At 43.8% G+C, this 60,948-nt stretch overlaps 1 protein-coding gene across 7 annotated transcripts; it reads left to right on the top strand.

Annotated features, from left to right (window-relative positions):
• The first annotated feature begins 426 nt into the window (after window positions 1-426).
• Window positions 427-38,264, top strand: MTX3 (metaxin 3). Of its 7 annotated transcripts, XR_009552450.1 has the most exons (11): window positions 433-526; window positions 988-1,057; window positions 1,522-1,598; window positions 3,503-3,595; window positions 4,102-4,284; window positions 4,392-4,468; window positions 5,813-5,970; window positions 7,652-7,740; window positions 27,245-27,448; window positions 36,873-36,952; window positions 38,191-38,264. XR_009552450.1 is itself a non-coding variant. In XM_016186225.2 (9 exons), exons 2-9 carry the CDS (start codon window positions 1,388-1,390, stop codon window positions 10,500-10,502), a joined length of 828 nt encoding a protein of 275 aa, XP_016041711.2. In that variant the 5' UTR covers window positions 427-526; window positions 1,346-1,387; the 3' UTR covers window positions 10,503-14,961. The 7 variants fall into 7 exon arrangements, 4 of the variants coding, with proteins under 4 accessions (XP_016041711.2, XP_060057072.1, XP_007518730.2 ...); XR_009552449.1 differs by lacking the exons at window positions 36,873-36,952; window positions 38,191-38,264 and adding an exon at window positions 30,982-31,647; XR_009552448.1 differs by lacking the exons at window positions 36,873-36,952; window positions 38,191-38,264 and adding an exon at window positions 29,734-30,150.
• Window positions 38,265-60,948: the final 22,684 nt, after the last annotated feature.

Raw genomic sequence — 60,948 nt, 5'->3', positions numbered from 1 at the left:
CGTTGGCTTTTATTTAAATTCAATAAATTGGTGTAAGACAAAAGCTAACGGACAACCTTCCGCGTCTAGCATAATTTTATAATATTCCTTCACAATCTACAAAATCCTTCACAATCTAATAAATCCTTCACAATCATATGCATCTTTATCTTTTCTTTTTGTGGACGTATTTTTTCATTTCTGTCCTTCATTTTCCTTCTGTCCTTCTTATCTCTTTACTCTCCATCTTTCTTTTATTTCATTTTCCCCACTTGCCACCTGCAGACAGTACACACGTCCCCTCGAGTCCTTTAGCCCCAAGTGCGCTGCTATTCTCACCCCGCGGAGCTCCTTTCCGGGGAACAGAGGCTCCATCGCTGCCACTTGTCCCGCCCCCTCAGTGCCACGTGCCGGAAGTGGGGAGGCAAAAAGTGCTTCCGGGGTAGCAAAGGTCGGCTCCGGCAAGATGGCGGCCCCCTTGGAGCTCAGCTGCTGGGGAGGAGGCTGGGGGCTCCCGTCGGTGCACGGCGAGTCCCTAGTGGTGATGGTGAGGCGGCGTCGCGGGGGTCGAGGGGCGGCGAGGCTGCGGGACGCGGGGCCCGGCGCAGGCGGAGGCGTTTCCTCTGTGGCTGCGGGGCCGCCGCTCTGCGAGGCGATGCTCGCCGCACTGCCGGGCGCCCTCCGGGGCTCGGAGGGGGAGAGGAAAAGGGAGAGGGGAGGGAGGGGAGGGCTGCTCCTTGCAAAGTGGGCAGGGAGATGGAGGGAAAACTCGGAGCGGGGGCCTCTCCCTCTCTCTCTCTCTCTCGCCCCCCTCCTCCTCCAGTCCTTTCGGGAACCGCGTCCACAACCCTGCAGAGCGGCGCGCTCTCCCCCCACTGCCACCTCGAGATCCTCAACTCCCCTGGCGGCTTTCTGCCTTGCGGGCACGGGGTTGGTGAAATCCAAACGGCCTTGCCGACCGGCATAACGGACCCTGTCTAAATGTCTTCTTGCAAACTCTTGTTTCAGGCTTATGCTAAATTTTCTGGTGCACCCTTGAAAGTCAATGTCATAGATAACACTTGGAGAGGTTCAAGAGGTAAAGACACCACCACTACCACCGCCTACACCACCGCCATCCCCTCTTCCTCCTCTCTTCTCCTTTTTTTTTTTGTTTTTGTTTTTTGTTTTTGTATTTTTCTATTTTGGAATTATGAACCATTGAGCCACGGAGTGCCTTTGGGTTTTCGTTTCTTACCATTGCATGAGCTTGGCTGTGTATGTTTTTGCTTTTAAAGTTTTGAGTATTTATGGCCATTCTGAGTCGTAGTCATTTCAAAGTACAAGCCAAGTCGGTGGAAACTAAAAGAATGGAAATGTTCTGTAGCATTGCTTCTGGTGAAATCTGTGGAATTGCATAAAAAGTAAGATGAAAATACTCCGGCCACCCCTCCACGCCTGTGCCATTGGTATATATATTTTATAATATGGGGTTTTTCTCTTAAGAGGAAATCGAAATGCTTCATTGTGTATAAATTGGTTTTATTATTATTATTATTATAGGAGATGTACCAGTTTTGACAACTGAAGACAACATTGTTTCTCAGCCAACAAAAATACTTAACTTTTTAAAAAAACAGGTGGGTGGTTTCTTTTCAGGTTGTTGACCTTGCATCTTAGAAAAAATACACAGTGGGTGGGAGGGAGATAGTATAATGGTTATGCAAAGAGACTCTCATGCCTGAGGCTCTCAAGTCCCAGGTTCAGTCACACTCCCCCCCCCCATGTAAGATTGTTTTGTTTTAGAATCTTTTTTGCAAACTCATTAGACAATTGGCAATACCTTGATTAAAAATAGGGCTTGGTTATAAAGATCAACTTCAATTCCTGCTCAAAAATGAGTTTTTATTGTGATTTGGAATCATATAGGGAAGTTGATTTTTCTCCCTACTTATACTTTGTTTGCGTTTTATGAAAACTTATATATAAATTTCAGTTTAACCATCTTCAGTGTTATATCATTGATAGTAAAGTCACTTCAGTCATATATTTTCTACACAGCTGTGCAGTGCATGACTTCTGAGTCCTCACTTAGTAGTGAAAAGCTGGTAGTTATAATTAAATACTTCATGAAATAACATCCAGATGTTTGAACATGTAAAGATTTATGTACTATATTCAAAAATATTAAACATGTAGAGATTTCTATAAATGTAAAAGACATAATTGGTTTTTCCAATAATTTAAAAACTGAGTTGTATGTCAACCAGATTTAGAATTTTTCTTAGATTGAAACATTTTTCTTTTTTTAAGTTGGAAAATGATACCAATTAAAAAAAATTTCCATTATTGTTAACAGAAATAACAGCTTAAATGTATTATTTTTTAAAATTTCATTAGTGATTTAATATTGATTTACAAAATTAACATGTCAACAGGGGTATAATTCCCACCACCAGAGCTCTGACTGCTCAGTCCCTTCACTGCAAGTCACAGCAGTTCTCCCAAGGTTGCAGACATGGGTCAGCTGTCATCTCTACAGCTGTCTGTCCACATTTGCACATACTCGCCCTCTTTTTCTTCCAGGTTTAGTTCTTTTTCTACCCTCTCCCCCCCCAAGCTAAACATAACCCTATTATTACATCCAAATGCCCCTCCCTTTCCCCTCCCCCCTCTTTCTGGGTCCTGATGGAGTTGAAGTTCAGAGCCCTCTTATCCTCTTCCTTCTTTTTTTAATAATATTTATTTATTTTCCCTTTTTGTTGCCTTTGTTGTTTTTATTGTTGTAGTTATTGTTGTTGTTGTTATTGATGCCATCGTTGTTGGATAAGACAGAGAGAAATGGAGAGAGGAGGGGAAGACAGAGAGGGGGAGAGAAAGACAGACACCTGCAGACCTGCTTCACCGCCTGTGAAGCGACTCCCCTGCAGGTGGGGAGCCGGGGGCTCGAACCGGGATCCTTACACTGGTCCTTGAGCTTTGTGCCATGTGCGCTTAACCCGCTGCACTACTGCCCGACTCCCATCCGCTTCCTTCTGTCACTTCTCCCCCACTGGGAGTGTGGATCAAAATTGTTTTGGGGGTGTAGAAGGTAGGAGTTCTGGCTTCTGTAATTACTTCCCTGCTGGACATGGGCATTGGCAGTTCATATCTCCAGACACTCACATTTATTTTGTATTGTATGCCACACTGCACTAGGTAATCAACAATCACTGAGATAATAGTAGTTAAAAAAATTACAGCTTATATTTATTATTTTTTTAAAAAAATTTTTTTAACCAGTGCAGTGCTCAGCCCTGACTTATGGTGGTGTGGGGGCATTGACTCTGGGACCTCTGAGCCTCAGGCATGAGTCTTTTTGCATAACCATTATGCTATCTACCTCCTAGCTATTGATTCTTTAGGTGTGCTAAGAACTTTATTTGGAGTAAGTAGGACTTGTCACTCAATTTGAATTTTGATTAGTACTGTGCTTTCCAATTATTTAGCTTCACTGTTGGGGATACTCTTGACTCTTGAGGTTTGGTTTTATATTTTTTAATAGAAATATAATGCTGATTATGAACTCTCAGCAAAACAAGGGGCAGATACGCTGGCTTACATTGCTCTCCTCGAAGAGAAGCTTCTACCTGCAGTGGTGAGTATTGATGAATATCACAGAATTTTAGTGACCTAACTGAAAATGTACCTACTGTGTTTAAAAGAAACACAATGAAAAGGACTTAAGAGTAGATGTCACTTAGGTATTAGCCTTGCTTCTCTGTCATGAAACTACTGACATGTAACATTAAACATTCCACTAATATGTGAAAAAACAAAATGATCTAGAATGTTATTTTGAAAATAACTCTTTGTGGAATATGAATGTTGTTACTCCATGTATTAGAATTGAACACATTTTAACTGACTGATACCACAAGGACTTAATGAGCATGCATGCCAGCCTTCTTCTGAGTGGCTGGGATATGGCAAATCAACAAAACACACATTTAAAACTTCATTTTGTCATAAGTCATTCTTTCTGGAAAATGTATATGAAGTCACTTTATACAAAGGTATTTGTGGGAAAAACTCTCACATGGACTGAACAATCTTTCTCTGAATAAAGAACATCTTTATAAGGTTTTGTCCCTCCTTTTGTAGCTTCATACATTCTGGGTTGAGAGCGACAATTACTTCACTGTGACAAAGCCATGGTTTGCCTCACGAATTCCTTTCCCCCTGAGTTTGATCCTGCCTGGAAGAATGTCTAAAGGAGCACTGAATAGGATTCTTCTGACCAGAGGAGAACCTCCCCTCTACCACCTCCAAGAAGTGGAAGCACAGGTATGGGCGCCCTCCAGAAGAGGTAGAAGACGACAGTGGTGAGATCCCACAGAAGAGAATTCTAGCGCATCTTTTCTGCCTTTGAGATGCTGTTTCATCCCTCACAGATATACAGAGATGCCAAGGAATGCTTAAATCTTCTGTCACACAGATTGGGAACATCTCAGTTTTTCTTTGGAGATAGGTGAGTTTTTTGCTGTGCTATGCCTGCCTCCCCCCGCCACCCTTACCCCCCCGTCCCCGGCTCTCTCTATCTGAGAAAGAAATATCCCAGAAATGACAAATATAAAAATGCCATTTTAAAAAACCTGGAAAAAAAATCATTTTTATGTTTCGTGTGCATATATTCAACGAGCAGTTATTTAAGGCAAATTCTTTTGTCCTCCATCCAAAAGGAGATTTTCATAAAAAAAAAAAAGGATTCAATGAATTTTTACTATAAGAAACATTTTCTGTTAGTGATGATCTAATATTGACAGTATGTCATGTATGTGTATTTTACACATCTAAGTTTGGTCTGGGGAGGTAGCTCAGTGATAAAATGCAGGACTTACAAACCTGAGGCTCGAAGTTCTGTCCTTGGCACCACTTACACCAGAGCTGAGTGATACTCTCATCTCTCTCCCTTTTTATGTATTTAATTTTATTAACTAAATTAATTAATTAATTAATTTTTGCCAGAGCACTGCTCAGCTCTGGCTTATGGTGGTGTGGGGAATTGAACCTGGGACTTTGGAGTCTCAGGCATGAGAGTCTCTTTGCATAACCATCATGCTGTCTACCCCCACCCATTCTCCCTCTTTTCCATAAAAATAAAGAAATATGGGAGTTGGGCTGTAGCGCAGCGGGTTAAGCGCAGGTGGCGCAAAGCACAGGGACCAGAGTAAGGATCCCGGTTCAAGCCCCGGCTCCCCACCTGCAGGGGAGTCGCTTCACAAGTGGTGAAGCTGGTCTGCAGGTGTCTATCTTTCTTTCCCCTTCTCTGTCTTCCCCCTCCTCTCTCCATTTCTCTGTACTATCCAACAATGACGACAACAATAATAACTACAACAATGTTAAACAACAAGGGCAACAAAAGGGAATAAATAAATAAATAAAATTAAAAAAAAATAAGAAATATACTGTTGAAAAGAAAAGCCTTAAGATTATTCCCATCCTATTTCCAATCCCAATTTGACACTTGGGAATAAAAACGCATCTTTAATTTTTAAAAAGACTGTACTGTATACTTCTTCTTCTAGCGTTTGCTCTTCTTCCGTAGCCAGTCAACAGTGTCAGGTTGAGCCTGATGTCAAGTTTCGAGACTATAGTTAAGAACTAGGACATGGGTTTGAGGATGTGTGTATATTGTGTGTGTGCGCGCCGCGCGCAGTGGTTGCTAGGAGTCAAGTTTGAGGTTTCTTTCATACCTATGAAGTATGTGCTCTATTTCTGAGTAACATCTCTGGCCCCAAGAGGAAAAAAAAATAGACGTAGGCCCAAGTAATATTTTCTCAAATGCTTTTAAAAAACCTTCATTTATTTTTAGGCCTTCTACCTTGGATGCCTATGTATTTGGTTTTATCGCTCCTCTTTATAAAGTACGTTTTCCAAAAGTTCAGCTACAAGGACATCTGAAACAGCTCTCCAACTTGTGTCGCTTCTGTGATGACATCTTAAACAGTTATTTTAAGCGTAATATTGGAGGTATGTGACTTTTCTCCAGCTAATCTTTGTTTGCATAGAGTACCTGCATATTCTAGAGATGGGTAAGCAGAATTACTATGCATTAACCAAGTTTGTCTGTCGTCTTTAAGTGTATTCCTGATGTTTTCCAGTTTAATTTTATCGCCATGCATTAATACTTATTTAGGAAGACATATATATATAGCCTTTGATGTGTTTCTTCTGAATTGTATATATTTTTTATTTAAATATTGCCCCTTTGAAATATGTCATTTTTCTTCTAAAAGTTTAAGCCATAGGTATTTATTAAGCCCCTTCTGAAAGCTAGTTTCTATCTTAATACAGATGGGCAATTACCTTAAATGTTGCTTCTAGCATTTTCCTGCGTGAACAGAAAGCGGCAGCAGATTGGTTTTGGTGAGGTACACTCCCATGATTCTACTGCTTGAGAACTGATTGCATCAGACCGGAGGTACAGTAAATAGAGAGCACCTCACTGAGGATAGAGTCTTTGGAAGCATGGGGACTTGTGCTTAAGTAACTGGGGCATCAGTGTGTATTGGAAGATGTGGTGGAAAGTACACCTGTAAAAAACAGAAGTTAAAAGGCTAGTAGGCTTAGGGACAGACTGTTACTATTACTATTAATGATCACTGTCATTTATGGTAGATTATGTATTTTGTGTATATAGAGGTTAGTAGTTTGGGAGCCATGAAATTAAGTAATTTTATTATTATTATTATTTATTTATTTACTTTCCCTTTTGTTGCCTTTATTTTATTGTTGTTGTTATTGATGTCATTGTTGGATAGGACAGAGAGAATGGAGAGAGGAGGGGAGACAGAGAGGGGAGAGAGAAAGACAGACACCTGCAGACCTGCTTCACCGCTTGTGAAGTGACCCCCCTGCAGGTGGGGAGCCGGGGGCTCAAACCGGGATCCTTAGGCCGGCCCTTGCACTAAGTGCTACCTCCCGACCCCCTGAAATTAAGTCATCTTTAACCACATTGCTTTGGATCAGTGATCAGCAAACCTGACTATACAACTAAAACAAAAGTTTGGATCATGTTTCACATTTATTAAATTAAGACATCTTGGGGATAGATCCCAGGAATTTGAGTTTTTTTAAATTTGTTTTTATTTATTTTGGAGACAGAGAACTTAAGAAGGAAGGGAGACTTAGAGAGGAAGAGACACATGTAGCACTGTCTGACCACTTGTGAAGCTTCCCCGCTGCAGGCGAGGGAGGACTGGTCCCTGGGTCACCGTGCCCTGTAATATGTGCACTCAGCCTGGGGAGCCACCAGAGGTCCTCAGGCTTTGTAAGCCCTCGCAAATACTTGGGGTTTTCCCAAATAAGTTACCAACGAGGGTGCCCAGTGGGTAGCTGTTTGGGAGCCCCTGCCTTAGAAGGCTTTCCAAATAGACTGATGTAAAATTTGTGGGGAAAAGAGACAGCTTAAACTTGAGAAGGAAATGGAGATGGATCTGGTCTTACACTGATTACTTTGGCTCACTGCGGAACACGTGACTAACAGTGTGAATGGCACTTGGTTTTGGACGGCAGTATCCCTCTTAACTTTGAACTCAGAATGAATTTTCTCTCTTCCTAGAGGAAGGACAGGTGGGATTGACTCAAAATGCTTTCAATCTACACTTGAAGGCCTTTCTCATCTTCCTTTCTGATCTCTGTCCTCACTTAGGCTTTTCTCCTGCGGGACAAGAAGCAGTAGACGCAAACCTGCAGAAACTCACGCAGCTTGTGAACAAGGAATCCAACTTGATCGAAAAGGTCGATTTACTTTATCATTATTTTTGGTAGTTTAGTACTTTTCTTTCTGCATCTAACATTTAATTTGGGTTATACACTCACTGTGCACTGGGTGCATTTTTTCCCCCACAAAGTAGCATAAGCACATTTGCTCAGGTTCTGTAATAATACAACATTTTACAGTTAGTAGCGGCCTGATTGCTCTGTGGAAAGATCTGATAGTGGCATTGGGCTTCCTTTTGTTAAACAATTGATATTTTTTCCAGCTAGGAGACTCAATAGACAGTCTTAAAAAGACACAACCAAAATGCTTTTTTGCTTGTCTGCCTGTTTCTGTCTCTGAAGGGAAATATCTTTTGCATGTATGCTTATCCGTGTGTGTGTGTGTGTGTGTGTGTGTGTGTGTGTGTGTGTGTGTGAGAAGAGCATAATCATATCCCTTTTTTCTCTTTCACAACAACTATTTTCTTTCATTTTGCAACTGTGCAAGTATTCATTTGGTGAGAGAGGCACTGAGGAGCTGGATTGAGGAAGGTGCCAGCAATGAAAATTTCAGGAGTGGTTCTAAGAGGGAAAGTAAGAGTTATACATTCTCTCCTCCAAGTATCTGGGAAGCTTCCCTCCCCTCCCCTCCTTTTTATACAATAGAATAGTACTTCATTATTATTATTATTATTTTTTGCCTCCAGGGTTATTGCTGGGACTCGGTGTCTGCACCACAAGTCCACTGCTTCTGGAGGCTACTTTTTTCCTTTTTTTTGCCTTTGTTGTTTTATCATTGTTGTGGTTATTATTGTTGTTATTTGATGTTGTCGTTGTTGGATAGAACAGAGAAATGGAGAGAGGAGGGGAAGACAGAGGGGGAGAGAAAGATAGACACCTGCAGACCTGCTTCACCGCCCAGTAAAGTGACTCCCCTGCGGGTGGGGAGCTGGGGGCTCGAACCAGGATCGTTAGGCCGGTCGGTGAGCTTTGTGCCACGTGTGCTTAACCCGCTGTGCTACCGCCCGACCCCTAGTACTTCATTATTTTACACACTATTGTGGCCTAATAATTCTAACAGTTCTTAAAGTCTGAGTAGTTGAGCAGACATTGTGTTGCATGAGTTTGATTTGAATCCTTTCACTTGGTCCTTGCAGCCCCTCTAAGTAGGAAGCATGCGACCATCTGTATTGTCCGGGAGAGGGCACTGAAGCTTTGAGAGCAGCCAGGGAGGCGGCTGGCTCAGTGGGTAGGACTCGCTAGCTGAGGTCCGCGTTTGATCTCAGTACTACATATGCTGGGGCACATTTTTCTCTCACGAAATCTTTAACTTTATTTTTTTTTTATATTTATTTATTCCCTTTTGTTGCCCTTGTTGTTTTATTGTTGTTGTGGTTATTATTATTTTTGTTATTGATGTCATTGATCTTAGATAGGACAGAGAGAAATGGAGGTGGGGGGAGAGAAAGACAGACACCTGCAGACCTGCTTCACCACCTGTGAAGCGACTCCCCTGCAGGGGGGGAGCCGGGGGCTCAAACCGGATCCTTACGCCAGTCCTTGCACTTTGAGCCATGTGCGCTTAACCCGCAGAGCTACCACCAACTCCCTGAAATCTTTTAACTCTTAGGAAGAGAAAGAGTAGCTTGTGTCACCTGCTTGAGATCATTCAGCTGGCAAGAGATAGGGAATTCACTCCCTAGAAGGTGGACTAGAGTGTAGGATGACCCTGCAGTTAGTCAGACTTCGAATTCATGCAGAAGGCTGTGTATCCATCCCTGACTAGTAGTGCTGGTAGCCAGGTGCGCACCTGCTACCTTGGGAATGACTTCCACTTGTTTTTATATTTGATGTGTTATTATAACATGAGAAGTGAGTAAAGCTAAACGATAAAATTATAATGTGCATGTATTCTATTGTTGAGTGGTCTTCCAGACCAAGTTTCTTCATAGAGTCTTAAGAGGGAGAGTTGAAGAGACAGAGACGCCATGGCCCCACTTATGATCCGCGGCACTCCCAGGGCGCTGGGGTTTGAACCCAGCTTCTTGTGCCTGGTAGGGAATGTGTTTTACCACATGAGCCGCCCCCCCACCCCGACCCCCCGGGCTCTGTAGTTCGTTTTCATTGCGGTAGTGAGGTGTAGTTGGAAACCAGTTGTGTTAGACTAAGAAGACCTGAGTTCAGATTTCAGTTCTCACATTAGCTTGGCACATCAGTGCAGATTCCTTAATTTTCTGGAGATTCTTTTCTGCTGGTCTGAAATTAGGGGATGAGTGTCTGCTTTTCTCCCCTTTCCACACGTGTCGAGGAGACCAAACAAGTACACGGGGCATACTTTGTAAACGGCGGCACTTAGTGTGACAGAGGCGTTACTTTCACGCTTACTGTCAGAAGTCCTCTTCAACCTGCTGTGGTTGAAGTCCCGCTGGCTATTTATTTTGTTGGATCACTGTAGTTTCATGAAGATACCAAGAACGGACCGTGTCACTCTGCTACAGAAACTGAGCCAGTCGGCATTTATTTGGAGTATGACATTTAGCATTCTTGCGAGATCATTTGCAAGAAAAAGGTTTCTTCTGCAGGGACACGTGGTTCTGCACTCGTCTAGGCAGTGGTCTGCACAGGAGAGCTCGCTCTGCGTACGTGGTCCTACGGCCATTAGTCAGATGAACCTTTTGTCCTTTCTGCAGATGGATGACAGTCTTCGCCAAAGCCCTCAGCTTCCTCCACGGAAACTGCCAACACTCAAACTGACTCCCGCCGAAGAAGAAGATAATTCTTTACGACGACTGTCACCCTGACATTCATTATGCTTTCTGTCCAGAAAGAAAAACAGGGGTGCTGTAGTACAGGAATCTCTTACAGTACGTACCATTCACGGGCATGAAGAGGACTTCGAAGAAACTCTCTAGGACAGATTGTTTTTCATTAGGATGCCTGTATTTTATCTTGGCAATGCACTTTAAATCACATCAAAATGAATGCTAAATGGACTTGAAAAAGAAAACACATTATATATAATATATATATATATATATATATATTAATGACCTGCCTAAACTTTTGGCAGATTATTTTGCCTATGGTTCACACGTTGCTGGCCAAAAGCTGCAGTTCTATTCTGAAGGTGCATTTTTAATTTATTACTTTAATGTGCTTAGGCCAGTTTCAGTATCTAATATATACGGCTCTCTGGCTGAAGCTTTTTCTTATTTAGAAATCTGATGCCTATTTCAGACTTTAGGAAAAGTATAAATTGCTTTAATAGGAAAGTCTGCTAACTTTTAAAAGCAGTGAGGAATGTGCTTTTTAAAATTATGCTGTCCTGCACCTACTTGTGCAGCGTATAGTATCATGCAGGAATATTAAAGCTGGTCAGGTATGACAGTCACGCAACTCAGTGCTCTGCCATGTGGCGTATTTGCAGATGCCGTCAGTATAGGGTGGTGAGGGCTCTTAGTCTCGACTGGGTGAATTTAGATGTGTGTGTGTGTGTGTGTGTGTGTGTGTGTGTGTAAAATTCATCATCAGCTCTAGTTGTTTCTTTCATGGATCGACTTCAGGAGAACTGTCTGTCATTCTACCATTGATGTAAAGTCTTAATGAAATTTGCCCAGTGCATAGCCACTATTCAGAAGGGGCCCACCCACAGAGACATTGGGTCTCCACTGTGTGTGAGGCTAGGTTTCACCTTACTTGGCTCTCTCATAACATGAGAGATGTTTGGGCAAATCAGCCTGGATGACAGTTCATCATAGTTCAACTACAGTTGATTTTCTAAAAGGAATAACTGGGAGCAGCAGTAAATTTCAAAAACCATGTTCTGCTTATTGGTTATCGAACTGTTAAAGGACTTGCTGTGTCAGTGGTTTTACTTGTGATGGAATCTTGATCACTTTAGTGGTTGAGGTGCTTCTGTTGTCCTAAACCACTTCTGAGGTTTTTAAAAATCTAGGGCCGTGTTTCTGATTACTGTCTTACCAGAATACTGTGGTGCTCAGCCAGTCATCATGTCTTGCAGAAACCTCATGTTAGGAAAACAGTTTTGTAGTCACCAAGCTCATCTTATTGGAGCTGAGTGGAGCTCTGCTGTGCTGTCGCCCCCCCCCCCCCATCTCTCAAGTGGTTCTGTATTTAGGTGGCTGTTTGTTCAGACAGGCACCCTTAAGTCACTATAAACATTTCTTCCCTGAGAGTTCTAATTAATAAACAAGGTTGTCTTCAAAATCTTGTTCATTTATTTGGATATTTAGGGAAATACCTAATGGATTTCACTACTTTTGCAAGCGGGGGGGGGAGGTGTGTGTAATCTTCAGAAGCAGCTTATTAGTTTCTTGAAAGCTATATGATTAGATTTATTTAAAAACATCATGACCATGAGACTTTATTGTTCACTAGGATTGCTGTATATTCCAGCGTGTGGATGACATATTAGTCAGACATCTGGTTTTGTTTTAGTGAGGCTTAGTCATTTTCAATTATGATCTATATTAAACCTTCCAAAAAGCACTTGAAATGGCTTACAATTGTAAAACACATGTAAGACAGGGCAATTAAAATTAGTTTTTGGAAAAATAAGAAATAAGTAGGAGAAAGCACTAAAAGATGGTAAATTTAACTCCATGTTGCTTCATGGACAAAGTAAAAATGATTACTGCTAGGTCATATATAAGTTTTCTCTCAATAAGACTACTGATGTCCACAAGTACAAAAAATGTGCTTACGTTTCTGTAAAAACGTGCAGTCACATTCTTCCATCACGCAGTAAGTACACTTTGCTACTTCTGTGTTGAATCTTTAATTGAAAGAAGGTTGTTTAAGCACAGCTACTCAGCTCTGGTTTATGGTGGTGCTGGGGATTGACCCTGGAGCTGCCTCGTCTCAGACAGGAAATTCCTTTTGCATAACCATTATGCTAACCTCTCCTGCCCCCTACTTAGTTCTGATATTTTTTCACAAACTGTCAAAAACATTAACCCTTGAAAGTCAAAATGTAGACACTTCAGTGAAAAGACAGGAAGTTGAGTGAGAGGTGGGTCCGAAGTCTACTATTTCTCTTAAGTTTATGCAAGGGAAACTTACTCTTTCACAATAAATAGGGTTGTAAGAATCAACTCAGTAGTAGATTCACCATTATATTGAGTTGCAATTTCAAGTCTAATGTTCTAGATACGGTATTCAATTCCAGATGAATATCACATCATTCTAAATACAAATTAAATGCAGTTTGTCTCGCTCTTGAGTTTTAAGAAAAAGCACGATTATTTAAAGATTTTTTTTTGGCCTTACCAGAGAAAGAAAAAGTACCACCTACAAGCAAGAACGATGATTTTCTTCAGGGATTAAGATAGTTTGAAGAACCTTTTTTTTCGCTCAGTACATGTTAGTTTTTCTCTTCTCTGTATTTGTTGTTTCTAACTGCACAGGGCGATGAGATGTGTGCTAGGACGGCCCCATACCGGAGAAGATGAGGCATGGCCGCTGCTCAGGGATTTCATACTCGACTTTGGTTTGATTATATAATTGAAATGCAAAGCAGAGCCACAGTATCATTTGGGTTGCAATGATAGTCGTTTTATATGTTGAAGTCTTTTCTTTCTCAGCTTTGTGGAATTAAGACTTTCCATTTTTCTTAAACAGATAACTAAGAAATTCATTATTAAATGAGCCAAACGTCACTGTGGTTGAGGTGCTTCTGTTGTCAAAGGTTTAATTGAAGTTTCCTGACATCTTCCAGGTGCTCGTTTTCACAGAGATGTAAAGATGGCATGTTTTTCCTAACGGTTTACAAAAAAAAAAATTGTAATAACAATGTAACTTATTATTATTTTGCCTCCAGGGTTATCCACTGCTCCTGGAGGTCATTTTTTCAATTTCTTTTTTCTGTTTTTGGATAGGACAGAGAGAAATTGAGAGGGGAGGACAAGGTAGAGATCGAGAGAGAAAGACAGACACCTGCAGACCTGCTTCACCACTTGTGAAGCGACCCCCCTGAAGGTGGGGAGCCGGGGACTCGAACTGGGATCCTTAACACTTTGTACTTTGTGTGCTTAACCCGCTGAGCCACCGCCCATCCCCTAGCACAAAGTTTTTACTGAAGGGTAGTTTTTGCTAGAGCCCTAGACTTAAAACTATTGTCACTAGAGTGGAAAAGTATTCTTAGCATCAAAAAGGATATAAAAAATGGTCTACTTCAAATGAGGAGGCCAATGATTACAGATGAGAATTACCATCGTTAAATAGTGATAGAAAGAACAAATGTGTGTTTATAAATAGGAACGCTATAGTGAAGGAATATTCATTGCAAAACAACCTTGGTTTCTTTTGAAAATGTAGGAAAATAAGGTGTTTTTTTTTTTTTTTAAATCACTTATTTGAAATTCTACTGTAAAAACATTGCACCTTTTAGCTCCTTGGAGAAGGGTGTGTTTTGATAGAAGATTGTCATATAAGTAGTGGGTTCTGTGATCAAGTAAGTTTGAGAAATGCTGAGTTAGTCAAGCTGCTGTAGGCATTTGAGAAGTATTGCTATACTACTGTGTGGCCTCAGTGCTCAAGAGCTCAGTGCACTGTATACACCACTTTCCTAATGTGAATATGGCTTATAGGAAGGGATCTTGGAATATTTACGTTCTGAGAAATAGTAGGTTGTTGGAAAAAGTCGTGACTTTTTTTTTTTTTTTGTAGGCAAAAACATGTCACGACTTTTCTGACAAGCCACCGCATCTAGGGAAATGCTGTCCTAAAGTGTTTGTGTTCATTGCCGTGGTTTCCTGTCTGTGGGCGCCCATCTAGCAAGCGCAGGCACTTACAGGATGGGAAGGGGGAGCCGGGTGGTGGCACACCTGGCCGACTGCACACATCACAATGCGCAAAGACCCAGTTCGAACCCCCAGTTCCCACCTGCAGGGGAAACTTTGCGAGTGGTGAAGTAGGGCTGCAGGTGTCTCTCTGTCTTTCTCTCCGTCTCTGTCTTTCTCTCCTTCCCTCTTGATTTCTGGTTGTCTCTAGTCAATAAATAATGATTTTAAAAAGTTAAAAAAATAAAGAAGTGGAATGGAAAAGGCAGGTCGGGACTCTGTATCCTGGGGAGGTGAGAGGGGTGGCTGAGGGTTTCTAGGTTGGCATTTAGGTAGCACACGAGGATCCTGGACAGACGAGCCCCTTCCCCTTGGATCACGGTTGGCCTGAGTCAGTCAGCTGTGTGGGGGTGTGAGCTGGTTGTTGCGTAGAACTAACTAGTCCTTGGGCATCCCTGAGACTAAGGAAACCCGTGTGAAACTCCAGAACCGACACTCCCCACAACCCTCAAAAAAAAAAGCAACGGGTATTTTTTTTTTTTTTCTCTTTTTTTTTATTTATTTAAGAAAGGATTAATTAACAAAACCATAGGGTAGGAGGGGTACAACTCCACACAATTCCCACCGCCCAATCTCCATATCCCACCCCTCCCCCGATAGCTTTCCCATTCTCTATCCCTCTGGGAGCATGGACCCAGGGTCATTGTGGGTTGCAGAAGGTAGAAGGTCTGGCTTCTGTAATTGCTTCCCTGCTGAACATGGGCGTTGACTGGTCGGTCCATACTCCCAGTCTGCCTCTCTCTTTCCCTAGTAGGGTGGGTCTCTGGGGAAGCTGAGCTCCAGGACATATTGGTGGGGTCTTCAATCCAGGGAAATCTGGCCGGCATCCTGAAGACACCTAGAACCTGGTGACTGAAAAGAGAGTTAACATACAAAGCCAAACAAATTGTTGAGCAATCATGGACCCAAAGCTTGGAAAAGTGGAGAGGAAGTATTAGGGAGGTACTCACTGCAAACTCTAGTGTACTGCTTTCTTACTTTGGTGCCATACTCCGTCAATTTCTGCTTTGCGTTTCTACTTCTTTTTTTTTTTTTTTTTACATGCATAACATTCCCCAGATTCCCATTTAACAATACAACCCCCACTATTTTATTCATCATTTTTCATGGACCTGTATTCTCCCCACACACCCACCCGCCCCAGAGTCTTTTACTTTGGTGTAATACTCCAATTCCATTTCAGGTTCGACTTGTGTTTTCTTTTCTAATCTTGTTTTTCAACTTCGGCCTGAGAGTGAGATCATCCCGTATTCATCCTTCTGTTTCTGACTTATTTCACTCAACATGATATATACACAATGGAATACTACTCAGCTGTAAAAAATGGTGACTTCACCGTTTTCAGCCAATCTTGGATGGACCTTGAAAAAATCATGTTGAGCAACGGGTATTTGTAATAAGATAATTATTTTCAGTAGACAGTCTTGCTGCAGAGTTGACAGTTGCCTTAGTGACTACGTTTAATATTTTCGAGTTTTAGTACTGAAGACATAGTCTAAACAAGAGCTATGTGCTCGTGTTTGTGCTTGCGTCTTCTAGGATGAGGGTGTCTAGTTTTCACCAAACTCACGGCAGCTTGTAGATCATAAAAATTTGAAACCTCACTAAACCTTCCCGTTTCAGAGGATTAAGTATATTCATTCCCTGCCAAAGGGTAAAAGGAGATCCCCGATGAGATATAAGGAGATTTTTCTTGGTTCTGCAATGCAGTCGCCTGGCAGGAACCCCACACCTTGGTTGTGTCTTTGATAAGAGCTTGCCTTGGAGTTTTGAGCTGTATGGTGACCCTCAAGCCCCAGTGAAAAAACAGTTGAGTTCTTGTACTGATTCTTTAGTTTTCCTCATGCAGATTCAGAGAAAGACCTTTTAATCATTTGATTTACATGTCCTAGGTCCTTGGGAATCGAGGACAGTAACTTGCTAAAGTGGGCATGGATCCTCAGTCAGCTGTATGGGGGTATGAGCTGGTCGTTCCATAGAACTAACTGGTTCTTGGGCGTCCCTGAGACAAAGGAAACCAGTGTGAAACTCTAGAACACTGTGCTGCCCATCCACTCTTTGGGCCACTTTCTTAAAAACCTGACATCTCTTTCTCTTAAGTGAGGCGTCCTTAAGCTTTTATTAAAAAACATGAAATAAAGCTTTAGTCCTCTTCTGTTTCAGTGTTAAAAAGATAAAGAACACCAGGAAATAATGTATCAGTTCATCTTGAAACTGTAGCTTTCTGAAAGAGGACAGTGAAAAGATAAATAAGAAGTATATGGATCACTTTGGTTTTATTCCACCAAGTCTGTCTTTTTCAGCATCTGTTCTAGTTCACAAATACTGTAGTTTTGTTATAAAATAAACAATATTAAAATAAGCAATGTCGGTTACAATGTCAATACTTTATCCTGGCCTAGTGTGACTATATTCAGAGACTATGTGTAAGTACTCAGAAGTGGTGATAATTAATATTGTTAAGAATTGATTCTAATCAGTGAGAAACTGGCTACGTCAAACTAACTATTTTTAGAATAAAAATCTCAATAAAATATCAGACTGTCAGAATGTTTATTCCTGCCTTGGCGGAGAAGATCAGTGAGAACTATGTGCTTGAGACAAATGTATCTGAGGGCATGAAGTAAAGGGTGATGAGGAAGTGGAAGGATTCTTCTTATTCAAGTCAAAACTGTACGGCCAGAGAGAAACTGCCCTTCTCAGTTGAACGAGAGCTTCAAAAGGGAGAATGAGAAAAGCCTGGCTCATTTCTCCAGGTATTTAGTCAACCTTCTGGAATGCCTAAGACATCTGTGTTTAAGAAATGAAGATAGCTGTGCCTCAACAAAAGCTGCCAGGCTAGCATGGGGTTGCCTCTTCCCGGGCGTGTACTCTCTGGGTTGGAGAGAACATGACCGGAGCCAGCCTGGGCTGCTACTCACTCAGCGATGCGAGAGAGATGACTCAGGAACAGAGCTCATGGTGGTGAGGGGATTCAGTTCTTTATTGATCAGAGAGCCAAGGCTTTTAAGAGTCAGACCTGGAAGTGGCAAGTTGGAAACAGAAGTGGCTTGACATGGTTTGGAAAGGGGCGGAGAAAGACAAAAGGGGGCTGGGAAAGGTAGGAACTTCCTTAGCAACTGTTGCGAGGGTTTTAACTGGTAGGATTAATAATACCCTGCAGGCAGGGAGAATCTTGAGGGTAGGAAGAAGATAGATCAAAGGAATGGAATGGGTGGGGATCTTTCAGGCAAAACAATGATTATGTAGATAGGCCATCGTATCAGGAATGCAGAGTGCTTTGTGAGGCAGGGAGTCTGATAAGAGGAGGCAAACCTTGGGGAGTTGTGCCACTTCTCCCTCAACCTCTCAGTAGAGAGAGAGACTTGAGAGGATGGATATCCCCTCAAGTCAAGCCCTGCCAAGCTCAACCACATCCTCACAATTTCCCTACAAGAAACATTTCTAATTTTTTTTTTTGATTATTTTTTTACTATATCTTTTGGATAGAGAGAGCCAGAAATTGAGAGGGAAGGCGGTGGTAGAGATGGGAGAGAGACACCTGCAACACTGCTTCACCACTTGCAAAGCTTCCCCTCTGCAGGTGGGTGCTGGGGGCTCGAACCTGAGTCCTTGAGCATTGTGACATGCACGCTCAACCAGGTGTGCCGTCACCCATCCCCCAACATTTCTTTTTTTTAAGTTTATATAAATTTTATATCATTTTTTTCTTTTTTATTTAAGAAAGGATTAATTAACAAAACCATAGGGTAGGAGGGATACAGTTCCACACAATTCCCACCACCCAATCTCCATATCCCACCCCCTCCCCTGATAGCTTTCCCATTCTCTATCCCTCTGGGAGCATGGACCCAGAGTCATTGTGGGTTGCAGAAGGTGGGAGGTCTGGCTTCTGTAATTGCTTCCCCGCTGAACATGGGCATTGACTGGTTGGTCCATACTCCCAGTCTGCTTCTCTCTTTCCCTAGTAGGATGGGTCTCTGGGGAAGCGGAGCTCCAGGACACATTGGTGGGGTCTTCAGTCCAGGGAAGCCTGGCCGGCATCCTGATGACATCTGGAACCTGGTGACTGAAAAGAGATTTAACATACGAAGCCTAACAAATTGTTGAGCAATCATGGACCCAAAGCTTGGAATAGTGGAGAGGAAGTGTTAGGAGGGTACTCACTGCAAACTCTAGTGTACTGCTTTCAGGTATATATTTTGCAGTAGTTTACGGATACGTGTGAACATATGCTCTCTCTCACAGAAACTGGTGTATATCTAGGTTTTGGGACTTTGTTAGAAAGTGAACCACCTGAGATGGAATTAGAGTATACTACGAAAGGAAAGGTCTCACCTGAGTAATGAAGCTGAAGGGTTGTCATTCCACATGTGAAGTCTCTGGACACAGTCTGAAGTGAAGCATGTTGAGGTGGCAATCGTTGCGTTGATTAGGTTGTGATCGGCAGATGCAATATTATTTGATATGGATTAGGAGAGGCATATGGGAAAGTGGGCCCTATCCAATGGTCCCAGGACTGGGGGAAGTAGAGGCTCTATAGTGGAGATGTGAGGTTCCTGCTGTCTTAGGGTTCAAAAAGACAATCGATAGTTAATGTTATCATCACATTATTTGGTAATTGGGTTAACTTTGAAAAGTCCTTTTGTTAGGGCTTGCTGTACAGTACCCAGTATCTTGTATATAGCTGTGCTATTGGTTGCTTCTGATCTACTTGGTCTAGGCTTTTGAGAGAGTCTGCATATCAATTACACAGCCTATATATTAAAAAGATTCAGTTTGTGTTTTGAAAAACTTCGAGACATACAATTAATTTTCCCCCTCTCGTATTAATTAACTAGCGATTTATATGACTACATTTTACTAGGAGTGTACATAAACACCATTCCCACCACCAAAAGACTGTGACCCATCCCTCCCACCCACTCCCACCCCCCACTAGCCCAGGAAGCTGCATGTCTACCCCTCACCACTGGGTTTTTACTTTGGTGCCCTACTTACAATTTGCTCAGGTCCTGCTTTTAGTTTCCCTTTCAGATCTTCTTACTCAACTTCTGTTGATGAGTGGGATCATCCCATACTCATCTTTATCTTTCTGACTTAGCTCACTTAACATAATTCCTTCTAGCTCTGACCAAGATGGGTCAGAGAGGGTGGGTTCATTGTTCTTGATAGCTGCATAGTATTCAATTGTGTATATATACCACAGCTTTCTCAGCCACTCATCTGTTGTTGGGCACCTGGGTTGCTTCCAGGTTTTAGCTATTATGAATTGTGCTGCTATAAACATAGGAGTACACACCTCTTTTTGGTTGGGTGTTATGGAGTCCTTGGGGTATAACCCCAGGAGAGGAATTACTGGATCATATGGAAGGTCCATGTCTAGCCTTCTGAGAGTTTTCCAGACTGCTCTCCACAGAGGCTGGACCAATTGACATTCCCACCAGCAATGTAAAAGGGTTCCTCTGTCCCCACAACCTCTCCAGCATTTGTTGCTGCTGTCCTTTTTGATGTATGCCATTCTTACAGGAGTGAGGTGGTATCTTAGTGTTGTCTTAATTTGCATTTCTCTGACAATCAGTGACCTAGAGCAGTTTTTCATATGTTTGTTAGCCTTTTGGATCTCCTCTGAGGTGAATGTTTTGTTCATATCCTCTGCCCATTTTTGGATGGGGTCATTTGCTTTTTTGGTGCTAAGTTTGCTGAGCTCTTTATATATTTTGGTGATTAGTTTCTTGTCTGATGTATGGCATGTGAAGATCTTCTCCCATTCTGTGAGGGGTCTCTTTGTTTGTTTAATAGTTTCTTTGGATGTGCAGAAGCTTTTCAATTTGATGTAGTCCCATTGGTTTGTTTCTGCTTTAGTCTTCCTTGCAATTGGGTTTGATTCATCAAAGATGTCCTTGAGGTGTAGGTGGGAAAGTGTTTTAACAATGTTTTCCTCTAAGTATTTGACTGTTTCTGGTCTGACATCTAGGTCTTTGATCCATTTGGAGTTGATTTTTGTTTCTGGTGAGATAAAGCGGTTCAGTTTCATTCTTCTGCATGTTACAACCCAGTTTTCCCAGCACCATTTATTGAAGAGAGCCTCCTTTTTCCATTTAATGCTTTGGGCCCCCTTATCAAAGATTAGATTCCATAGGTGTGGGGATTTATTTCTGGGCTTTCAATTCTGTTCCTCTGGTCTGTGTGCCTATTTTTGTTCCAGTACCATGCTGTTTTGATGATGATGGCTTTATAATATAGTTTAAGGTCTGGGAGTGTGATTCCTCCATTTCTGTTTCTTTTCCATAAGATGGTTTTGGCAATTCTAGGTGTTTTCAGGTTCCAGATAAATGACTGTAGTGTTTGTTCTATTCTCTTAAAGAAGCTTGGTGGAACTTTGATAGGTATTGCATTAAATTTGTATATGGCTCTGGGGAGAATATTCATTTTGATGATATTTATTCTTCCAATCCATGAGCATGGGATATCTTTCCATTTCTTGGTATCAGTTTCTATTTCCTTGAGTAGTGACTCATAGTTTTCAGCATACAAGTCTTTCACTTCTTTGTTCAACTTTATTCCTAGGTATTTGATTGATTTTGCTGAAACAGTAAATGGGAGTGATTTCTGGATGTCTTCTTCTTCAGATTTAGTGTTTGCATAAAGAAATGCCACTGATTTTTGTACATTGATTTTGTAGCCTGATACCTTGCTATATTGCCTAATAACTTCCAGTAGTTTTCTGCTGGATTCTTTAGGTTTTTCTATGTATACTATCATGTCATCTGCAAACAGTGAGAGCTTGACTTCTTCCCTTCCAATCTGTATTCCTTTGATTCCTTTCTCTTGCCTGATTGCTATGGCAAGAACTTCCAATACTATGTTGAAGAGTAACGGTGACAGTGGGCAGCCCTGTCTAGTCCCTGATCTGAGGGGGAATGCTTTCAGCTTCTGTCCATTGAGTATGATGTTGGCTGTAGGTCTGCTATATATAGACTCCACTATCTTGAGGAATTTCCCATCTATTCCCATTTTTTGTACAGTTTTGAGCATGAATTGGTGTTGGATTTTGTCAAAGGCTTTCTCTGCATCTATTGAGATAGTCATGTGGTTTTTGGCTTTGCTTTTATTGATGTGGTGAATGACATTGATTGACTTACGGATGTTGAACCAGCCTTGCATTCCTGGGATGAATCCCACTTGGTCGTGATGAACAATCTTTTTGATATGTTGCTGTATCCGGTTGGCCCAGATCTTGTTTAATATTTTGGCATCTATGTTCATCAGAGATATTGGTCTGTAGTTTTCCTTTTTTGTTCTGTCCCTATCAGCTTTTGGTATCAGAGTGATGTTGGCTTTGTAGAAGGTGGAATGGAGTATTCCTGTTTCTTCAATCTTATGGAAAAGCTTAAGAAGTATGGGTATCATACGTATACGTTATCATCTGTTTTCCATCTACACCATGCCTCAGCCTCATGTGAGCTTAATGTGCAGCTTGGCGATACGAGAATCCGGCATGAAGCCCAGCCAGTCTATCTTGGCGTTACTCTCGATCACACTCTGTCATTTCACAAACATCTCATAAAAACTGCAGCAAAGGTGGGTGCGAGGAATAACATCATTGCAAGACTGGCCAGCTCCTCATGGGGCGCGAGTGCTTCCACACTACGATCATCATCTCTGGCATTATGCTATTCCACTGCAGAATACTGTGCCCCAGTATGGTTCCGTAGCCCCCATGTCCACTTGGTCGATTCCAAATTATATTCCTCCATGAGGATCATTTCTGGAACCATCCGTTCCACCCCGGTTCCATGGCTGCCAGTTCTTAGCAACATCGCCCCGCCAGATATTCGTCGGGATGCGGCATCATCTAAGTTCATTTCCCACGTCTACACTCGACCGGACCTGCCAATATACGCGGATATCTTCGCCCACCCTGTCCAACGCTTGACGTCTCGTCACCCAATCTGGTCCCCTACGCCTACACTGAACTTCTCTGTTCCAGTCTCTTGGAAACAGAGTTGGCAGTCAGCTGAGGTAAAGAACAAACACCTCGTCACAGACCCCTGCAAGCGTCAACCCGGCTTTGACCTAGCACGTTATGATCGGGTCCTCCTCAATCGCTATCGAACAGGCCATGGCCGGTGCGCCGCTATGTTCCATCGCTGGGGAGCCAGAGACGACCCGAACTGCCCCTGCGGCTACAGACAGACTATGACCCACATAGTCGACGACTGCCACCTCTCCAGATTCAAAGGAGGTCTCGAAACTTTACATCAGGCCCAGCCTGATGCTGTTGACTGGCTATGGAAGAAGGGCAAACGCTAGAAGAAGAAGAAGAAGTATGGGTACTAACTGTTTCTTGAAAGTTTTATAGAATTCATTTGTGAAGCCATCTGGCTCAGGACTTTTGTTGTTGGGGCCCCCAACATTTCTAATTTCTTCCACTGGTCATTGTGCTTTGCACCACCTGCACTTAACCCGCTGTGCTAACCATCCGACTCCCCATTTCTAATTTCTTTTTTTTTTGAATTAAAAAAAAAAATTGGAGGGAGTCAGGATGTAGCACAGTGGGTTAAGCGCAGGTGTCGCAAAGCACAAGGACTGGCTTAAGGATCCCGGTTGGAGCCCCTGGCTCCCCACCTGCAGTCCCCTTTTTTGCTTCCCCTTTTTGTCTTCCCCTCCCCTCTCTATTTCTCTCTGTCCTATCCAACAACAATGACATCAATAATAACTACAACAATAAAACGACAAGGGAATAAATAAATAATTTTTTTAATTGTCCCAAATTTAATCTCCAGCATCCCCATAACTGAGAGCTGAGTGGTGCTGTGGTGTCTCTTTCTCTGTACCATTTCTAATTTCTAATGCAGCCAATTCACAGCTTCACAAGTTTTATTTTTCCAACTGGGAGAGAGGTTATTATATTTCTACTTTCTGAGCAAGAGTGAAAAGAATAGTTACTGCATTTAAAACTATAATTAAGGGTTGACTTTTAAGATCTTTTATTGGGGAAGGTGGTTCTTTGAGGACTCACACTTTGAAAAAGTTAAGAAATCTTTTGGTATAGAAGAAGGCATGACACTTTCCAAAAGATAGAGATTGCAGCTTTATTTGAAATGCAAATAGCAAATCAACTTATTTGATGATGAGCTGATTGTGTCTAGTCTGCTGCGCAGTTCCACTTTTCTCCATAGAGAGGAAAGTTGTGTTTTCCATCTAGTGAACATGACTCAGAATGTGTTACATATAACATCCAATCCACACAGCCCTAAATTGGTTTAAAAGGACACGACAGATAAGGGGAAGGGGAAATGTGGGGAAGGACATGGACTCAGGAAAAAGAACAGAAGAGAAAGGAACTGTGGAGGGTGGAGATGGATGGAATGAAAAAGACAGTTTTACTTATAAAGGCAAGTTTATCACAAATTTACCAAATAGGTAATTCTGAGTAAGTTTCTTGATTCTTAGCCTTGGCCTTTTTTTTTTTGGTTTTGTTTTGTTTTTTGTTTTTTGTCTTCTGGGATGTTTGTGTTATGTTTCCTGAACCTCTCTGCTCTGGGCTCTTTTTCAGCTAGCAAGAGGAGATAGAAGAGACAGAGAGAAGGGAAGTAGACACAGCTTCCTTCAGTGTGGTGAGGGCCAGATTCAAACCTGGGTCAAAGCAGTGCACTATCCAAGTGAGCCATCTTGCCAGTCTGGCATTGTTACTGCAATATAATAGAATAGCTGGATCTGAATGTATTTGGATTTTTATGCACTTGGCTTTTTAAAAATTATAAGATTGAATATATGTTCATTTGTGTTTTAGTTGTCTATATTCTGCATAAAAAGGCAATTTATGTAATTTCTGTAAGCCCTATTTTCTCAGCTACCAGATAGGATTTTCTTTTTTCTTTTTTCATTGTTTTTCCTAAAGAATGAAATCAGAACCTCAAAATTATGTGACACCACTGAGCGACTTCCCAACCCAACTTTACTTTTTATTTTATTTTCAGAGTATATGAATAGGGATGTGTTGTACGTAGTATGTAAATAATAAAATAAATACATGAATAAAAGGATAGCAAGGACATGTTAACAACGGTGGGGAGAAGTATTTACTTCAATGTTTAAATTTCCAGTAAACATCTTATAGAGGTTAAAAGAGAATGTACATACTGACGGGTAGCTATCTAGAAGTCTTCTAATTCTTTCTTTAATTACTGATTTATTGGGCTCTCAGAAAAGTCATGAAGTGCTTTTCTTTGCAAAAATGTGTCGTGACTTTTTCTGACAGCCCCAAAATAGTGGTCTGTTTACAAAATTAAAAAATTTCAGGAGTAGAGTTTCACACTTATGTGAGTATGTGTATGCATAATGCCCACACCCACCATCAGACTTCTTGTGCCCCTTCACTAGGCCTTCCAACACCCTAACTCACTCTGATAGCCACCATAGTTTTCACAGTCTAAGAGACAGCCTAGTTACTTTTTTTCTTTTTTTGAAAATTCCTTTGCTTTATCTGTATGATCTATATTCTACTTATGAGTGAACTCAGCTGAAGTTGTCACAAAAACTGTCACTTAGCATAATCACTTCCATTTCCAACTATTTTGTCCCAAATGATACAAGGTCATCTTTGAAATCCAAACCAAGCCAAGCCAATTCTGTTATTTTCTAGAGGGAAGAAAGAGAGGAGAGGAGATACCACACCGCCACTCATCCATCCATAGAAGTCCTCTGGTATCACCTACTCAGCCCAGTGTGCTCCAAGCTAATCTAATACCCACCACGTGGTGCTGGTACTTGAATCCTGGGTCTTGCACATGGGAAGGCATGTGCTCTCCTGAGTCAGCTACTACTAAGCCCAAGGTGGAATTTTCTTGTATAAACTGGGCTATCGCCTGGCACATTCAGAGTCTGGCAGAAGTTCCATAGTATTTCCTCCCATGTTCTCTTCTTGATGAAGAGCTACTGAGAGGGTGGTGATTCCTTTCTTTATTTTATCCCAGCGTCGTGCAAAGTGCTTGGAGCTTACAAGGGGCTCAAGACGTTTTTGAGCAAGACAGTATAGGCTTCAGAGTCGATCAGAAAAAGGGTGAGAAACGTTGAAGCTAAGATTTAGCAGATCAGCAACAAGAAACCATTGGATTCCTTTGAAGCTGACTATTCAAGTGGTAGGATTTAAATTTTGTTGCTTGACGTGGTGGCGGGATGCGAAGGAGAGAGAATCCAAGAGCAGAGGGGACACAAATCTTTATTGTTGGGTCAGACTGGTGGTTCAGGCCACGTGGAGCCAGCCAAAAAAATGGCCGTCCCCTGCTACCTCACCACCGGGCAAGAGAGCGAGTGAGGGGAGGGGGAGGAGGTGGACTTTTTAGGTCAACACCCCGGAGTGACGTGTCAGGACAGGATTGGTTGGGGGAAAGCCCTGAAAGTACTATAATGCTCTGTGGAGGGTGGCAGGGCCTTGGGGAGACATCTGCACAGCATCTCCCCCTTTTCTTTTATATCTAATGGACACAGTAAGGAAATGTATAGAGTGGAGCAGGCTAAAATGTTTTTAAGGAATGCCGTGCTCAGGTGGGAAGATGTAGAACGTTTTTGTGGGGAAGGGAAGGCTTAAATGGCTACCAACCTTGTGAGATTTATGTGTTCCCCCTGTGCTCAACCACTCTTTAGAGAGAGAGACTTACCTGGAGGGACTCATCTCATAGGTTAAGCTCTGCCAGGCTCAACCATCTCCTCACAGTATTTCTACATCTTACTGTATCTATCTGGTCATCGCATTAAGATGGTTCAATGTCTGTAAAAGACTCTTATCTGTGACAGAGGAATATTAGTGTAGAGGTGAGCAGAAACCTTTTGGACATAAACCTGAATGATATAACAAAACAGGAAGGGACAAGTAGGGGAGCAGTATGGGCCAGTGTGATGTCAAGGGAAGGCTTGGTGCGCAAAGGTACGTTCCCTGTCAGGGGGGGGTAAGGGTTCATGATGAGGGGGCGTTTCCTACCTCAAAGTGCAGGACCTGTAGGCGGGAGGGCATGGCCCGCCAAGCAGAGGGGCTATTTAGCATTGTATAATCCTCAAGGCAAACAGTCTGTAAAGTCTATGAACTACTCAGGGTCAGTCTTTGAAAAGCCAGCAGCGTGAAGGGAAGGAAGCTGCTGTAAAATTGTGTAAAGTGTCCAAAGGGTATACCAGCAAGTCCGATAGAATTCTCAGTCCAAAGTAGGCGACTAGGGGGAGAAATGCCAGGGGATGAAACACTGGTTTTATTTCCAAAACTCTGCTAAGAAACACTTTCTCAAAGATTGAAGTGTTTGATGATGGTATCTAACCTTGGAAAAGTTGCACCCCTTTGACCAGCTAAATGGTATTTGGAGTAGGCTAAGAAAGGTGGGTAGTTAAAGGGATTAATATTGTGACACCACTGATTCACATTGTAAGGTAATTTAAAACAATTTATCTTGAATTTCCACATATTAGCATTGCCTAGACAAGTAGCATACATTAAACAATATATTAACTTAGGGATGAATTAAAACTGACTCAGAGTTGTGGTGCCTCCAGGGGAAGGAAGGAAGAGATGTGTGTTCATTCCTGCTTTATTCAACATGTCCTGTGATGTGGGGGAGAGAGAGGAGTCAGTGTGGCTCATTAATGAGAATTGCAGATGGCTTTAAATTGAAAGATATTGTAAACAACAGGAATGACTGAGACATGATACAAGAGGAGCTGGAAAGGTTAGGAACATGGACAGGAAATCAAATGATTCAGCCTGGAGTAATGCAAGCCAATCTGACATCTGGGGCCAAATACGAAGAAACACAGATACAGTACGAACGAGCCAAGCGTGAACACAGTCATCTCAAAGGAGCTTGGGGAAGGAGGTGTACCGGAGGGAATCAGAGGTAAGATGCAAGAAACTGATGGTTGGAGAATGCTATTATGTGCCCAGTACTATGATTCGATACTTTTCCATAATGATAGATTTTGATGCTGATGATACAGTTCAGTGTAGTGTAAGAAATGCCTTTTGAAGGAACCCTTGTGCACTGCCAATGGGAGTGTAATTTGGTGCCATCCCTGTGTAAAACAGTCTGGAGATGTCTCACAACACTGGAAATGGACTTACCCTATAACCCAGCAACTTATCTTGAGGATTTATCCAAAGGAAATAAAAACACCCATCCAAAGAGATCTATGTTCACCTATGTTCACAGCAGCTCAATCAGTAATAGACCAAATGTGGAAGCAACCTAAATGCCCAATGATAGATGGCTAAGATAATTGTGGATAAAGGGATAGATAGATAGATAGATAGATAGATAGATAGATAGATAGATGGATGGATAGATGGATAGAATAGATAGAATAGGTAGATACTATTCAGCTGTTAAAAATGATAAAACTCATCTCCTTTACCTCATCTTGGATGGAACCTGGCAGAAGCATGTTAAGTGAGATAAGCCAAAAAGAGAAGGAAAAACATGAGATGATCTCACTTACAGGTGGAACTTAAGAAACAGTGACAAAAAGGGAAAACACAAAGTGAACCTCGGGCTAGGTGTGGTCTGTTGCTCTGAAGTTCAGGGACTCTGGGGAAGGAGAAAAGAGGGGTGGAGAAGGTTATGCGTCCTGGTGTGTGCTGACCTTGGTGTGTGAACGGACCTTGGTGTGTGAACGGACCTTGGTGTGTGCTGACCTTGGTGTGTGAACGGACCTTGGTGTGTGCTGACCTTGGTGTGTGAACGGACCTTGGTGTATGCTGACCTTGGTGTGTGAACGGACCTTGGTGTGTGCTGACCTTGGTGTGTGAACGGACCTTGGTTGGCAGTGAGAGTGTTTCGCAGACACCAGTTGTGGGGAGATGAGAAATGATGCCAACAGTTATGTCAGCAATTTACTGTAAACCATTAACCCCTTGTTGTAAATGACGTCCAATTAAAATTACTCATCAAGGCAAAAGACAAGGAGTTGAAGCAAGGTATTTATTCTTTTGCAAAAGGGTGTGCCACCAACAGTGGTAGTAAGGAACCTTTTTTAAAAATTTTATTTATAAAAGGAAAACATTGATAAAACCATAGGATAAGAGGGGTACAACTCTACACAATTCCCATGACCAGAACTCCATATCCCACCCCCTCCCCTGATAGCTTTCCTATTCTCTATCCCTCTGGGAGCATGGACCCAGGGTCATTGTGGGATGCAGAAGGTGGAAGGTCTGGCTTCTGTAATTGCTTCCCTACTGAACATGAGTGTTGACAGGTCGATCCATACTCCCAGCCTGCCTCTCTCTTTCCCTAGTGGGGCAGGACCTGACACAGAACTGCCTCTTCCACCCCTGGGCTGGGCTGTAGCACTCACAGTCTCCTCATTGCCAAAATAAGGGAAGGAGGAAGCGAGTCTGAGGGCCTCTGCTGGAAGACTAGCAAGCACTGCCAGGACCTATTATCTGACCTCAAGAATACAAAACTACTGGCCACAGGTGGTCATAGATAACAATTTATAAAAATAATTTTTGTACTAAACAGTTGTTCTATTCCTATTCCTTTGAAGACCTAACCATCTCTCACACCTCCAATAAAATTATTTAAAAATATACATTTTTGAGGAATAGTTATGTGCAAGAGGTCAGTTCATAAGGAAATAAGAGCTCTGTGTCCATCTTGTTGAGCTTAAAGGTTTGTCAAGTATATCAGTATGGACAGCTTTGTGGAGGTAAACTAGCAGGTCCCCAAAACCCCCAGTGGCACAGCTTACTTACTACAATCTCATGAGGGTGTTTCGCAGCCCGTGGGTTTTCCCAAAAACCCTTGGGACAGCTTTCTCCAAGCTGACTTAGGTGCCAGCAGGACATCGGGGTGGCACAAACCTTCGGTGAGTTGGCACAAGTGTCCAGCTTAAGCAGAAGAAGGTGTTTCTCATGACAGCTGTCCCGTGGGGTAGCCTCTTCTTTCACGGCACTGTCATCTCTACTAGTACTGTCATATCTTCTGGTGACACGGATCCATCCTTTCAGTAGGGGTTTCCTGTTGTCTTTTATCCTTTCTTGTTGTAAAGATCCAGTGATCATTTGTGAATACAAGTCATTTGCCAATAAACCAAATCATATTTGTTGGTAACACTGGCTTAATTTACAAAAACCCCCATTTCTTAACAATTTAACTGAACCATTACTTCTTGCTCTCTTCAGTTACAAGGGCTTGAGGAACTTAGTCCTAATGAAGATGGTTTGCAGAAGAGGAGGAATAGTGACTATAAGAGAGGACACACCCTAAGGAGACATGACTGACTGTATCCATCTACCAAGAAAAGAAGGCCATGTTATAGGGACAAAGAATATAATATAAATGGACCTTGAGAGCTTGTTTGGAGGTTGTAGCAGGGGAGCACAGCTACTCGTATACTCTCGACCTCCTCTCTCGATTTCTCTTTGTCCTATCCAACAATAGCAGCAACAACAATAGCAACAGCAATGGGAAAAAAAAATATGTCTGCCAGGAGCGTGGATTCGTGGTGCAGGCACCAAGCCCCAGTGATCACCTTGGAGGCAGAAAATAAAAGTCCTTGGAACAGACCCAAAATAGACTAGCTGGCTTCTTGCGCCATCAAGACCCTCAGTTCCACCCGCCCTATTTTTACCTACCTTTAGGTTTCTGGTCATTAAACAACTTGTCCTGCTTTACATCTCACTGCTTTTCAGCCCACAAGTGGCAGAGGCTACCATGACCCCATCCTGATCTCCCTGGGCAGACGACCTCCCCAAGGTGTCCTGGAGCCTCCCCTCCCCAGAGTGCTGCCCCACTAGGGACAGACAGACACAGGCTGGGGGTGTGCATCCACCTGCCAACACCCATGTCCAACAGAGAAGCAATGACAGAAGCCAGAACTCCCACCTTCTGCTCCCCGTAAAGAATTTTGTTTCATACTCCCAGAGGGATAAAGACTAGGGAAGCTGCCAAGGGAGGGATTGCAATACAGAACTTTGGTGGTGGGAATTGTGTGGAATCATACTCCTCTTATTCTACAAACCTGTTCCTCATTATTAAATTGCTAATAAAAAATAACAACAAAAAAGAGAGCCTTTCCAGAAGGGTGTAATGTCAGCACTTTGTAATAAAGACATCAGTAAGCTGACATACACCGCAGCAGTCTGCAGTCCTCATGCTTGTCCCTCACAACGCCAAGACAGACTTTCCCATGATACCCTGCTCTCTTTGCAAATTCTTTTAGAGTTTGGATTCATAAGGGCTGTCTGAATTTGGTTTCCAAATGTTTATTCATTGTCAGTTCAAAAAAAGTGCACTTGAATGTCAGAGTGGAGAATATGGAAAAAAGTAGACATAAAGAAAACTTATTTTTTAAGTGTTCTTTAACTTTAAGGACAGCAGCTAACAGCCCACTAAGTTTAACATTTCATGTGTGTTTATGACCTGTCAAGAAACAGCCAGAACTTGACTTGTGAGCAAGAAGAAAAAGATGTGGCCTGTTTGTCATCTCTCAGAGCATCCAACTTCTGAAGGCCACTTTGTGACCCAAAAAAGAACCTTTCTTCATCAGCGGACATATGCTGAACAAGAGAAACATTCGTCACAAGATCCAGGCCACGTAATGTTCATTAAGCAATTAGACGCTGATGCCAGCAGCACACTCACTTTTTCCCACTTTGTTTTCAACAGTTTGAATGTTCCTGAGAGGCTCACAGGGGATCGGCTCTGGTATCTCAATCAGAATTTTGGTATATTTTCAGAATCAGGAACATCTCCCTCTCTCCCACTTAGACTGAGCAATAGATTCTCCTGGGGCTCATTTGTGCTTCTTCTTACAGTTTGGGGGGTTGGGCCCATGGCCAGGTTTCTCAGCAGAGTCATTGTAACGATTAGGTGTCGGTTGAATGCAAAGCTATACCATTCATCACAGTCAAAAGGCAGCAAAGACAGTGTGCTACAATATTTAGTTAGCATTCTTCTTTAAGGATGTTTGTTTTCAAGGTTGTATAAGCACTCAACTTCTCTAAAGATGCTTTTGTGACATCCCTCTGAAGCAGTAGAGGTCCTGGAGAAACTCAACAATCTTCACTGAATACCCCCCCCCCCCGAACAATTATTGAAATGAAAAAGAAGGCAGAATATGAAGGCATTCAGGCTCAGGATACCTGGTCCAGGGTCCAGGATGTCACACCAAAAGTTATAGCCAGAGGTTAAGGGTGGCATTCTTCTTGTCTGGCTTCACACAAGAGAGGGAAAGACAAGAGTGGTGAGAGAGAGCGCCACTCCCAGCCTGCAGACCGGAGGCATAATAATAACCTCTCTTTGTTTTCTGTAACAGTGCACTCTCTAAGGCCCAGTTCTCACATCTGGCTGACAGAAAAGACAATACAAAAATGGTGTGCTGTTCTTAACAGACAGTACATAACTTCAGAGCTTTTCGGGATCCCCGTTCCAGCAACTATCTGTGCCAGTCTTTCTTTCTTTTTTAAATTTTAAATTTATTTATTTTCCCTTTTGTTGCCCTTGTTGTTTTTTATTGTTGTAATTATTGTTGTTGGATAGGACAGAGAGAAATGGAGAGAGGAGGGGAAGATAGAGAGGGGGAGAGAAAGACAGACACCTGCACACCTGCTTCACCGCCTGTGAAGTGACTCCCCTGCAGGCGGGCAGCTGGGGGCTCGAACCAGGATCCTTAGGCTGGTCCTTGCACTTCACACCACGTGTGCTTAACCCACTGCACTACCGCCTGACTCCCTGTTTTTTAAATTTTTATTTATTTATAAATGAGAAAGATAGGAGGAGGAAAAAAAAAAAGACATCCCTCTGGTACATGTGCTGTTGGGATTGAACTTGGGATCTCATGCTTGAGAGTCTAATGCTTTATCCATTGCACCACCTCCTGGACCACTCTGTGCCAGTATTTCTGGAGTCCTTCCGATGTGCCAATGATCCTGTGGGCAGGGCCCACTCTGTCCTCACACCCTGGGATTTCTGCGAAGATCAGCCTGGAAACATGCTGACTCCCTTCTCCGGGGGGTTACAAATCCGCTGTCACCTTCCCAGCTGAACAGAATGTCTTTCTCACTGGGGGGAGAAGGCTCCTTTTCTTCAGGACCATCTCTTCCTCTCCCTTTTAAATTGAATCCTTTTCAATGAAGGGCTTAGGCGTTAGTTTCCCAAGCTAAGCAGGAAAAAAAAAAAAATCTTTGTGTCGGTGCCCAGTCTTAAAACTCTCCCAGGAGGATCAGCGGTTATCTGCTTGAATGCAGACTGAGGAAGAGGACAGAGCAGACACCATCATAACAGTTCAAAATGTCATCCAGATCACATACATGCCTCTCCTGACTCCTCTCCTGAGACACGGACACTGTCACACTCCCTGGAGCCTCATTGCTGAGTCTCCTGGCCCCGGAGGTCTACAAGTTCAAACAGACTGTGTACTAAACTACCGGGAGGACTGGGCCACTGGAAGAAAAAAAATTCTCTTTCAGTTTGGGAAAACAGCATAGTGTTTAAGTAGAAAGATTTTCTTTTCTTTTTTTCTTTTTTTTTACTCCAGGTTTATTGCTGGGGCTCAGTGCCTGCACTACAAATCCACTGCTCCTGGCAGCCATTTTTCCCACTTTACTGGCTAGGATAGAGAGAGATTGGGAGAGGAGAGGGAGACAAAGGAAGAGGAAGAGAGATATAGACACCCGCAGACCTGCTTCACAACTTGTGAAGGGTCCCTGATGCAGGTGGGGAGCCGGGGACTCAAACTCAGATCCTTGTGCAATCCTTGCGCTTAGTACTATGTGCGCTTAACCCGGTGCACCACTGCCTGGCCTCCTACAGGAAGATTTTCGACCAAAGGTTTCAGGTTCAATCCCCAGCACTACAGGAAGTCAAGAGTTTAGCATCGTTTTGGTCAAAGAACAACAACAAAAACAAAACTTCCCTTTAATTGTGAAGGAAGCCTGGTCCAGTCAACTCAATGTAAGAACCCCAAAAAAGAGGCACGTGCTTGAGTACCTAAAAGCTGAAACACTGATTTGTATACCCTGGATCAGGGGAACTATGTAGAGAAACAGAACAGGGGCAGGGTGGTGGCACACGATGGTAAGTGCACAAAGTACTAAGCACAAGGATCCAGGTTCAAACCCCCACTTCCCACCTGTAGGGGGGACACTTCACAAGCAGTGAAGCAAGTCTGCAGGTATCTATTTTTCCCACCGCCCCATCTCTATCTCCCCTTCCCCTCTCAATTTCTCTCAGTCCTAACCAAAAAAAAGTCCACCAGGGCAGTGGATTTGAAGTACCGGCGCCAAGCCCCAGTGATAACCCTGGAGGCAAAAAAGAAAGGAAGAAGTAAAGAAAGAGGGCTGTAACGCCCAGGTCCAGAGTTCGGGAGAAACTCTTATCGCTTTGCATCTGCCCACTGCTGCTCTGCACACCCTGGATGAAACACACCAAAGAACTGGACACAGAAGACTGAGTACTTTCCCCTTCGGTCAGAAGGAAAGGTCTGGATGTAAGGAGAAACATGAGGGGCCCCACAAGAAGCAGAGAAACGAAGATTAATCAGCTAAGGTCTACTAGATGTCACTGTTAGCTAAGCGCCACCTGGGAGCTTTGGCAGGTCAGTGAGCTACATGCCATGTTTCAGGGATGATGGGGTGAGCTAGTATGATGATTATGTAAAGAGACTCATGCCTGAGGCTCTAAGGTCTCAGGTTCAATCTCCCATCACCATAAACCAGAGCTGAGCAGTGCTCTGGAACAAAACAAAACAGAACAAGACAAGACAAAACAAAACAAAACAAACAAATAAAAAAACAGCCCAAAGGTTGGGAATTGGTCCAGTGGGTAGAGCACATGTGCAAAGAACAGATTTCAAAACCTGACAAAGAAAAAAAAAGAGAAAGAAAGAGAGACAAATAGAAGGGAGAAAGAGGAAGACGGGAAAAACAAGAAAGTGAGGAAGAAAAAGAAAGGAAGAGAAAGAGAAAGGAATGAGAAGAGAAAAGGCCAGCAGAGAGGTACAAGAACAAGAAATATGCAAGTGGTAATATGAGTTACACATGGAAACTCTCAGGGGGCAGCTCTATCACGATCAGGTGGAGAACATTTGGAGAGGTGGGTGTGATTAAATAGATGAAGGATGAGTGGTTAAAGACCTTTCACAAGAACCTGTAAGCCCCACATCTGTACTTTAATCTGGGTACTGGGATGGAATCAGATGTGTTGTTTCCACAAGGGAACCTGGACTCAGTTCGAAGTTTCTTTCTGCTCAGATATCAAATTCTTCGGTAGGTTCTATGCTTACTTTTCCCTCGTTGGTTTATAGGCACAGTAGTGAAATATCTAGCAGAGTACCAACTGTATAAGGATCAGATAAATGGAAGTGGCTTCTGTTACGGTTGCTTTTCTAAAAATTATATTGAGGTTGGCCAGCTAGACAGACAGGGACATAGGGTGGCCGTGTTCATATATGCAGGTTTCCCTACTGGGGCGGGACTCTGGGGAAGCGGGGCTCCTGGACACATTGGTGGAGTCGTCTGCCCAGGGAAGTCTGGTTGGCATCATGGTAGCCCCTGGAACCTGGTGGCTGAAAGAAGAAGAAGAATATATTCTTATTCTGCCTTCCCCCAAATAGCTCACAGCTAGCTGGTGAGACTCTCTCAACTTCTCTCTCTCTCTCTCTCTTATTTTTATTTGACTGGACAGAGAGAAATGGAGAGGGGAGGGGAGATAGAGGGAGAGAAAGACACCTGCAGACCTGCTTCACTGCTCATGAAGCGCCCCCCACCCCACCCACCTGGCGCAGGTGAACAGGAGACTTGAACCTGGGTCCTTGTGCTTGGTGATATGTGCACTTAATTATGCTCAGCCTCTAATCCCCTTCGTTAGGGAAAGGACAGAGTACACCCAGAGGGTGTCAGACCCCCATTGGGTATTTTTGCATTTGAATGCTTAAAGTAAGCTAGCTGAGAAAAGAGAGAGAGAATAACCAAATGCTCAAGAGTAGCTTTTGTGAGGTGTCCTGAACAAATGATTATTTATTTATTTATCTATTTATTTATTTATTCTTCACTCATCACCTACACACTGGGTCACAATTTCTCTGGGGGTGTTGGGACTAGAGGTGAAAATGGTGACATTGCTCTCTGTCACACATAGCAGTGCTCAGGTAGAAATAGCTTGGCTTGTCAAATGATGGCTTCCTCCCAGCAGGCTTGGAACCACACAGAAACCTAATAGTTGAGGTGGTATCGCTTTAGGCTGATACCCAGAAGTCTTTCACCTTCAAAATCAAAAGAAGAAACAGAACTCACCAGCATTTGAACACCCCCCCCCATGCTCTTTCCTCTCCATGGAAGTCTCATTCCGCGACTCCCTCCCTCTTGTCCATGCTATGTTAATCTCAAAGAGTTTCCTCTCTCAGTTTTACAATGTACTACAAAGATTGAAAAAAAAAATCCTACACAGCTTACCTATTTTTAGTGTTATTGAACTAGAATTACATTAAATCTTTTATCTTCATGGGCTCTCATAATATTCTGGGTGTGGTACTTGTAAAAAAATATTATTTATTGGGGCCAGGTGGCAGTGCACCTGGCTGGTTAAGTGCACACATTACAGTGCACAAGGGCCCGGGTTCAAGCCTCTGGTCCCACCTGGAGGGGGGAAAGCTTCATGAGCGCTGAAGCAGGGCTGTGGGGATGTCTTTGTCTCTTTCCTTCTCTACCTCCTCCTTCCCTCTCAATTTCTCTCCATCTCTATCCAATAATAAATAAATAAAAGATTAAAATTAAAGAAGAAAATTATTTATTTATTTATCTATTTATTCTGTATAGAGACAGAACAATATTAAGAAGGAAAGGGAGAAATAGGGAGGGAGAGAGAGAGAGAGAGAGAGAGACACCTGTAGCAATGCTTCATGACTACAGGTGGGAACAGAGGGCTTGAACTTGGGTCCTTATAATACATTATTTTTCATTATTATTTTTTATTACCACCAGGGTTATCACTGGGACTCTGTGCCTGCATGATGAATCCGCAGCTCCTGGCAACCACCCTTCCCCCACCTCCATCGCTTCTTTCTTTATTTGATAGGACAGAGATAAATTGAGAGGGAGGAGGAGCCAGAGAGATAGAGACACCTGCAGTCTTGCTTCACTGCTTGTGAAACTTTCTTCCTGCAGGTGGGAAGCAGGGGCTTGAACCTGGGTGTTTGCACATGGTAACAGTGCATTACTTCTTACATAGTTCTATCTACTCTGTTGATTGACTTTGATATAGATTCAACTGCAAACGCTGCTTTAATTTCCTTATTATCAGTGCTGTTTTTTTTTTCTTATAGAGACGGAATCAGAGGAGAGAAAGACAGACACACCTGCGGCACTGTTTCTCCGCGGCACTGTTTCTCCTCGCCTCTTGCAGGTGTGTGTGTTTGCGGGGGTGGGGGTGGGTGGGTGGAAGGGGTTGAATCCAGGTCCTTATGCATACTGAGAATGCCATCACCAGCCCCCCCCCACACACACTCTATTTTACTAGTATTGCATTGCACTTATTTTGTCAATGATGAGACACAAGCAAATAGAACATAGAAAATAAGGTAGAGGGGGTTGGGCGGTGGCGCAGCGGGTTAAGTGCAGGTGGCACAAAGCACAAGGACCGGCGTTAGGATCTCAGTTCGAGCCCCCGGCTCCCCACCTGCAGGGGAGTCGCTTCACAGGCGGTGAAGCAGGTCTGCAGGTGTCTGTCTTTCTCTCCCCCTCTCTGTCTTCCCCGCCTCTCTCCATTTCTCTCTGTCCTACTCAACAATGATGGCATCAACAACAACTATAATAACTGCAGCAATAAAAAATAAGGGCAGCAAAAGAGAAAATAAATAAATATAAAAATGAAAAAAAGAAAATAAGACAAATACACAGGCAGATACTAATGGGAACTACAGTTGAGAATAATGTTTTCTTGAAGTTTTCTGAGAACTGAAGTGTTCTCTCACTTTCAAAACCACATATATGCATATCTCTTGATTAGTTTGACTAGAGGAATGCTTTAATAAGATGTGTATTGAGTGTGAATATGTATGTGTATATATGCACACACGTATATCAAAGCATCACTTTGTATATTTAGAATCTATTACAATTTATTTGACAACTATACCACAATGAAGCTGAAAAAAGGAAGAAGAATTAGGGAGAAGGGGGACCAGGTCGGGGCACACCTAGTTACCTAGTTGAATACACACGTTTACAGGGCACAAGGACCCAGGTTCAAGTCCCAGGTCTCCACCTGCAGGGGGAAAGCTTTGCCAATGTTGAAATGGTTCTATAGGTGTCTCTCTCCCTCTTTATCTCCCCTTACCCTCTCGATTTCTGGCTATCTCTATCCAATAAATAAAGTTAATTTTAAAAAGAATTTAAAAAGCTAGAGAGAAGGCTTATTTCTAAAGCATATCCTTCTAACTACTTGGAGCAATGATAAGACAAGATTCAGGAGAAAGAGAAACCCCAGTGATTGATTAAAGTGATACCGTTTCATCAAATCCCAGTCCTAGCAGGAGCTATAACTTATAGAATTTCAAGGTTTTTGGCTCCCATGACTTCTGTTTCTTATTGTCCTATTTTATTTGTGGAAATAAAAGCCCAGTCTGTGTCCTCCAAACCCAGGCCAACTACAAAAAACAGTGGACTTGGTGGAAAAGCCATAAAACTAATGAGATCTCAGTAAAGTGTCTGGACTGTTCTCACTGTATTTTCACCAGACCAAGGAGCTATGGAAAGACTTCATCTCTGTCTCTGACCTGCTGGCCATAAAAGCATAAGTCACAGGCTGGTGGCCATGGACGGATCTTAAAGGTACAGTGCACTCACTTTCTGCTTCCCAGAGGTCTGAAGCCAGCACATTGCAGCATTAGAACCATAGGCCAGGGCGCCTGATGCTGAGCCCTTCCTACCATTCAGGCGGGGATCCTAGGCATGGGAGAGCACACGTTTTCAGAAAGCACTCTGAGCTCACTAGTGACACAAGTTCTGCTGTGACACTTAATCAATACTTGCATCTAGGGATAAGGGATAAAAACAACATTGCAAAAATAAATTTTTTTTTCGGTGTTCGCTGAATTTGATGTAAACACTTATATAGACACTATAAAAGCAAGCGTTTACAATTTGTTTTCAAAAGAAAAAATATTCGGGGCCGAAAGATAACTCACCGAAAGATAACTCACCTGGGAGGTGCTTGCTTCGTCTTGCTATGCCTCCAAAAGGCTCCCTGTGGACCCCTTGCACCAGAAGGGAGGGCAGGCAGAACAGGGGAAACTCCAAACTGTGATGGTCTCTCCTCTCTCCTGGTTCTCCTCCCTGACACCCTCCCCCCACCTCCCACACACCTATCTTGAACAGAGCTTGAAGAAATCATGATGGGTGGGATAAGCCAGAAAGAGAAGAATGAATATGGAATGATTTCACTCATAGTCAGAACTTGGAAGACCAGATTCACTATCTATTTTGCTGGCCCAGTGCTGTGATTTCTTGAGCGTAAGGTATCAGCTAAACCTGATCCATAACTGAGCAAAAGACTCCGGGCAGAAACTGCAGAGGTTGGTTTTATTATTCAGTGAGACAACAAACCAACAAAAACTTGTAGAGGAATTTCTTGGGCACATGTAGTAAGAGAGACACAGGGTCCGTGAAAGGCTCACCCTCCAGTCCTGGAGACCACTGGCTGCAGTGCTCCTGGGAAGGTGTTTCTGAGTGCTTGCACCCCCTACTTGAGTGAGATGATTCCTATAGACATAGCGGTTGCACTCAGTGTGAAGGGATTTGTTTGGAGCGTATGAGCGAGTAGCCTTTGTAACAGAAAAGGTCAGCACTTATTTGCACAACACCCAATTTTTAGCCAGTCAGGCATGGGGAAGTGCCCGCTTAATTCAGGTCAGGGCTATCACTTTGACACCCTTTGAGACTATTACTCTGACATTTGAGATAATGAAGGCTCCCAAGCATTCTGCAAGGGTTAGAGCAGGGTTAGCACTGTGTTAAGCATTTCAGAGTCTCATTTTGATGAGAGCTGAAGCACAGCTTGGGCAATAGAGGCTTAAAAAAAAAATAATAACAGTTCTAAAGAAAAACAGTTGTTGGAAAATAGTTGCCGGGGGAATACTCAATTGTAAGAAAAAGATGAGGTCTCCTCTTTTGTTACAAAATGGATGGACTGAAGAGAACCATGTTAAGAGAAAAACCAGAAAGAGGAGAAGGAGGAAGAGGAATACACTCACCAAGGTGTCCTGGGACCTCCCTTCCCCAGAGCCCTGCCCCACTAGGGAAAGATAGCAACAGTCTGGGGGTGTGGATCCACCTGCCAACACCTATGTCCAGCAGAGAAACAATTACAGAAGGCAGACCTCCTACCTTCTGCACCCCAAAGAATTTTGGTCCATACTCCCAGAGGGATAAAGAATAGGGAAGCTCCCAAAGGAAGGGATGGGACACAGAGCTGTGGTGGAAGGAACTGTATGACATTGTAACTCTCTTATCCTACAATCTTGTTAATCATGATTAAATCACTAATAAAAAATGGGGGGGGGAGAAACAAAGAAAGTGAAAGGACGGGAGAAAATGAATTAATTGTGGCCTGCTCCAGCTGATCGAAGAACATAAAACGTGGGGAGGTGGGCGGGGTTTGAGAGGGCTTAGGAACTCAGTGTCTTAGGGTCGAGAGAGAGGTGAGTTTGGTGGTAGGGGAGGTAGGCGGACAGCAGTTTGGGGAGCTAATGAAAATGTGCTCCCATGACAACCATCCCTGTGAATCATCATTTCCTCCATAAAGTGGGAAAAAATTATAAGTGTCGAGGCTGATATGTGCCCTCCCATCCCCCTGTCCCAGACAACTGAATTGCTATCAGACAGAAGCTGTTTGTGTTAGAAACAGTTGACTCCAGGACACATTGGTGGGGTCGTCTGTCCAGGGAAGTCTGGTCGGCATCCTGCTGGCATCTGGAACCTGGTGGCTGAAAAGAGAGTTAACATACAAAGCCAAACAAATTGTTGAATAATCATGGACCTAAAGGCTGGAATAGTGCAGATGAAGAGTTGGGGGGGGGGGTCCTTCCATTTTGTAGATAGCTAGTAGGCATATTTTAGTTATATTTCAAAGGGCCTGTAGCTATACTATTTTTGGGTTTTTTTTTTGTCTGAGCCTGAAATCTGATATGCAGGTGGACCCAAGTTATTGTCTGGGGAGGTGATGTCACCACTTCCCCAGAACCCCACCCCACTAGGAAAGAGAGAGGCAGGCTGGGAGTATGGATCGACCTGTCAATGCCCACGTTCAGCAGGGAAGCAATTACAGAAGCCAGACCTTCCACCTTCTGCATCCCACAATGACCCTGGGTCCATGCTCCCAGAGGGATAAAGAATAGGAAAGCTATCAGAGGAGGGGATGGGATACAGAGATCTGGTAGTGAGAATTGTGTGGAGTTGTGCCCCTCTTATCCTATGATTTTATTAATGTTTCCTTTTATAAAATAAGTTAAAAATTTAAAATAAAAAAAAGAAAGTGTGACTAGGTGAGCTAATTAAGAATCCGGCCAAAGTCAGCACTGGGACCCCAGGCCAGCCATGAGTTTCCTCATAGACACTGTTGTAACCTTGCAGAAAGGGGTTGGGCATGGACCATCACAGCGGTGAGTTTGGGGACACTTAGGGTAAAATACATGTGACCTATGCTCATATCTTACGTACCTGAGGCAAGTGTGACCTGTAGCATCTGCTCTCTAGTCCAGGTAAGAGCTACTGGACACTTGAAATAATGAAGACTTCTACTTATTCAGGAAGGGTGAGTATAGCCGGAACGTTGTCTTAGCTGATCTGTGTTTTCAACACCTGCTCCATAGGGTCCCTCCCTGGCTTTAGCGTCAACATAATCAGGGTTCTCCCTGTGGTCCAGTGGACAGTACACACATTCCATCCGTTAGTTTGTCCAGGCAGAAATTCAGTTCCTCTCAGGTTTTCTTGTTAAACCCTGATTGAGGACCATCTGTTCTCAGTGTGTTCCCAAGCTGCAAACTTAATCCACGGAAAAACGGAGCATTGCACAAACTCTGCAGCTACCTGTCCCCTGCTGATCACACTTCAGGGCAGTGGGGTGCCGTGCTAATGATAAACTCTCCTCAGTCTTGAATCGTTTCAAGTGTATGATATCTGCAGTGTGCAGAGGAAGCATAGTACAGCTGACCAAGCAGAGAAGCCTTTGGAAGTCTCTTTCCTTCTGCTCTGTTACCCTAGTGTCCCACTCTCCTCTCACAGAGAAGTGACTTAACCTTCAGGAAGCACGGTCTAGACACGTTCTCTGTCCCTTAGCAGTGATTTTAGCCGATTCTGCTTTAGCTTCCTTGAACTTACACGGAATAGGAGATGATCCCCCACTTCTTTTTTTTCTTTCTTTTTTTAATATGCATCAGAGAATGCCAAGGAGGGCTCTGGCTACTTTCAGTGTAAATAAGGAAGTGACAGGTTGAGTCATTTTAGTCACTGGTCTCATTTCAGTGTAAGGAAGTGACAGGTTGAATCATTTTAGTCACTGGTTTCATTTTCATGTTCGCCTCCTTCATCCTGAAAGCCCATGAAGATTTTCCTGGGCTGTGGCAGGGAGTGAGTTTCATTGCAAATTCTCTGGCCTTGGAAGATTGACATCTTGTGTATGTATTAGTCATTTGTACATTATCTTCTGTACATTGCCTGTTTAGATTTTTCTATTGGTTTGAGTGCTTTTCAGAAAGTGCTTCATGATCCCCACCTGCAGGGGGGAAAGCTTCATGAGCAGTGAAGCAGAGCTGCAGGGGTCTCTCTGTCCTTCTCCCTGTCCCCCTTCTCCTCTCAATTTCTCGCTGTCTCTATCCAATAATAAAGAAATACAAATTAAAAGTGCTTCATGAATAAGGTCAGCGTACTACAGCTGCCTATTTTTGTAAACCATGAAGAAGTTACATAATACATATAAAATAATGTCAGTGTAGACTCTTAAATCTGTAATTTCACTGAATGTCCATGAACTGAATTTACCCATCAAATGATGGGTGGATCGGGAAACCAAATTCCAATCATATACTGCTTAGATGAAACCACAGTACAAAATAGTGAGCTTCCAAAGAAAACAGGACAGTCATACTTGCACCCAACACAATCAAACTTTAAGATCAATCAAGCAGTAAACACAGGGATGGATATTATATTGTGATCAGGGGATCAATTAACCAAGAGGGTATAACTCTCGTGAACATCTATGCACAGAAAGAAGGGAGACTACAAAATTATAATAGATAAACTCAAAAATAATTTATTTGTCATTAATCATAGGCTACAAGGCTATAAGATTACAGTGTAGGGTGGGGTAGATAGCATAATGGTTATGCAAAGAGACTTTCCTGCCTGAGGCTTCAAGGACCCAGGTTCAATCCCCCACACCACCATAAGCCAGAGCTGAGCAGTGCTCTGGTTAAAAAAAAAAAAATTTTAAAAAAAGATTACAGTGTATCCGTGTATAATTCCACATCACACCCACCACCAAAGTTCTATTTCCCTACCCTCTCACCTCTCAAAGAGAACCACCAAAGTTCCATTTGTTTGGCTTTTGTCTCTAGGGTTATGGCTGGGCAGCACTCGGAATCCACTGCTCCTGGGGGCCATTTTTCTTTTCCCCACCTCCCATTTTATTAGATAGGACAGAGAGAAATTGAGAGTGGAAGGGAATATAGAGAGGGAGAGAGAAAGGGAGACACCTGCAAACCTGCTTCATGACTTGTGAAGCAACTCCCCCCCCCCCCCCCGTGCAGGTGGGGAGCAGGGACTTGAAACTGAGTCCTTCCATGTAGTGAGCTATGTGTGCTTAGCCAGGTGCACTACTGCCCGTCCACCCACTAGAGTTCTCACAGATCTAGGAACCAGTTGTCTTGCTTTTTTTTTTCTTTTCAAGTTTACATGTATCAGTACTCTAGAGTCTACATACGAGTGAACCCATCTGGTAGTTGTCATTCATCTCTTTACTTATTTTGCTAAGAATCTTCACCTCCAGTCCCATTCACTCTGCCCCAGAGGACACAATATCATCTTTTTTATTGCAGAGTAATAGTCTATGAAATATATATCCCATAACTTCTTTAGCTAGTCATCTATTGATGGGCAGTTAAGTTGCCTCCAACTTTTGGCAATTGTAAATAATGCATATGACAGTAGCACAACACATCATTCACATGAAATCTGAAAACATATAGACTTAGTGCGTTGTCGGCAGTTAGGGTACAGGGAGTGTTAGACCAGTGGACAAAAAGCAGGTAGGCTGACAGGTGTCCGGTGAAGCTGAGATGCTCATTGTTAGTTTCCTTCCAAAGCTGCATGGAGAAGTCAAGACCATGTGAAGACGAGAGAGACATTTCTTGCCCACATCCGGAAGGTGGTCTCCATAGACCTCCTGTGTTCCACCTCACTAAGAACTTCCTTGACTGGGGCACCAAGAGCCTTGTCAGCCCCCTAAATCCCCTTTTAGACGAGGGGTTGAAGTCTGGCTATATAGCAATGTCTGCTACACCAGTTAGAAACATTCACATTTTATGTATTTGCTGAATTATCAGGCCTCTTTCAGGTTCTGTGGCCTAGCTGTATGTAGGATAAATATTTGTAAAAGGTATAAACACTACATTGGTGGGGGGTGGTCATAGCTCTAGCAGAGAAAGGACTCAAGAATTCAGCTCAGCAATGGTAGGGACTGTCCTACTCTGCAAAGGGAGGCTGGGTCACCCTACTCTGCCACTCGAGGAAGATGTGTCCTGAAGTGAGGGCAGCCTAGAATGTTCCCAGCTGTGACCATGGACTGCGAGCTCAGACTCCCAGGTTACACGGGCTCTTGCGCTAAATGTGATTATGTATATGTATATGTATATGTATGTATATGGGCCGGTCAGATTGATGGGGTTCACAATTAATTTTATTCATATATTTGCTTCCAAGATTGGGAGATACTCTGTGCCCTAATCCAACTTTCTAGCTCTTTTCTCAAATCTTCTCAGACAATACTTTTGTCTACCTCCATCTTCACTATCAAACTCAAGCAAAAATAATCATAGGCCCCTAGGAACATACTTAAAATGGGCTTCTACACTTCTTTCCAAGATCCCTATTCTCATATGCTCTTTTCCTACTTCATTAATCATTTTGATTTATACCTCGCTGCCTTTCAACCACCAAGTTGTATATGCTAACATGATTTCATCCTGACTTTGCTGAACAGACAGCCTCACCAATGTGTCCTGAAGCCCCATCGCTCCAGAGCCCTGCCCCTCCAGGGAAAGACAGAAACAGGCTGGGAGTATGGATCCACCTGCCAACGCCCATGTTCAGTGGAGAAGCAATTACAGAAGTCAGACCTTCCACCTTCTGCACCCCATAAAATATTTTGGTCCATCCTCCCAGTTGGGGAGAAATGATAGGAGGAAGATGACCAGAGGGTCATGAACTCCAACTCCATCAAGACCCAGAGAGAGACGAGGAAAAAGGGAGGGACATTTGGATGTAGTAATGGGTGTGTGTATCACTTGGAATGGAAGAGAAGATGGGACCAGGGAAAACAAATGGGCAAATAGATGCAAATAGAGACAGGCATTTGTAGAAAGAAATAATAGGCAGCCTATATTTGTGACCTTATGAGAACTGCTGTAGCTTCCAGTGGAGGGAGTGGGGATGAAGAGCTCTGGTGGTGAGGAACGGTGAGGAGTTATACCCCTGTTATCTTGTAATTTTGTCAATCACTAATGAAATTTTAAAAAATGAAAAATTGAAATAAAAAATGATGCAGTTAAAAAAATGAATTCAGATTGGTGAATATAATGTATCGACAATAATGCATAAGAAACAGTGTAGCAAATTGCTGTGATCCCAACAGACTGAGCCAGGGTGATGTGTAAATAAGAGTGGAAGAAAGTTAGGGGCTAGAGAATAATAACGTTTGGTAGAAAATGAGAAAAATCTATTGGGGGCAGGAAAAGAGACTGTTAGAACTAGTACCCAGTGTTGTTAATATTCTCGTTGTTCTGAAATCAAGAAACTCTCAAACAAATATCACATTCCTTTTCTTTTCCTATTTTATTTTATTTAATTTATTTTCCCACTGGGGCTCTGCCACTTTCTCTACTCAGGTAGGGAAAGAGATGAAGATGCTACACGACTAAGACACCCCCAGGATGTAGTATTCACACAGGATGTGCAGGGGGCCAGAAAGGGTACTGTGCGTGGCAAAGCAGGCAACTTTCCAGATGAGCTATCTTGCCAGGCCCTCAACACATTCTTATTGAGCATTATCTGCTTGAGTATCTAGATGTGGGTACAGAAATAATAAGGCACAGTTCCTTCCCTGGAGGGACTTATAAACCAGTGAGGGAGAAAGAAGAGGGAAAGAGAGTCTATGCCAAAAGACGAATCATTCTGGGGCTGGGTGGTGGCGCACCTGGTTGAGCGCACACATCACAGGGCTCAAGGACCCGGGTTTGAGCCCCCAGTCCCCACCTGCAGGGGGAAAGCTTCGCGAGTCGTGAAGCAGGGCTGCAGGTGTCTCTCTGTCTCTCTCCTTCTCTATCACCCCCCTTCCCTCTTGATTTCTGGCTGTCTCTGTCTAGTAAATAAAGATAATAAAAAACATTAAAAAAAAAAAAAAAGACTTACCGTTCTGCAAAGAATGGGAGCGGCAGCACAGTGGACGTGTTAGCAGATTGCTCTAGGAGCATGGGAGTGGGGAGAAACCATTCATCGGGAGAAGAGAAGGAGAAAAGAGAATTCGTTCAGCAAGAATTCAGCGCCTGGGTCACAAAAGAGTATGTGAAAGAGAAGACGAGGAAGGAAATCCTTAGCAGACAGAGTCTAGCACCGCCTAGGTGAAAAGGGATGGTATGCTGAGGGGTAGCATCAGACTGAATCAGGTAAATCCTTTGTCAAGATGCTAGGATTTGGTTGCAAGATATTAGAAAAAAAAAAAAAAGGCATTATCAAACTTAAGCAAAGGAGGAAAGAAGAAAGAAAGGTGGAAGAAAGCGTGGAGGTTGCTGAGTGGGTAGAGCACATTCCTTCCATGCACGGGGTCCTGAGTTCTGTCTCCTGCTCCATGGATGGTGGAGCAGTACTCTGAAGTTTCCTCCTTCCTGTCCTCTTCTCTCTGTATCTCCTCTCTTCTGAGTTTACAGAACGAAAATAGAATGGGCTGGGAAGGTCCTTGCCCGCACAGGACCCTTGGGAAACAACTATTATTACGAGGTTATCCAACAGCTCACACAATTGAAGGGAAGACCAGAGAAGTAGGCTTGAGAAAAACCAGGAAGTAGAACAGCATCAATTTTCTGTTCAATCAATAGTCATGTCAGGTGGTAGGGGGAACAGGTGCTTCTTAAATTCATGCAGACCAATAAGTGCCTCTACTCTAGTGTCACTCATAGTAGTACTCACTGTCTCCTTGACTCCACAACAGATCACACAGCCATGCCTGGGGAAGGCAGAGAGGGCATTTTGACTGAAATTTCTTCCATAGAAGTACTGCAGGCTAACCCATGGTACCATTTCTTCCAAGACACACACTGCCCGGAAAAATCGAGGGGGTGCCAACTGAAAGTCCTTTTCAAGTTCCAGTTTTCCATGGCATTCTACAAACTCAATGGCCTGAAAGGTGGTGGGGCATGAATCATGGAAAGAACTTGAGAAATGTGGGACCAGAAACACTTTCCTCTGTGAGGTGCAGGGAAGGGTGGGTAGGAGAGGTAGAGAGACTAGAGCAAAGCTGTCAAACGACAGCCTGGGGGAGGTGGTAGTGCTGGGGATTCTTCTCTGTCTCATTAAAGATGCCTTCCTTAGTCATGGGCTACAGCCTCTCTGAAAACAGTATGGAATTGCTCACTGCATCCTTCTTCTGAGAGCAGAGAACGAGAGGCAATTCCAAAAAGTTTCCATAGTATCCACACATTTGACAGTCTAGACTAGGAAGGAGGGGCCTGAGAAGCTAATATTTTCAGAGGACTCTGGTTGGGTGAAGGGAAGGATCTCCCAGAAAATGTTTTCAAATTCAGGGGGAGGGTAGTTTTTTTTTTTTTTTTTAATAGCTAATAGTGGCGCCAGCAACCCATCAAGAAATGGAAGCTGAGTTCTCATGGGGACAACCATGAAATCAGAAATTATTCATAATGAAGCAAAGAGCTTTTGTGGGTTTCCAAAGAATCTTTGAGCCCAGAACTGAAAAAAGCAATGACTTGTGCCAGGCGTGGCCAGGGACCTGGACAGTGTTAATTTCCTCGCCCCATGACACTTGATCCAGGGACACAGTCCAGGAATCATAAGACAGGGGAACAGTATCACCTGAGTCTCACTGAAGTGAATTTTTAAAAAAATATTTATTCCCTTTTGTTGCCCTTGTTTTATTATTGCAGTTATTGTTGTCATCGTTGTTGGACAGGACAGAGAGAAATGGAGAGAGGAGGGGAAGACAGAGAGGGGGAGAGAAAAATAGACACCTGCAGACCTGCTTCACCGCCTGTGAAGCGACTCCCCTGCAGGTGGGAAGCCGGGGGCTCAAACTGGGATCCTAATGCCCGTCCTTGCGCTTTGCGCCACGTGCGCTTAACCTGCTGCGCCACCGCCCGACTCCTTGAACTTGATTTCTAAGGGAGCCTCTGACTATATAGGTTGTTCAGGGCTACTCAGACCTGAAAATGGACTCGAGCCAAGGCATGGACTAGGGAAGATGAAGAAGGAGGGGCTGAGGAGCTTCCGCGTGCAGCGGGAAGAGGAAGGCAAGAACTGGACAGAGAGTTTGTGTGTTCACCCGTGACCTGCCCTGATCACCAGCAGTGACATTGACGTGGGGCTAAAATGTGCTACTCACATGGTAAGACGATGGCTATTTGCAGACTCTGCATTCTTCCTCCCTTCCTTCCTCCCTTCCTTTCTCTCTCTCCCTCCCTCTCTCGCTCTCTTTCTTTTCTCTCTTCCTCTCTTCTTCTTCTTCTTCTTCTTCTTCTCTCTCTCTCTTTCTTTTCTCTCTTTCTCTCTTCTTTCTCTCTTCTCTCTCTCTCTCTCTCTCTCTCTCTCTCTCTCTTTTATTGCCACTAGTGTTGTTGTACCAACATTCTGAATTCACCACTTCTGGTGGCCATTTTTTCCTTTTTTTTTTTCTTCCTAATTTTTATTAAATGGACCAGAGGGAAATTGAGAGAAGATGAGCAGAAAGACAGAGAAAGACAGACACATGCAGGCCTGCTTCACTGCTTGTGAAGTGACCCCATGCAGATGGAAAGTGGGGACTTGAGCCTTGGGTCCTTGCACTTGGTAATATGAGCCTGGCCTCCTTTTTTTGGTATTATTTTTATTTATTTACTATTGGATAGAGACAGTGAGAAATGGAGAGTGGAGGGGAAGATTAAGAGGGAGAGAGAGACAGAGACACCTGCAGCCCTGCTTCACCATTGTGAAGCTTTCCCTCTGCAGGTGGGGGACCAGGGGCTTGAACCCACGTCCGTATGCACAGTAACATGAGCGCTTAACCAGGTGCACCACTATCTGCCCATGCCTCCTGAACCCTTCTTTCATTTTATATTATATTGTATTTTATAAAATTACATGTTAACAGGGGTTTAAATCCACACCATTCCCACCACCAGAGTTCTGAATCTTCAGTCTCCCCACTGCAAGCCACCACGTTTCCCCCAGGGTTGTAGACATGGACCAACCATCATCTCTTCAACTATCTGTCTTTATTTATAAAATTATTTATACATAACTTCCCCCCTTTTCTTCCTGGTCCAATCTTCTCTTCCCCTCTCCTTTTCCTTCTCTCTCTGGGTGCTGATGGAGCTGGAGTGCAGAGTCCTCTTCCTCCTGTCACTTCTCCCCCACTGGGAGTGTGGACCAAGGTTGTTTTGGGGGTGCAGAAGGTAGGAGTTCTGGCTTCTGTAACTGCTTCTCCACTGGATATGCTGCCTCCTTTTTTCTACTGATAATTTTTGGCCAACAAATGTGCCAACTTGCTTTACAGATAATATAATTCAACCCAATACCTTAAAGATGGTTCTTAAGTGCCCAAGATGAGTCTGGGTAAAAGTGTGTGTGGGGGGGGAGAGAATAAAATAAACAGAGGCTCAATACTTGATCTAGAGAAAAGAAGAAGGAGAAGGAGAAAAAGATAGACACAAATGTTTAGGTAAATGTGGAAACTGATCGCACTGTTTGTGTGCTTGACCAAGTGACGACAGCAAGGTTCCCGACTTCAAATGGTTCCCCTATAGTCAGTAATTCTGCTACATAAGTATTGACTTGTCAGTAAAGTCACGACATAGTTTTTGATGTTTTCCTATACAAAAATGTGCCATGGCTGTTCCCACAGCCCAGTCTATTCATGTGAAAGCATTTTGTAACATGGTAACCTACTGCAAGTCTTTTATTTTCTTCTTTGTTATTTTCCCTTATTAAGGGAAATTTTTTTCTTCTGTCATCCCATCCGTACGACTGTCAGTGGACTTCAGGTCTGTCTGTGCCACCAGCTCATTCCCGAGGTCACAGGTGGCGTCTCATTCATCCTGACATACCAGACTCTGGAACCATCCCGCACACACGTCATCAGACTTCAGTCAGCGTGGCTGTGCTTAATGGAAAAGGCATGGACACTGGCTACTTCCCAAGGTTCTGCTGTCCACCGGTGCCAGTTTAGCAGCTAAGAATTCTACAAAGACCACTTGATTTTAACTACTGCTGACGCTCTACCTGGTGCCCCAATTATAGAGGTTCTTTTTTTATTTTATTTGTATTTGATAGGACAGAGGTGAGGAAGAGATAGAGAGGGAGAGAGAGAGAGAGAGAGAGAGAGAGAGAGAGAGAGAGACCTGCAGACCTGCTTCACTACTCAGGAAGCATTCCCCCATGCAGATGGGAGTGGGGGCTTGAACCCAGATGCTTGCAAGTACTATGTGTATTTAACCCAAGTGCAGCCACCTCCCTCACCCTCATAGAGGTTAGCAGAAATGAGGCTCCGTTGGAACAGCTGTACTTGGTTCTGAGATCCTCCTGGTGGTGCTCTCTCTTCCTGAAAAAGAGAGGCATCTCCCTCTTTATAGGCTGGTTAGGAAACTCCACTGCCTGTCTCAATCCAGAACATCTCAGTAACTGTCACCCTCCTCAGCTACCAAACACATGTATCTCTTGTTTACAAAGATCTAGTGGAGGGTCTGGGTGGAAACAAACCTGGTTGGGTGCACTTGTTACAATGCTTAAGGGCCCAGGTTCAAGTCCCCAGTCCCCACCTTCAGGGGGAAAACTTCGGGTGGTGAAGCAGGTCTTCAGGTGTGTCTGTCTCTCTCCCTCTCTATCTCCCTCTTCCTTCTCAATTTCTGGCTGTCTCTATCCAATAAATAAATAAAGATAATAAGACATTAAGGTAACATAATAATGCTAATAGATAATAAAACATTAAAACAAACAAAAACCAAATAGCTAGTAGAAACATTTTTATGAGTTGAGAATGGCAATGGAAATTGAAAAAAAAACAAACCACTTCCCCATTCAAACATTTGAAACTCAATTGTCCTTGCTCTAAAGTCACGGGCTGACTTTGGGATAAGGCCAGGAGGTTCAGCCATGCCCTGGTTTCTTTCCTTCCCACGGACAGGGGACTTCTCAGATGTCTTTCTGCTCACAAGCAGTATAAGCTGGATATTTTACTGTGGGTAATATGCCATTTTGTTGAAGATTATATACAATTTATTTTATTTTTTTGCCTCCAAGGTTATCACTGGGGCTTGGTGATTGCATTACAAACCGACTCCTTCTGGCAGCCATCTTTTCCATTTTATTGGCTAGGACAGAGAAAAATTGAGAGAGGAAGGGGAGATAGGGAGAGAGAGAGAGAGAAAGGTAGACACCTACAGACCTGCTTTACCACTTGTAAGGTGATGGATGCCCCTGCAGGTGGGGAGTGGGGGACTCGAACCCAGATCCTTGAACTGGTCCTTGCGCTTCATACTATGTGTGCTTAACCTGGTGCATCAATGCCCCGCTCCCTTGAGGAAATATTTCTTCCACTTACTATTATACTTTCACATAGAAATAACATTTGTTCTGGGAGTCAGGCTGTAGCGCAGTGGGTTAAGTGCAAGGACTGGCATAAGGATCCCGGTTCGAGCGCCTGGCTCCCCACCTGCAGGGGAGTCGATTCACAAGTGGTGAAGCAGGTCTGCAGGTGTCTTTCTCTCCCCTTCTCTGTCTTCCTCTCCTCTCTCCATTTCTCTCTGTCCTATCCAACAATGATGACAAGAATAATAACTACAACAATAAAACCACAAGGGCAACAAAAGGGAATAAATAAATAAATATTTTTTAAAAAGAAATAACATTTGTTCTGCTTAGAGATTGTCTGTAACCATTTCATTTTTCGCTTCATTCCTGAGAATTTTTCTTGTAGGGGATGGCACCAGACTGCTCTCTACAGTGGGTTGTACTGGCTCTGTTTCCACTGGGATAGGGTGAGCCTATCTGTTTCCACCCTTGCTGAAGACAAGGAGTAGCTTCAAACTTCTTAACAGATGGGTATGTAGGCTGTTGTTCATCCCCCCACTCCCCATTACAGGTAAGCGTATCTTCTCATTTGCTTGTATTCTCTCTGTGTAAATTTGCACACACATTACCGAGTGTAAGGACCCGAGGTTCAAGGTTTTGGCTATTACAAATTGTGCTGCTAAGAACATACGTGTACACAGATCTTTTTGGATGGGTGTGTTGGGTTCCTTAGGATATATCCCCAGGAGAGGAATTGCAGGATCATAGGGTAGGTCCATTTCTAGCCTGAGAGTTCTCCAGACTGTTCTCCACAGAGGCTGGACCAACTTACATTCCCACCAGCAGTGCAGAAGGGTTCCTTTGATCCCACAACCTCTCCAGCAACACCATAAACCAGAGCTGAGCAGGGCTCTGACTCTCTTTGGCACTGGGCAGTGGTGAGCCTGGCTAAGAGCATGTTAGGACTCTGGTTCTACCTGCAGGGGGAAAGCTTCACCACCGGAGAAGCAGTGCTGCAGTCATCTCTCTCTAACTCCTTTCCCTCTCAATTTCTCTGTCCTATTAAATAAAATAAACCAACTAATTTTAAAATAAAAGGAAGTAGGAGGACCCCAGTTCCATCCCCAGTATCCCATATGCCAGAGTGATGCTCTGGTTCTCATTCTTCTATTGTTAACACATGAACAGCCTGTCGAAAGGAAGCAGTAGAATCGCAGATTACAAATCCCATCCAGGTCTATAGCTTGCCAGCAGGGAACTAAGAGCATCCACACCGCTCTGTCTCTCTCCCTGACTTCCCAGGGTCCCACCCTCCCCATCTCCCCACTTCTTCCTGTTCCTCCTGGCACAATGATTCATAGAGGGAGGCTGATGCCGAATATGTTAAGCCACTAAAATATCTTCCACCATAAAGAATGTATGTATGACCTGTTTGGGAAGGAGGAAAAACCAAAACTTATTTTTCTGAGGTTGCAAATGCGGCAACTTTGATTCACTGTCTCCATGCTCCTGTCACACCAGGAGATTGTAGTTATGGTCTCTCGGGCTGCGTATACAAAATAATTTAGTTTGGGAGGGCATGACCACTCACAGCTTCTTCCTTCTGATTAGTGGAGAGGGCAAGCTGCAAATACTAACTGTGAGATCATTGTGTTATCTCAGGTATGTGCGGGTGTTCAGACGTGCACAATGAGATGATTTAAATGTAAAGAAACGTTCGGTGCAAAAGACCGAGGCTGAATGGCTGGGGTGCAGCTCTAAATGTGATTGGAGGATGTCTGTGGATTGAGTTTAGCAACTGGAAAGCCCTTTGGGGGCCGATGTGAATTGGAAAACAATCTCTCTCACCCCAGCACTATTGAGGGCTTGATTTAACACAGGTCTTGAGACTGAAATCATAGGAAGAAAACTTCTTTTTATTATTTTGTTTTAGGTCAGAGTGAACACCAGGGTTTGCTTCGTTTAGCAAATAATTTAAGTCTTGACAGTGGCACACCTGGTTTTAAGAGCAAGGATATGGGTTCGAGCCCTCAGCTCCCCATCTTCAGGAGGGACACCTCATTAGAGGTGAAACAGGTCTGCAGGTCTGTCTGTCTGTCTGTCTGTCTATCTATCTATCTATCTCCCCTTCCTCTCTCAATTTCTCTCTGCTCTGTCCAATAAAATAGAAAAAAAGATGGCCACCAGGAGCAGTGGATTCCTAGGGTTGTCACTGAGCTCCAGCAATAACCCTGAAGGCTATATATATATATATATATATATATATATATATATATAGTCTTTTTTTTTTTTTTTTACTAGAAACCTTGACATACGAGATTCTAATAGGCAGTAGTCCCACTTGTACTTATGCCTAATTTGTCTTATTTTGTTAAGACCCTAGTTCTTCTTTTGGGATAGAAGGTATGAAATACAGGTGAATTGTTGATGCTGTATCTATCTATCTATCTATCTATCTATCTATCTATCTATCTATCTATCCATCTATCCTCCAGCGCTCTCACTGGGGCTCGGTTCCTGCACTACGAATCCACTGTTCCTGTAGCCATCTTCGTGATTTTTTGGATAGGACAGAGAGAAGTTAGAGGGGAGGGGAAGATAGAGAGTGAGAGAGACAGAGACCCCTGCAGACCTGCTTCACCACTTGTGAAGTGTCCTCCCCACCCCCGAAGTTGGGGAGTCAGGGGCTCGAACCGGGATCCTTGCACTTTGTACTATGTGCACTTAACCTGGTGTGCCACTGCCTGCCCTCCCCTGCCTTCCCCCGCCCCCATGTCGCTTTTTCTACCAATACGTCAAGGTTGCCTCACAGGGAGACTTTTAAGTCCAGGTTAGCAGGGAGCTCTTGTCTGTCCATTGGTAAATGAATTCAGTGAGTAGGGCTCTGTGCTCACTCAGACGGGCTTTCTTGCAGGAGGCACTAGAAAGCTGAGAGTGATCAACTCCAGAGGGGCTGCTGGGACCCTGGCAGCCAGACTGGAGTTTTAAGGGCTGGAATCTGGGCTTCTCTCTCTGGCCCATCTTGGTCTCTTTACTTAGCACAGCCATGAATCTCTTCTCCTTGATAGTCTGTGTGCCTTTGTCCAAGATGACTCCTGAAGCTAAGATCCCTAGGAAGTGTAGTCTTTTGATTTCTTTTTTTAGATAAAGAAAGAAGAGATAAGCTGAAGTTTCTTTCAGTCTGGTGGGGACCACGGCAAAGCAGTGGACCATCCAAGTGAGCTGTTCCCCAGCTCAAGTCTTTTCTCTTAAAGCGTCCTGTTGATGACAGAGGACCTAGTGGGGGTTGTATTGTTATATGGAAAACTGGGAAATGTTACGCATGTACAAACTATTGTATGTACCTTCAAATGTAAACATTAATTCCCCAATAAAGAAATTTTAAAAAGGCATCCTGTTGTGATAGATGTTAGCCAGTAGTTAACTTTTTAAAAATTTATATTTGTTTATTTTATTATTAGTGATTTAATAATGATTAACCAGATTTTAGGATAAGAGGGGTACAATTCCACACAGTTCCTACCACCAGAGTCCCATGTCCCATGTCCCATTTCCTCCATTGGAAGCTTCCCCTCCTTTTTTTTTTTTTTTTAACATTTTTATTATTTATAAAACGGAAATATTGACAAGACCTTAGGATAAGAGGGGTACATTTCCACACAATTCCCACCACCAGAACTCTGTATTCCGTCTCCTCTCTTGAAAGCTTTCCTACACTTTATCCCTCTGGGGGTATGGACCCAGGATCATTATGAGGAGCAAAAGAAGGTGGGAGTTCTGGCTTCTGTCATTGCTTCTCCGCTGGACATGGGTGTTGGCAGGTGGATCCACACCCCCAGCCTGTTTCCATCTTTCCCTAGTGGGGCAGGGCTCTGGGGATGGGAGGTTCCAGGATGCATCAGTGAGGTCGTCTGCCCAGGGCAGTCAGCTTGGTGTCATGGTAGCCTCTGCAGCTTGGGGGCTTGTAGCTTCCTTGAGCAGGGTGGCAGGCAGCAGTGATCTCTAGCAGTAAGTACTAACAGGTCTCAGTGCTGGCGCTGGGAGGGTTGACAGCCCTGCTGCCAGTGGCAGGGAGGGGCAGTCGCTGGACTGCATGATGCAGATGTAGCTTAGGAAGCATCACAGCAGCTAATAAGAAATGCTGGGGGGGGGGGGCGGCTGGTGGTGCACCTGGTTAAGCACACATAGTACTAAGCACAAGGACCCGTGCAAGGATCTGGATTCAAGCCCCCGCTCTGCATCTGCAGGGGGGACGCTTCACAAGTGGCTAAGCAGGTCTGCGGGTGTCTATCTCTCTCTCTCTCTCTTCCCTGCCCTCTCAATTTCTCTCTGTCCTGTCCAGTAAAATGGAAAAAAAAATGGCTGCTAGGAGCAATGGATTCATAGTGCCAGCACCCAGAGATAACCCAGGAAGGAAAGATGGGAGGAAGGAAGGAAGGAAGGATGGAAGGAAAGAAGGAAGGGAGGCAGAGAGGAAGGGAGGGAGGGAAGGAGGTAGGAAGGGAGGGAAGGAGGGAGGGAAATGCTAAGATATTCCTGGAAATGGAACAGGATGGAAATTATATTTGCCACTCTTGAAGAATAGAACTGAAGAGTTGGTAAAAGTCATCTGATAAGCTGCTTAATGATAAAGGGAGCATTGAGCCTATGAGGAGCGTGTTCAAGTCAAAGTCATGCAGGGCTTTAAAATAAATATAGCAAGGGAGGATGAAGCCAGGGTCTCATACGTGACAGCACTGAGTAGCCTACTGGCTGTCAACTTTCACTAAGAGTGAGGGAGAGAGGGGAGAGGAGGGAGGGAGGGAGGGAGAGAGAGAGAGAGAGAGAGACTGAGAAGTGAGGAGAGGAGGAGAGGAGAGATAGATACTACAGCACCACTTCTAAGTGGTAGTAGGGCTGGAACCCACTGGCTAAGGCATGCACTCTTCTGGATGAGTGACTCACTGGCCTCATACAGAGATTTTTTTTTTTTTTATTTGCCTGAGTAGCAGGAACAGTTGGGGGTCAGAGCGGAACTGCCAACGTGAGCAGAGAAGCAGCTGGATTCTGCCACTGGGACTCCTGCATAGAGCCTCCCCTGCACAGAAGCACTAATTCAGCCTCTTTCCAAGCAATTGTTAATAGGACCCAGGAGGTGGCACAGGGGAGAAGGTCTTGGCTTCTTCAGAACAGGGGCCTGAATCTGACCCTTGGCAATGCGTGTGCCTGAGTGACAGATGCTCTGGCTCTCCTCCTGACCCCCCATTCATCAAACAAACCAATTGTTAAATAGTTGTTAAGGCAACTTCTGACTCAGAGAGATTTCAACTGCACGTGACAACCACTGGCCCGAGATGGCCTGGTCTCTGTGGTGGTGGGATTTAGAATGGCTGCAAAGTTTTGGCCAGGTTAGTGGGGAGGAAGCCTGACTGAACCAAGGTCAAAGTGGTTCGTAGAGCTCGTTGCTGCAAGGACCAGACTGCCAGACCAAGTTCCTTTCTACAAGTGAAAAGTATTCCCAGATCTGTTTTTATTTTTTTATTATCATTGTTTATCTGTTGGAAAGAGACAGCCAGAAAGAGACAGTCAGAGAGGGAAGAGGGAGATAGGGAGGAAGAAAGACAGACAACTGCAGGACTGCTTCACCACTTGAAAAAACTTTCCACCTGCAAGCAGGGACTGGTGGCTCAAACCTGGTTCCTTGTGCATTGTAACATGTGTGCTCAACCAGGTGTGCCATCACTGGGCCCCGTATTTCCAGTACCCATGAATGAATGAGCATCATGGCAACCTTCTCTGAGGTTGTCACACTGATGTTAGCTCAAGCAGACTCTGACAGCTGTCATCAGGGTTCTAGCGAAAAACTGGCTATTTAGTTAAATAGCCATACTTTCTTCTTTTTAAAAATTTTATTAGTGGCTTAATATTGGTTTCTAAAAATATGTGATGACAGGGTTCTAGCACTTCGCCGCTCCCACCACCAGAGTTCTATGTCCCATTCCCACCTTTGAAAACATCAGCAGTTCTCCCAAGGTGGCAGGTAGGGGTTGACTATTATTTCTGTAACTGTCTGTCCATATTTATACATATTTACCCATTCTGTCTGCGGTCCTGCCTTTTCTTCCTTGCTAAGTCACACCTATACCTATTACCACTTCTTAGTATCCTTCCATTTCCCCATTCTCTCTCTGGGCTCTGCTGGAATTGGAGTTTGGATCCCTCAAGTCATCTTCCTCTAACATTTCTTCCCCTCTGGGAGTCTGGACCAAACTTCTTTATGGGGTGCAGAAGGTGGGGGTGCTGGCTTCTGTCATCATTTCTCTGCTGGACATGGACGTTAGCAAGTGAAATCATACCCCCAGCCTATTAGAATGTTACTTTATCCTACAGAATCAGGGCTTAGTAGGGTTGTCCAACTGCACTATTAAATTACTTCTGGAAATTCATAAAAGAAAAATCAATAAGTGGCTGTGGAAATACATGAAGAACAAGCAAAGGTTATTTCTTCAGCACTGTCTGCAGCAAAGGACCAGTCACTAGCATTTTGGCAGATACAGCAGAAGGCAGGGAGGGAGTGGGATGTTTTCTAGTGGAAAAGTGAGGTCTTCAGTGTCATGGGATGGGGGTGCTGTCAGGGGGATGGTGCCTGTCAGAGTCCTATGTCTGGCTTTCTCTGGTTAGTCCTAAGCTGAAAATAGAGTGGAACATTAGGGGAGTTAGAAGCTACTAAGTCCTAGCCATTTTGGACTTTGTTAGAAAAAATTCTAGCTTCCTGGATAACCACTAGAGATGGCTGTCTGCCTTCCTATAAGACCCACTGGCAGCGGGCTGTTTGTTGGAGGTAAGGAGCGTGGTTTCCTAGGTAGGTTTTTTTTCTTTCCGGAGTTACCACTGAGACTTGGGGGCTGCATGATTCCCTGATGCTCCTCAATGGCCATTTTTTTAATAGAGGGAGAGATACCTGCGGTACTGCTCCAACACTGGTGAAACTTCCCCTTTAAAGGCAGGGCCAGGAGCTTGAACCCAGGTCTCTGCGCATGGTGATGTGCGAGCTCCTACCAGTAAGTCACCACCCAGCCCCAGCCCCAGAATTCTATTTCTGTGTGTTGCTTAGCCACTGTTACTAGGGGTAGCTGGAGTCTAGGATCTAGGGGCAGAGAATTCTGCCACAGAGGAAAAGGGAGGAGCGAGATGACCTTTTAAAGCAGTCACATGGACAAGAGCAGTTGACAGGAAGAGGAAATTTCACCTATGCCCGAGGGATAGAAAGCCAACCAGACTTCCCTGGGCAGACGACCCACCAATGTGTCCTGGAGCCTCGCTTCCCCAGAACCCAGTCCCACCAGGGAAAGAGAGAGAGAGACAGGCTGGGAGTATGGATTGACCTGCCAACGCTCACGCTCAGCAGAGAAGCAATTACAGTAGCCAGACCTTCCACCTTCTGCACCCCATAATGATCCTGGGTCCATATTCACAGAGGGATAAAGAATAGGAAAGCTTTCAAGGGTGGGGATGGGATACAGATTTCTAGGGGTGGGAATTGCATGGAGTTGTACCCCTCTTATCCTATGTTTTTTGTCAGTGTTTCATTTTTATAAATAAGAACTTAAAAAAAAGAAGAAAGCACACTGTAGGGCTATTCTGAGGACTGGCTGAATTCTGGTGGCATCCAGAACAATAACTCTGTGACCTCGGCTGACCACTAAGGATCTGAGGGGTGTCTAGAGTCACAGGCCATTGGGACTTGAATTGTTCCTGACATTTGGCCGAAAAAAAAAAAAAATTGGTCCCTGGCCTCAGTGCTTTGAGCACTGAGGTTTGAGCAATGGTACTAAGCTCCAGGCCACCCTCCTTACCCATCTGAGAACCCCTACAAGTCCAGTAAGTCCCCAAAGAACTCTTTATGGATTTTACAGACCAGTGGTCACAGAAAGGAAAAAAAAAATCTGCTTCTCTTAGCATGAAACCAGCCATGAGCAGGACCAAACGTGCAAGGAGGCGCCTGACTGCCCACAGATGTCTGAACAGCACCCAGCTGGCTGGCCTGTGCTAACTTTTCAATCTGGTTTCCATTCCAGTGGCATGTGGGATGAGAGACCCTTCATGGAATTGAGGGCGGCCTGCCTGGAGCTCCACTCAAGCTGTTTTCCGATTGGGTAACACCTCTCCTCCTGGTCATTAGCTGCAGACATTCAAGCAAGCACTTCGGTTTCCAAGAACATTGAGTGTTGATCTTTGCTGGAGACGACTGCTACTTTATGCTTTGTTCTCTCCTTGATTACTCACCCCCAGCACTGCAAGCCCTTTCTTCCTCCAGGCTCTCTGAGGTCCAAGAAGAACTTCAGGCCATCCCAGTAGAGGCTGGACTCTATTCCTATCTGGGACAGATTCAGGCTGCAGCTGGCTGTCCCATGGAGACTCTTGAATTTCCAGAACTCACTCTTTCTCTTCCTTCCTTTCTTTCTCTTTTTAATCTTTTTATTAACTTATAATTGGATAGAAACAGATAAAATTTGAGAGGGGAGAGGAAGATAGAGAGGGAGAGAGAGAGAGAAAGAGAGAGAGAGAGAGAGACACCTGCAGTCCTGCTTCACCACTCCTGTAGCTTTCCCCCTGCAGGTGGGAACCAGGGGCTTGAACCTGGGTCCTTGCACACTGTAGTGTGTGTGCACTTAACCAGGTGTGCCATTGCCTGGTCTTTCAAAACTCATTCATTCATTATTTTTTTTAATTCTTTTTAAAATTTTTTAATACTTATTTATTTATTTATATTCCCTTTTGTTGCCCTTGTTTAACATTGTTGTGGTTATTGATGTCATTGTTGTTGGATAGGAAAGAGAAATGGAGAGAGGAGGGGAAGACAGGGAGAGAGAAAGACAGACACCTGCAGACCTGCTTCACCGCTTGTGAAGCGACTCCCCTGCAGGTGGGGAGCCGGGGACTGGAACCAGTCCTTGCGCTTCGCGCCACGTGCGCTGAACCCACTGCGCTAAACCCACTGCGCTACTGCCCGACTCCCCAAACTCATTATTTCTTAAAAGGAACTCTTGGGTCTGCAGAGGCCCTGCCCTCTATTCTTCCTTGTCCTCATTCCTGTAACTGGCATTGTCAGTCTCTCCCTGGACCAAGCCTCCAACTTGAAGGTGAGTCTTTTTTAAACCTTATTTTTACTAGTGATTTAATAATAGTTCACAAGACTCTATGATTACAGGGGTACAGTTCCACAGAGCACCCACCAAAGTTCTGCCTCTCCCACCCTTGCCACCAGCAGTAACCACTGTCGTTCTCACAAAGTCTTAGAGACAGATTGGATATTTCTTATTCCCCATTCTTGCTAGCCTCTTCCTAGCGCCTGGTACAGCATGGGGCTCCATG

The sequence above is a fragment of the Erinaceus europaeus genome, chromosome 11, assembly GCF_950295315.1.
Source record: "Erinaceus europaeus chromosome 11, mEriEur2.1, whole genome shotgun sequence".
Lineage (NCBI taxonomy): Eukaryota > Metazoa > Chordata > Mammalia > Eulipotyphla > Erinaceidae > Erinaceus > Erinaceus europaeus.
This window is presented reverse-complemented; position numbering and strand designations above follow the sequence as displayed.

Coding starts and splice junctions, on each gene's coding strand:
- MTX3 (XM_007518668.3), top strand. CDS start 446: ATGGCGGCCCCCTTGGAGCTCAGCTGCTGGGGAGGAGGCTGGGGGCTC. Junction 1,058..1,521: donor CACTTGGAGAGGTTCAAGAG/GTAAAGACACCA, acceptor TTATTATTATAG/GAGATGTACCAGTTTTGACA. Junction 1,599..3,502: donor TTAACTTTTTAAAAAAACAG/GTGGGTGGTTTC, acceptor ATTTTTTAATAG/AAATATAATGCTGATTATGA.